The 69,540-nt window shown below is 35.1% G+C and overlaps 1 protein-coding gene across 3 annotated transcripts; it reads left to right on the top strand.

Moving 5' to 3' along the window:
* Positions 1-12,657: 12,657 nt before the first annotated feature.
* On the top strand, positions 12,658-48,592 carry LOC131955384 (uncharacterized). Of its 3 annotated transcripts, XM_059319506.1 has the most exons (5): positions 42,585-42,719; positions 43,384-44,334; positions 45,212-45,324; positions 46,563-46,667; positions 48,225-48,592. In XM_059319506.1, exons 1-5 carry the CDS (start codon positions 42,630-42,632, stop codon positions 48,409-48,411), a joined length of 1,446 nt encoding a protein of 481 aa, XP_059175489.1. In that variant the 5' UTR covers positions 42,585-42,629; the 3' UTR covers positions 48,412-48,592. The 3 variants fall into 3 exon arrangements, with proteins under 3 accessions (XP_059175491.1, XP_059175489.1, XP_059175490.1); XM_059319508.1 differs by lacking the exons at positions 42,585-42,719; positions 43,384-44,334 and adding an exon at positions 12,658-13,136; XM_059319507.1 differs by lacking the exons at positions 46,563-46,667; positions 48,225-48,592 and adding an exon at positions 45,697-45,711.
* The last annotated feature ends 20,948 nt before the right edge of the window (positions 48,593-69,540 follow it).

Genomic DNA, 69,540 nt, shown 5'->3' with positions numbered 1-69,540 from the left:
CATCGTGTAGGTCTAGGAGGATATTTTAAACTGAGCATCGTGTAGGAGTTTATATTTATAGGATGATTTACTTATTAACATAAGGAAATTTTTTAAATGTAATAGATGTGTGTTTTTAAATAAAGATATTCTATTTTTTTGCGTTTATTTATCTTTTAAATATCATACTGATTCAAAACTTGTATTGTTATAAATGCGGATTTAGTTACGGGGCCCCTGCTATTTTACACCTAGCCACTTACTTTGTTTTGGATTCTATTCCAAAGCAAACTTCGAAAAACTATTCCTTTCCTACTGTGTCTGCCCACTTCAGACATACGATAATATAATGCTGCGTATCTCATTCTACTGGTAAAATATAAAATATATAGATGAAAGTGTATAATTTGTAACCAATCAGGAAAACAAAATTAAAACAACTGCAAGTCAGAAATAACTTACTTTTCCTTTGAAACAATCGTTATTTTAAACTTGACCAAAAGATAATGGTTTTAATGTGTAATTATTATGAAGAAGAGTCCAGTAATGAAAGACAAAACATTTACAAAAAGGCTCTGCTTACCCGCACATGGGTCCAAATATTACCAAATGTATAACTATTTAACGGCTATTGGTCACTGCACGCCCATTAACCTTAATGGTCGCAAAACAATTATTCAATAGACATTGAATTGTCTTGTAAAATTTAACCTCAGCTTGTTAAAATGTTGTTTATGGCTTACGCGAAATAAGGGTAAAACGAATGACACACCGGAACGGATTTCCCACCTCTACCCTATTTCGTTAGCGAGGAAATAACAATGGGAAGAAATAGACAGGGAGAAGCTGATACATAGACAGTCACTTATACTTGCAAAGATTTTATCTAGCCTTCGTTACACCCAAAATACTAAAAAGGTGCTTTTACACAATTTTTGATGTATAATAGTACGGAATATTTATTTTTAACATGATACACGCGGTAGTTTTTCTTTTTGCTATATTATACTTTGTATACGAGGAAATGTATCTATTTTTACTTTATCGTATACGAAGTATAGATAAAGTATTGTAATCGTGCAAAAAAAATCGAGATGTTTGCTAATCTCGACGTTTTAGGCTCCCTGAGTCGGAAAAAACAATCTTGTCTATATGTCTGTGTGTGTGTATGTGTCTGTGTATGTGTGTCTGTGAACACGATAACTTGAGTACCTTTACAGCTAGGTTGATGAAACTTCATATATGTATTATAACAAATTTGTAGTTCTGTATCAACTTTTCAGCGATTTCCGGTAACCGGAAATGGAACTTATTCTACTTTCAATTTTTCTACTTTCTATAGCTTAAGTATTGTTGCAGATAGATTAATGCAAGTTCACATGAAAGTAATAGATCTAATCTTACCTACTAACAAATTTTAATTATATTGCATTGACCGGAAGTAGTGATTTACGCTATTTCCGATTTCTCAAAAAGACGCATGTGAATTTATAAAGAACTAATAATATTCTGCACTATTTTACACATATTGTTTGGCGTTTACTTAGTGCGCAATTTTTTTTTCTACGAGATTCTATTCTATTTTAAAAAGCTTAAGTAATCAAAAACGGATTAAAAATCATGTCTATATCTTGAGTTGCCATCCCCCGTAGTGTTATATTAGCACATTCGAGAAAGTATAGAGGAGATAGTCCCGGTATATTTTTGTTTAGTATCGACGAATTAAAACTAATATTTGAAAAAGTTGCATCCGTTATAAATATACATACATTTCTCAGTGATCTAGCTTAAAAGTTATGTCAATGAAACATAATATTGTCTAATATCTATAGACCATTTTTTAAGCTTTTTAGTTTGTTTTTTTATCAAGGTTTTAAGATATGTCCTCTTATATGCTAAACAATCACTATCGTAAGATGTGGAGAAAAATTACTCAAGGTATAGTGTTGGCAAACAAAAATGGGAAGACAACATGAGGAAACGGACGGATTTGATACTGGGAGAGACAAAGCGACCATACGACCACTAACACTATTGGACAAAAGGAGTTAACTTATGTATCGTTTAATTCAACAAAAAAAGTGCGTGTACTCTATGGAGGCGTAGCGACCCATCCTGGCACACGGGGGCAAATTATCAGCTTTGCGCTCCCGCTTTCCTTATTTTGTAAATTATTTTGTAAATGTTGGCAAAATAAGTAAAAGTAGTGAACGGTTATAAATGTCACTGCCCCTTAACAGTGTTTATTTTGGTATCGCACACTTGATGTAGGAAGAGTTAAAGAACTTTGTAAAGCAATTTAGGAACAGTCGGTTTTCTTGACTTCCAATATGAAAAATGTATTAATGCAATTCAATATAAAATTTTACTTTTTTTTTACTTCTTTTGGCGACCCCTAAGGTCAGCCCAGGAAGCCGCACACTCCCTACCCCCCTTCAAAGCTTATCACACGAATCATGTTTACACATATTGTATTTAAATGTGGTCGTATATTTTACCTGGTCGTGTAGTTTTTTTGTCTTCCTAAACTTTAGGTAACACAGACAGCTAAATAGTCTTCCGTAAAGCGTTTGTCTTGCCTTTTATTAACTTATATTGGGCTTAAAAAAACTCTGAATGACTTCTCCGTTTATCTGTGACCACGTGAGCCCAGCTGTCTTAGCCTCTCCCTCAACCGTTCTTTTCCATATTTTCTTAGTTGAATGACTTCTACAACAGTTTTATGCCTCTTGCGTTACTTGAATATCTGGGCGGAGTAATTATTTAATAATTGGGTTAAAAAATACTAGGCGTTGAAACAATTCGCTTAAAAAGTTATCTTTTCAAACCTGGAGATAAAAATGGCATATGAAGTAGTGGTTAATTTTTTACTTCATGTCGGCATAAAGAGACATAATGATTTTAGCTCTAGGTCAAGATAAAACAGTGTGGTCAACTGGTAGGGCTTGTCCGCTAACCCGAGAGTCTTGAGTTCGAATCAGGGCTAGAGTCGTAGCACGTACATGAGTTAAATGCAAGTTTTATAGCTACTCTAATAATAAAAGCCCATGTGCGCACTTTTCTCTCGTTCTCTTTCTCTCCATTTCTTTCTCTCTCTTTCTCTCTCTTCGTTCAAAATAATATGTTGGATGTTTTGAATGTATAAGCTAAATTTATTTAAATAAGGAAAATAAAAAGGCATATTCGAATGAAATTACACAAATTTAATTATGCGAACGAAAAAATGTTTAATGTTATGACAAATACGTAGAAAATAAAAACAATGACATCACATGTGACATGTTGAAACTACAGAAAATTCACAAAACTAGTTGAGTCATCTTCCAATTTTAGAATATTAAGAAATGAATTATTTCATTAAAATTTGATCTAGATCTATAGCTCAACTTACCAAGACGTACGCTATGAAATGTATACAATTATTTTGGCAAAAAGTAATACAAATTACTTTTAAAAAACAACATAAATACAATTGAAAAGCCGGTTTTTACAAGCTTTTATTTAACTCCCATCCTCTGTCGTCAGTCGTCAGTCTGTCTAAATAGAAACGGCCGAGCGAAATTGCAGGCACTTCTAACCGACAGATACGGTTCATAGTTGGTACGTGGGTCAAGACATGAAGACAATACATCATGCCATTCAATTTGACTTAATTGGTCGCGTGATTACTTTTTTATGAATTAATTACAATTTTGACCAAATTAGTAGGCAGGCTTATCTAACTACTACATACGCGTCATCAATAGCGCGTCATCACGCTCAATAGGTACACAATGGTTTTTAGTCATGTGACTCAATTGTAAATAAAAACTTGTAAATAAAAACTTGTCAAGTACTAAAAAAAATTCATAAAAAATGTTTTAGTAACAAGCTTTTATGTAATAATGCACTAAAAAGGAGAAAATATTTTATAGACTACTATTTAAATAACTATAAAGTAAAGCGTGGGTCTCTTCCTAAATATTAGTAAAGGTATCCAATAGGTACTTTATAGTTATTTAAATAGTAGTCTATAATTTATTTTCTCATTTTTAGTGCATTTTTACATACAAGCTTGTTATTAAAACGTTTTTTATGAAATGTTTAAACTAAATCATTTAAGTCTCTTAATCAGTTTGATCATTTAATGTGGTGTTGTGTTGACAAATAATGTGTATAATTAATATACCTTGGCTGAACTGCAAACTTCTAGTATTTGCATGTTTAGGTCCCTTTGACCGTAAATTTGTTCGGCTATTTTGTTCTTACTAATTTGAAGCGGGATAACACTAAGAGTCGCGGTAAAACACTAAAAACACGACTGCCTCTCTGGGATTTATTTTATTAAAGATTTACATAAATAAAACTTTTTTTCAATGTAACATTTTGTTATATTATTTTTATCAATATTTATATAAAATAATTGTTACCAATAATAAATTAAATCAAAATATAATATTATCATAATTATGGTATATTTAATCTACTTAGACGATAGGATAAAGACGTATGGTTTCTTCTAAATTCTGTAACCGAAACTGGCACCAAACCTATTCTGATAGTATTGGATTAAAATTTTTGTTAAGGTCGAGAGTAAAATTAAGATAAATGGGCAGTCCATTATCTGTTTATTTAGGCACTGGTACGCCCAAAATTTCTATTGTCTGATTGCATCCATTGTCTTACCGAAATAGTCCTATGCAATTTAGTAGATAACTATTTTTGAAATATAGTTTTAATTGCCCTAAAGTTAAGAGAAAACAATGCACAAATAAATTTAAGTACCCTTTTGAACCCTACTGTCAGTGAGGGATGAAGTAGAGTTTACCTGTTTCTTGACCTCGTCATATGAAGGGATAGCAATATGTACAGCCTTTACTTTGCATAAATCGGTATCAGAAACACATTCGAGCAATATTGCCACAAAAACTTCGTTCGTACTCCAGCCCTGGTTCCGAAATCTCTGCTATTCGGCCCTACCGTGCCACACAACATACCTGTTGTAAACAAATCTAATCGTTTTACGTCTCTGTCTCATACAAAAAAAGTGCGTGTACTCTATGGAGGCGTAGCGACCCATCCTGGCACACGGGGGCAAATTATCAGCTTTGCGCTCCCGCTTTCCTTATTTTGTAAATTATCTCCTATTGGCAAAATAAGTAAAAGTAGTGAACGGTTATAAATGTCACTGCCCCTTAACAGTGTTTATTTTGGTATCGCACACTTGATGTAGGAAGAGTTAAAGAACTTTGTAAAGCAATTTAGGAACAGTCGGTTTTCTTGACTTCCAATATGAAAAATGTATTAATGCAATTCAATATAAAATTTTACTTTTTTTTTTACTTCTTTTGGCGACCCCTAAGGTCAGCCCAGGAAGCCGCACACTCCCTACCCCACTTCAAAGCTTATAACACGAATCATGTTTACACATATTGTATTTAAATGTGGTCGTACATTTTACCTGGTCGTGTAGTTTTTTTGTCTTCCTAAACTTTAGGTAACAAAGACAGCTAAATAGTCTTCCGTAAAGCGTTTGTCTTGCCTTTTATTAACTTATATTGGGCTTAAAAAAACTCTGAATGACTTCTCCGTTTATCTGTGACCACGTGAGCCCAGCTGTCTTAGCCTCTCCCTCAACCGTTCTTTTCCATATTTTCTTAGTTGAATGACTTCTACAACAGTTTTATGCCTCTTGCGTTACTTGAATATCTGGGCGGAGTAATTATTTAATAATTGGGTTAAAAAATACTAGGCGTTGAAACAATTCGCTTAAAAAGTTATCTTTTCAAACCTGGAGATAAAAATGGCATGTGAAGTAGTGGTTAATTTTTTACTTCATGTCGGCATAAAGAGACATAATGATTTTAGCTCTAGGTCAAGATAAAACAGTGTGGTCAACTGGTAGGGCTTGTCCGCTAACCCGAGAGTCTTGAGTTCGAATCAGGGCTAGAGTCGTAGCACGTACATGAGTTAAATGCAAGTTTTATAGCTACTCTAATAATAAAAGCCCATGTGCGCACTTTTCTCTCGTTCTCTTTCTCTCCATTTCTTTCTCTCTCTCTTTCTCTCTCTTCGTTCAAAATAATATGTTGGATGTTTTGAATGTATAAGCTAAATTTATTTAAATAAGGAAAATAAAAAGGCATATTCGAATGAAATTACACAAATTTAATTATGCGAACGAAAAAATGTTTAATGTTATGACAAATACGTAGAAAATAAAAACAATGACATCACATGTGACATGTTGAAACTACAGAAAATTCACAAAACTAATTGAGTCATCTTCCAATTTTAGAATATTAAGAAATGAATTATTTCATTAAAATTTGATCTAGATCTATAGCTCAACTTACCAAGACGTACGCTATGAAATGTATACAATTATTTTGGCAAAAAGTAATACAAATTACTTTTAAAAAACAACATAAATACAATTGAAAAGCCGGTTTTTACAAGCTTTTATTTAACTCCCTTCCTCTGTCGTCAGTCGTCAGTCTGTCTAAATTGAAACGGCCGAGCGAAATTGCAGGCACTTCTAACCGACAGATACGGTTCATAGTTGGTACGTGGGTCAAGACATGAAGACAATACATCATGCCATTCAATTTGACTTAATTGGTCGCGTGATTACTTTTTTATGAATTAATTACAATTTTGACCAAATTAGTAGGCAGGCTTATCTAACTACTACATACGCGTCATCAATAGCGCGTCATCACGCTCAATAGGTACACAATGGTTTTTAGTCATGTGACTCAATTGTAAATAAAAACTTGTAAATAAAAACTTGTAAAGTACTAAAAAAAATTCATAAAAAATGTTTTAGTAACAAGCTTTTATGTAATAATGCACTAAAAAGGAGAAAATATTTTATAGACTACTATTTAAATAACTATAAAGTAAAGCGTGGGTCTCTTCCTAAATATTAGTAAAGGTATCCAATAGGTACTTTATAGTTATTTAAATAGTAGTCTATAATTTATTTTCTCATTTTTAGTGCATTTTTACATACAAGCTTGTTATTAAAACCTTTTTTATGAAATGTTTAAACTAAATCATTTAAGTCTCTTAATCAGTTTGATCATTTAATGTGGTGTTGTGTTGACAAATAATGTGTATAATTAATATACCTTGGCTGAACTGCAAACTTCTAGTATTTGCATGTTTAGGTCCCTTTGACCGTAAATTTGTTCGGCTATTTTGTTCTTACTAATTTGAAGCGGGATAACACTAAGAGTCGCGGTAAAACACTAAAAACACGACTGCCTCTCTGGGATTTATTTTATTAAAGATTTACATAAATAAAACTTTTTTTCAATGTAACATTTTGTTATATTATTTTTATCAATATTTATATAAAATAATTGTTACCAATAATAAATTAAATCAAAATATAATATTATCATAATTATGGAATATTAAATCTACTTAGACGATAGGATAAAGACGTATGGTTTCTTCTAAATTCTGTAACCGAAACTGGCACCAAACCTATTCTGATAGTATTGGATTAAAATTTTTGTTAAGGTCGAGAGTAAAATTAAGATAAATGGGCAGTTCATTATCTGTTTATTTAGGCACTGGTACGCCCAAAATTTCTATTGTCTGATTGCATCCATTGTCTTACCGAAATAGTCCTATGCAATTTAGTAGATAACTATTTTTGAAATATAGTTTTAATTGCCCTAAAGTTAAGAGAAAACAATGCACAAATAAATTTAAGTACCCTTTTGAACCCTACTGTCAGTGAGGGATGAAGTAGAGTTTACCTGTTTCTTGACCTCGTCATATGAAGGGATAGCAATATGTACAGCCTTTACTTTGCATAAATCGGTATCAGAAACACATTCGAGCAATATTGCCACAAAAACTTCGTTCGTACTCCAGCCCTGGTTCCGAAATCTCTGCTATTCGGCCCTACCGTGCCACACAACATACCTGTTGTAAACAAATCTAATCGTTTTACGTCTCTGTCTCATATAATTTTTCAGTATTCGTTTATTCTTGGGGTATTGCCGTTTAGGGTTGCGGACAAAAGAACGCAGGCAACTAACCTATAAGGATATAAGTAGCATTTTAAATTTGTTCTTAGAGGAAGTATTTCTCTGTGAATTGTATTCAAATACACAATTGCACAATCGTGGTGTCCATGATATAATAAAGTAACCACCTGGTATATAACACACCATTGTGGTTAAAATGTAAAATCGTGAAAGTAACTACAGAGAGATCAAATGCAACATATCTAAGTTGTTACATTGCCATTATTATAACAATGTGCTACAACTAAAATGTTCATTCGTCCTTTGTAGTGTTAAAAAAACCCAATAAAATATAAACATTTTCAACAAAAAATAATGTGAACATACTGAATGCTTGCTTCACAACGTAAGGCTAAAATGTACAATAAAAAGCCAACCCGTTACCCCTATGGATGTGGACATTATTAATAACATTTGTATCTCATACGTTAATTAAATAAAATGCAATTTTGTTTCTAAGCTATAATCCTTGTTATTTGTGTACGTAGGCCTACATGCTTGGCTTACATGCGAATAAATTAGAAATATGACGTTTTCAAAAATCAATTTGCGCATTCCAGTAACCGAGCCTACATCACATTTTTATCACATGTCTACGGCGTAGGGTACTGCATGGCGTATTGATGCGAAATGAATTTCTACACCGAGTTCACACATATTTTAAAAAAAGATATATTTTTCAGTCAATGCTGAATTAGTTTCGCTGAAAAGACACTACAATTCACAAAATGCCCCAATAGGGAAGATGAGAATAACTGCTAACAATACTTCCCAAAATGAAGAGAGACATTTCTATCGGCTATTTTATATAAGAGATAAATGGCCCGTTGAGGGAGACATACAACGGGCGCTAGGTTGATAGTGTTGTCTCTTTCTTCTTAACCGAAACTAAAACCAAAATCACCACCTCAACTTAAAATTAACCGGAAAAAAAATGTCATTGAAAACGATTAGCATCCAGAATCGGTTTTTAACCTGGTTTAAGAATGATCTACACGTACTTACTACACACTAATACTACATATAGTCTTAGTCCTACGCCTTAACCTTACACCTCAAACATGACAAAAGTCACATTTAGAGTTTCTTTCAGATGACTCTACGGGGAGCCAACCCGAAGAACGTCTACCGTCGCATTCAACGAAATATAATTCATATAGAAAATATATACTTTTACCGGTGTCCGCCCCCTTCCCCAGAAAATTTAGTCCACCCCCACACACGAAAATTTTAAATATCCCCCCACCCCGCCCCCCTCTCCCTTCTAGAAGGAAAAACTCCGAATGAAACACAGGTCGCGGAACCTTATGTTTAGTAAAAAAAATTGTGTCAGCTAGTGGTGTGAGCCGAATTAACACACTAACAAAAGTCGCAGTAACTTTGCGATAATTGCTCTCGAAAAAAAAGGATACAGCATTTTCCTCCAATAACATTGCATTTTACCGCATACATAATTTATTTACAGTATTACAGATTCATAAATATTTTAACCCTCCCCCCTCCCCACACCAACGTTCCCCAATATGGGTAAGTAATGTGTATCATTCCTCCCGCAAGCATACTGCTATTTTACTCCGTCAAATACATTGGCAGCGAAAAATCAATTTAGTAGGATGGGCTTCAAACTGGTATTGAGTGCTAAAGATTTTTACAGTTTACAGCCTTACGTAAATTTTGCAGGCTTTTTGAGACCAAGGAGTAATAACCTAAACACGCACGTTGTTAGGAGTTAAGAACCAGATGTGACCAGATTAAATACAATTATTTAAATTATTGTAAACACAACTTGTGTGAAGTGTCTGTGCTTAATATGTGTATAAAGAGTGTAAAATAAACATTGTATGGAATTTTTTCTCGTTTAAAACGAGAAGGTTTACCATACTAATAATTTGACACAACAGTGACTGAAGTTCTTTTAGAACTAAGGTCTTCAATTAGAAGATGGAGGAAATGCTAAAGTTTGTGACAAAACCACTCGTTCAAAAAAAACACAAATAAAAATATACTTAGATATCCTTTATGAAAATATGCTAAAAGTTTTTTTGAGGAATTATAAACAGAGCTATATACTTCATTATAAAGCCCTATCTTTCTGCTCTACTGTACACAGTTCAACTAAACTAGAATCGTGTACAAAAAAGAATTTCGTATAAAACTTTTATAACTTTTGATGTTTTTGAGAAATCAATCAGTAGCCTACTGTTTCCGGTACCTAGTTTAATCAGAACCAAATTATCGGTATTTTAGAACAAGAATTAGTTATCCGAGGTCACTAAAATTTTGAAAGTGATTAAAGAGTAACATTTTTTATTTAAATATTAGAATGTGCCCATCCTACTAACATGGTAGGCCTACTTAAGTTATCGGTATTTTAAAAACATTAAATATAATAAAATAAGATATCTGATTATCCAAGCTAACTGAAACTTTGAAAATTATCCAATAATTAGCTCTTGTATATAAAATTTTGCTTACCTAAAACAGTACTCGCGTTCACACGGAAATATAGTAAAGTTAGGTTACTGTATATCGTTTAAAAGTAAAAAGAAAAATGTGCAAAAAATATAATTTTAAAACGTGAAATTTTGTACACCTGTCATAAACGGTGCTAAAGATATCGCCTTTTATGAAAATAGCAAGTAAGGTAAGTACTAATTCCGTTACCTGGAATCGCCCAAAAGGGATATCCCACTGTCCTACGGATTGGATTGGGTTAATTAATATTACTGGGGTATTTACTTGCATTATGCCAAGAAAAACAAATAAAAACATCTGTTTGCAAAATCATTATATGAAACAAAAAACAAAACACGAACAGGGTTGATAGCTACGCTTCCTCCCCCTCTCGACACCTCTTTTCTGTCGCTTTCTCTAGTAAATTGTCATAGCACAGCTAAACAAACACACATATATATAAATCTCTATATTGATCTCTATTGTAAATATTTAATCCATAGATGGTAATTACTTCTTTGTACAATGACACCAGCTTTAGCATTTAACTATGTGTAGCTGGGTGGAGAATAATAGTTTGTTCTGGCTAACTTCATCTAGACTATCTAGGAACGTTGTCTACTGGAAACATAAAATCCAAAAGAAAATAAAAATATGGCAAGATTGTCAAGACGATGTCACATGGGAGTCCTGGTGTTGCTTGTGTTAGTGCTGACAATGAGGCTAAGCTCGAACAACTGGGTGGTGAGTTGCTTATTAACATTGTTAGCAAGTGTGTGGTGAGTGAATGAATAATATTGTTGTTATAGTTTATCCATAAGGCTGATTTATTTACTTAGCTCTATGGAAAAAACAAATAGCCAGATGTACATAGCCAAAGTTCCGAAACATTGTTTTGAAATTAGTCATCGTTTTTCGCCAAATTAACACTGTTTAAATAGGGAATTCGAACTGGTCAGTTCTAAAGCCCTTCCGGAATTTTCACAAAGATAACGCCTATTGTATAGTAACCCCCGCGGGTATTTCTACGACCTTAGGAGTTATGATTGGGTTTGTACGTATAGATATTGGTATTTATGTTTTTACAAAAAAAGTACCATGTTTCTATAAGGAAAGTTGGCTCCGGTCAGTTAAAACATTGTTCCGGAATTTTCCCGAGGGTAGCACTATTTTTTCCTGACCCCATGGGGCCGATGTACATCTGCAAGAGTTTTCAAAGGGTTCCTAAGTGGGAATTATATATATATATATATATATATATATATATATATATATATATATATATATATATATATATATATATATATATATATATATATATATATATATATATATATATATATATAAAGCTTATATAAGGCGCCGGTCAGTCGAGGTCAGTTTTGACTTCCTCTTTGTGAACTTGTTGGCCAACCGGCACCGGCTCCCGTGTTCTATCGCCCCAAGGCTAGAGCCTGCCAAATTTAAAGCGCTGCGGCGCCTGGAAGCGCCCGATCGGCCACCCGACAACTTTGATATATATATATATATATATATAAATATATATATATATATATATATATATATATATATATATATATATATATTATATATATATATTATATATATATATATATATATATATATATATATTATATATATATATTATATATATATATATATATATATATATATGTGTATATATATGTTTGTGTGTGTTTGTGTATGTATATTTATATATTTTACTTCACACAGGTAAATGTTTTTGGCAATAAACAACCGAAGGAAATTGTTATTAAGCATTTTCAATTTAGAAGTGAATCTAAAACACTCCAATCAAATGCACGTGATCCTGTAAAAGACATAGTTCCATTAACAACCGGAAATAAAGCTACACTTACTAGTCGTACGAGCCCTTTTACTCGTGTGTCGGATGAAGAAATTTACATCTACTCTGCTATTGCTAACATCGAATACGTGGACAAAAAAAAGCAGCTGGAAAATAAACAAATTCCCAGCTTTGATGCCGAGCTGATTCTGACAACGATGGACGCCACTAAACAAGGTTATAACTGCTGCGTCATTTACCAAAACTCCCAGTCTTTGACTCTTTCTATATCACCGGCTTCCTACTACCTGAGAGAATATATTGTGGGAAGACCGTCCAAAGAAAAGCTCTATGTCGCACGGCAGTATGTTTGTCGTGGTACGGTTACTTCCGTAAACAACATGCCCGAGTATGTAACCTTGACCTCAAGTTCAAAGTGCCCAACGGACCAGAAAAACTTTCAGAAAGTTCTGTACCCAACAAAACAACCTGGTATTGCACTTTGCGGTAAAATAGCTCACAGTGGAGGAATTGATCCTCAGAAAGCCATTGAATGGTTTGAGATGCAAAAACTTCTGGGAGTTGATAAAATTCTGATCTACGACCTCGGAAATCCTGAAGGTTTAACTCGGGTGTTTAGACATTACCAACAGGAAGGGATTTTAGACTTGCAGCCTTACGAGCTTATAGGAGAGCCTAAAACTCGAACACTTTCCGAAGCCTACAAGCATACTGCACAGTTTAATTATGACGAAACGTTGGCGGTCCTGGAGTGTAGGCATCGAATGGCAGGATACGATTACATCATAAGTCACGATGTTGACGAAATGATCATTCCACGCAAGGAAGTAGATTTAAAAACATTCTTTCAGGTTAGATCAAGTGAATATTTTTTTCTCATTTTAAATTGAAAATATAAAACAAAATTATTCAGGCAATATTTAAACAAAACGACTACCGCATCATGTACAAAATAGGGTTACTTTGAAGCATCTAATATAAGGCATTAATCACATTCTCCCCCCTCCATCCCAAACAACACAGTACTCTCCTCACGCCCCCTTTACTCCATATACATGGGTGAAATAGAATAATTTTAAATTTTATTCCAGAGAAATCTATGCCTTAACCATTATTATAATATCCCGCCCCCTACGCCATTAAGCACTATATCAAGTGCCACCTCCCCTATACCCACACAAAGGAGCTACATTTTGACAAAAATCCCGGCAAAATATACTTCCAAATCTGACAAAGGGACACAAACGGTATTTTTTATTCAAGTCTCAACCCATTTTTGTAAAATATAAAATTGAACACGGAAAACAGATTTTATCTGGACATTGTTATTTGCATTGACAAAATAGGAAACTCCAGCAAATCTAAGACTATCTGTGTAACAATGGAACACACACACATAACTAAACCCATCTACTCTTTGTAACAACGGAACACACACAACCACACACGAACAAACACACAACCACACAGCAATCTAAAACTATTTATTCTGTGTAGCAAAAGAACACACACATACACACATACACACACACAACCACACACACACACCAATCCAAAACGATGTACTCTATTGAACAAAAGAACACACACATACACAACACACACACACACAATCACAACAACACAACCACAAACACGCACACACCAAACTAAAACTATCTACTCTGTGTACTAAAGGAACACACACACACACACCAATCTAAACTATCTACTATCTGTAAAAAAGGAACAAACACACACACACACACAACCACATACACACACCAATCTAAAACTATCTAACTGTGTAACAAAAGAACACACACAACCACACACGAACAAACAAACAACCACACACCAATCTAAAACTATTTATTCTATGTAGCAAAAGAACACACTTATACACCAACACACCACACACAAACACACACCAATCTAAAACTATCCACTCTGTCTAAAAAAGGAAAAATGGTCCCAGCACCCGACTGCTTCAGCACTTTTCTTCCACACGGAGTTTTTCCTCACAACCTGGCCAGCGAACAATCCTGAAGAACAACTTATGGTCAAACGGTTCAGGTAAGTCGATGGCTTAACACCGTCTCCAGGTATGAAACTGTGCAGTATACACAATTGCATCTATTACGCTGTTCAGTGCTTATTAAGTTTACATTCTGATATTATTGCGCTTTCAAAAAATTCGATATTAGTCTATTGAACATAACCAACTGTCATGCCAGTCGGTTGGTTTTAATCTTTGAATTTGTAAAAACCCTCAACCTGATAATCACTCAACCCGCCAATCAGTCTTTTATGCCAATAATGTTCGACAAACACAATATTAAAATCTTATAACCACTAATCTAAGCATACTTTCTACAATACAGTAATGTATAGTCGGAATTCAACATTAATTAACATTTTAATTAGCAATTTGTAAGAAATAAATATGTGTCAAAATGGCTTCAGAATTGTTTAACGAATTGTACTAAATTTAGGACAACTATAAATTGTGAGTACCTGTAATAGTTAAGGTATTTTGTACCATCTGTCAGGAACACGACGGTGCCACGTTGGGAGTGCTACAAGTACGTGTACCTGCCGACACGTGTCATCACGTCAATTACTCACACTGTGTTCTCCAAGCCTGGCTTCGGCACGTGAGTTGTTTTTTTTTTATCCGTTGGCTTAGTTTAAATAATCGAGCTTACGTAATTTTTTAAAAGTAAACCAGACAACCTTTTTTTCCCATTGGGATAGAGTCTTCGGCTGCACAGCACAAAGCAAACCATTATTGCATTTGCCCACCCATAATTTACGATCTTTTAACCCCAAATGAATCCCTGTTTTTTTTTTCTCACTCAGACTCCTAAACGATCCCTTTGGGGCATCCATTAAGGACGCCCATTTGGAATAGGAGGGGGGGGGGTCATAGTGAAGTCGAGTTTTGTGTACGCTTACAGAAGGGAAAGATACGGAAGTAGGTTGGGTTAGCGACATTTACTAACAACACAAAAAATTATATATATATATATATATATATATATATATATATATATATATATATATATATATATATATATATATATACATATATGTATAACACCTTATTATATTATTAGAATCTTGTCCAGATAAGCCAAACCGAAAATGAAACATCTTAACCCGAAAAAGAATATAAATAAACCGGGAGTGATCTCCCCTAAACTTTCTCGAATGTTCTAATATAACACTATGTGGGATGGCAACTCGGAATATAGACATGATTTTTGTTTACTTAAACTTTTAAAAATAGAATAAAATCTAGTAGAAAAAAGAATTGCGCACCAAGCGAAAGCCAAAACAAAATGTGCATAATAGTACGCAATATTATTAGTGCTTAATAAATTTACGTACGTGTTTTGAGAAATCAGAAATAGCGTAAATTAGTACTTCCGGTGAACGGAAATTACTCAAAATTTGACAGAAGATAGAGAATTAGATCTTTTACTTATATGTGAAATTTCATTTATCTATCTGAAATAGTACTAGAAAATACTAGAAAACGGAAATAGTTATAGGCTTTTGAAAAATTCAAAGTAGAAAAAGTACCACTTCCGGTTATTGGGAATCGCTCAAAAGTTGATACGGATCTACGATTTTGATAAAAAATTATATATGAAATTTCATCAACCTAGCTGTAACGGTACTTAAGTTATCGTGTTTTCACACAGATAGACACACACACACACACACAGACAGACAGACACACGGACATAAGGACAAGATTGCAAAATTATGTTTTTCCGTATCAGTGGGGTGTAAAACGTCGAGATTTGTGAAAATCTCGATTTTTTTATTTGCACGATTACAAGACTTTCTCTATACTTCATATATACGAAAAAGTAAAAATATGTTTATGAAAAATGAAAATTAAAATTATAAAAAAATAGGGCTTAATGAGAACATGTCTTTAATAATTTGCATGAAACGGTCTGTATTTGTATACCTTCAACCCTAAAAATTACCTTTAACCCCAGCGCCAACATACAGCCGACTGACGCCATCCTCCACCACTACAGGCAGTGCCCAGAGGACACCTGGAAAACCTGCAGCGTACCGTCCAAAATTGATGACGTCATGACCAGGTACAAGGATCTCGACCAGAAGGTCGTCAAGGTCAGGGAAGCGACGTCCATCCAACCAATATATAAAATTATCAAATAAAATCTTAGACATGCACTATAAAATTGAAAGAACTAAACTCGGGCAGATGAGGCTCGTTAGCTGGGGACAGCCACTCTTCTAGGAGAGACAACTCCAAAATAAAACAACTGCTGCCTTGTAGTTTGTTCTTGTTTGAACAAAGGCTATGGAAGCAAATCCAAAAAGAAAAGCAGGCTGAAATCGGAGTCAATGGCCTCAATGGCGCGTAATCAGTTGACACGTATCCTTTAATTGTGATGGAGGCGTGGTCGAGTCGGCAAAAGTTTCGACCCTCTGGCAGATAAGGCTCGATCCCTTCCAACACTAAAAATTAAGAACGAAGAAGAAGAAGAAGAAAGAACTAAAGAAAAGGTTAACTGCATGTTTTCAAAGGACACGGAAAGTCAAATAAAAAAACAAAGTCAACACAAACTCAATAAATAATTTTTTTGTTTAAGTTTAATCGGATATTTTAGTGTGTCCAACTTAATAATCATTGAATAAAAAATAACTATCCAACAGCTTAATATAAGACTATCCATTGCTAAGTTAAGGCTTTTTTATATTAGTAAACTATCTGACTTTTTTACCTTTTTATGTATTGTCAAATAAGCTGTTAAATAATATTTTGAGTAATGTCTGAATCAAAATTATATCCTTGGCTAACACTGCAATCATTGTATTGAACTGTACACAAATCAACTGATATATCAATTTACCTTAATATACCCTTTTATTTCCTTGTCATAAATATTTTCGTCCATGTTTTATATTTCATCTCATTTTAGCTTTTTTTTTCAATAGCTACGTTTGCAATCAATGACGCATGTGTATATTGATACAAACTCAAGACAATAATTTAATAACTTATAATCCATGCATTGAGCTGTATTAAATAAATACTACTCAGGATTTTCTTTAGAACTGATGTGTAGGAGCCCATACCCACAGTGTTTTGACTTAAATGATGTAATAAGAATATCGCTTAGGAATTGTAGGTACATTTTTTTGGCAACTACGTAGATATATATGAAAAGTATTTATTTACAGAAGTGAAATTGTGTCTGTTTTCGTTTAAAACATGTTTTGTTACATCAAATTAAAAAAGATTTTAAAATAAGTGTTTTCATTAACTTATTTTTACTTTTTAGTACATTTTTAATTTGAGGTTTTTTTTGTTGTGATTTTGTCCCCACACCAGGCATAATATGCTGTTGTTGGTATCCTACCGGGGTTTCCCGTTTTCTCATTTCATTTTTAGCTTTATTTCTGGCATCATTCGGCTCAACCCTTAGAGAAAAGTCTTGATTTATTTGCGAATTCTTTAATTTCAATATTTCTTCCGTTATCTTTGTTGGTTTTAATAAAAGTTCTTTCAAAGACTCGCACTTCACGTGATAAGAATCCGTTTTTAGATTAAACAGCTCTTCATATATTTTATTATATTTTATTTCAATATCTCTTAGCTCTAAACATTTATCAACATCAAACTTATGATACCTTACTATAAGATCATTGTCTTGAGCTGTATCCAACAAGTGCTACAGCTCCTCATGTTTCACGCTGATAAAAAATATCTTCAGTTTAGGAAACGAATTACATATAAAGTAACCCAACACACAGATGATACTAAATATAGCTAGCGCTAGAAAACAAACATGTTTTGAAGTTTCCATATTAGCTCTAGCCTGCGCACAGAATGACTTATAAAGTTATAAACAATCACACCGCTCGTGCAAAAGAGAGCTAGCGGAAGTAAATCAACACGAATAGAAGTCCCTACGTGAAGGTTGCCTGCTACAAGTACACAATGCGAATTCATAATCGAATACTCGATTCCTCGCTGCTTGATAATGTGTGGTATAAATAATGCTGTTAACTACGTAGTTTTCCTTGGTGGATCGGCTTAACGTTTTCGGGATTTTCAAATAAATTTCAATCTCAATCTCTATCCACTGCAGGTTTGAACACATTTGCTGAACTTTTAGAAAATATATTTGATAATATTTTAATTCAGACTTTTTGATAGTTTTAAGAATTCCTTAAACTGAAATTAAGACACATAGTCAGTAATCCTAAGCAGTTTATTAAAGCATTCTACAACTAAATTATCAACTACTTTTAAAATTTAATTTAAGTAGCAGATTCTAGATCTAAGACTAGTCATACAATCTATTTCAATTTCATATAATTTTGTTTGCTAGATTCTAGATCTTAGAGACCATTAAATTTTTTTACTACTAGTTGTATTTATAATACTGCTGTATTTTGAATCGAAAATAAGTCTAAATTTTGTAATTAAATTTAATTAAATAAATAGATACTATATTCCAGTGGGAGGGGGGGTTAAATTTTTCCCGCATCATAAATGAGTATATAAGAGGCGTAGCGTCCCTCCCCGGCCCCCGAGGACAAACTTTTCATTTGCACCCCCCCCCCCTCAGATCTAATTTAGTTTACAACATGATAAGTTTTAGAGATAGATTTTATATCTAAATATTAAATACATGTTTTAATTTTGTGAAAGCCTTTTGAGAACAAATAATCTTACAAGGTGGGCCGTGGTGTGTAGAGAGCATAAATAATGAGGAAATTAATTTTTTTTTTTATCAAATAATGTTTATTTTGCAAAATAACAGTAAGTAGCAATTTTGCTGTATAAATGTACATCGATTTGACCTAAAAAGTGGACATACTGCATGTGTCTTCTATACCCAAACGGGTGGGCGGATAGTAGGTCAGTCAGCTATGAAATAGATTAGGTCTGGTAGTACACTGTGTTAAAGTCTCTTTTGATATGTCTTTAAGGAAATGGATCAGATAAAAAAGCATTATGTGTTTATCCACACGCATCAAATATACTTTTTAAAGGATAGAAAATAATGTCACTAACCCCCCCCCCCACACACACACCGAACACTCCCCCGCTTTTGCTAACCAACATTACAACTACACGCTACGATTAATATTAAACTCCACCCCCCCCCCCCCCACTTCCTTACACAGCACAACCTACACGTCACACCACTAACCACACGACCCATACATTCGCAATATACCGAAGCCTATTTCACTACACACATACACCTAACAACACACTGAGTAGACCCAACCCCAACACTCTTGCCCCACACCCCAAAACATCACTCCACACCCAACTCTCGCGACAAAACACAACACCGCCACACTACACAATATATTATTCAAGGGACATCGCACCACCCTCTACCTCAAAGGCAAATAACAGGACACCCACTTGCCCCAAGATCCGCACACAATTATTCATTTTTTATCACACAGACAACTTTTCATTACCCCACCCCTACAGACATAATTAATATACATCACATAAAAGGAGTAGACCAAACCACACACACATACACTGTAAATTTTCGCATATATCAATACGTACATAAAATTGAGTGTTGCAAAACTGCAATCGGCACCGTATTATAACAACAAAGTTATAATTAATACAGTAGCGTAGCTAGGGGGGGGGGGGGGAGGAGGGGGCGCCAAAATGGGTTGGAAAAATAAATTAAAAGGTTGAGGGGGGTGCAAATCGAAAGTTTGAGGGGGGGGGGGTGCAAATCGAAAATTTTGTCCCCGGGCGCCGGGAAGGGTCGCAACGCCTCTGAATTAATATAATGTTAAAGTTAAATGCATTAAATTGTACCTCCACCGGGCCTTTAAAAACATTGCTGCGAAGGTATCTATGGACTAAAATAAATAGAGCGGGTCTTGAAAGTAGAGTGCGATTTGGCAATCTACTAAGTGTAGGCGAGAAACGAACGACATATTTCCCGTTCTCAACGAAAGAGCCCGTCGTTCTCCACGACTGAATTGTTTCACATTTAATACCGCGTTTACACTTGCGACATGTATAGTATACATGTCGCAAGTGTAAACGCGGTCTAGAAAAAAACAACTTCGCAATAAGTGAGTAGGCTCCCCTTATTATCTTAGGCCCTATAGCGAAGTTTTTTTCTAGATTTTTTTCGCAATTGTTAACGCGGTATAAGACGAAGCCAAAATGAATGAAATATGTTTGAGGAATGAATAATTGGTACCTTTCCCCAGTATTAATTCGGAAACACCAAATTTGGCTTTATAAGCATTTACTTAAACAATGGGTGTTCTTATTTGTGTACATAAATGTTCGTAAAAATGTGTATGAAATATTTAATACAAGTGTATGGGCGTCATGAATCTCTTAGGATACACAAACAACACATTAAAGCTAGGTATAATAGACTCTTTTAATTTCATCAATCGGCTTTCCAGTTCCACATCAACCTGTCTATTTGCAACACAACCTTCAGCTTCCAGAGTTTCTCCCAGGCAGCTCTTTGGCCCGAAAATTTTTTACCGCCCCCCCCCCCCCCCCGAACGAAACGAAATTTATATAATTTATATAGAAAATATATACTTTTAACAGTGTCCGCCCCCCCCCCCCCGAAGAAAGTTTACCGCCCCCCCCCCAAAAAAAAGATTTCAAGTCCCCCCCCCGGAGAAAAAAGTCTGGAAGAAACACTGTCAGCTTCCCTCAGCATTCATTTGTACACACCTCATTTCTCGCGCTCACAGCACACCCACTATCACTCGACCAGTCGCTTTCCTTTTGTACCCTCGTTCATTCCGTTCAACAACATACACAGACAACACACCAGGCCTTGCGTATCGCTACAGGATAAAAACAAAAACGCAGTGATTTGTTACACCTATACACCTTTTATAAACTTTACATCACCGCATACCATCCACATGTCCCTAGCTGATGCAATTAGCGGAATTTAAAAAAAAAAGAAATCCAACAACTCGACACAATATATATATATATATATATATATATATATATATATATATATATATATATATATATATATATGTATATATATATATAAATGTATATATATATATATATATGTATATATATACATCAGGCTTGTACTATGTAAAATACACATAGAACAAAGACAAGGCATTTAAATTTCAGAGAATAGCTACATAGCAACTATGTATAGAATAGAATATTTGCCAGAACATCATCATGTTTACTCCTTGTGCATAACAAATAACGGTGACAGGACAAATGATCTGAGGAAAAATGATCTCAGACAAAATAGCTCAGACAAAATATCTCATTGCAAAAATTTAATAGTATAATATACGATGATTTTATTTGATTTGAACATTTTTTTAATGATTGTCATAAGTTGTTTTTTTTTTACTTTATTTAATAATGTTTGTACGCCTAAATAATAACCGTAAGAGATGCTTGCCGCATAAATTTGTCATATTGCACTAAATATTTTAAAACTGCGATTATATTATGTTAAGATTAAAGACATTTTTCTATAAACCGCGTGGGTGCGCTTGCCAAACATGAGACAACCCTACCACGTCAGGTGAAAGAAATTATATCTGAGGTTATAAAATAATAATAAAAGCAAACGTTTGTATCAAGGTGACCGCCCGCTATGATGGCAGAGACATCCGCCCTCCATGGACAATACCACTAGCATCGTAAGTCAATAGTTGTGCGTCTGTCACACCTTAGTGATCTCGTGACAAATGCTTATTAAAACGATAGCAGTCATTGCGAAGCTGTTTGTCGTAATGTGCACGAAAACAAGGAAGTATTAGTGGTGATTATCCGGCAATGGCCTCTTTCGTTACATCACAGAAAGGTTATAGGACATTTGTTTCTGGTGAATTTCTGTTTATAAAAGCCAGAAGAGGAGCATCAGGAAATGTGAACTTAAAACATGTTGAGCAAGAGTTCACACATTTAAAAAAAATATTTTGTGTGTTTTGAACACAAATATTGTATAACTACCTTTAGTTTGTTTGTTTTAAACATTATCATTTATTATGCCGTTTAAGTTAAAGGATGTAAGTTTTTAAATTTTATTTTTTCAAATCAAATGTTATTATAAAGATTAAGTTTAATAATTGTTTGATGTTTTGTTAAGTTTAGCAAAAATCATTTTATTCACAATCACTATGCGTAAAAAGTATACAAAGCCATATGACAGTCAATTAAAAATGTTCAAATCAACTAAAATCATCTAATATACTAATACAATTTTGCTGTGAGATATTTTTTCTGAGATATTTGGTCTGATATCATTGAGCCATGATATAATTTGTCCTGATATATTATTATTTTGTCCTGGTATCTTTTGTCCATGAGATCAATTGTCATGGAACCCAAATAACAATAAACACAGTAAACATACATTCGAAAGAAATTTAAATAAAGGGTACCAGTACTTGCTTTCAACTCTATTTCTGTACAACATGATGGAAATGTTGTATAACTAATGTCCGACACATGTGTTGTCTCACCACCGTTTTGTTGTATGCTATGTCCCAGACTTTGACCAGATCAAATATCACCTTAAAGCTACATCAAAAGCATAGATTTGTGGCATAGTATCGTTCCAGATATCGTTCCCGATGATTAAATCGTATGATCCCTTTTCGAACACTATGGCCCAGACTTGTCTCGTCACATACTGTGATTGAATGTATGACCGTGCCACCAAACACCTCTACCATTTTCCATTCACCTGTGTAGGTACTATTCGAAGTAGTTACTTTTAACTGCAATAGTAGAGCAACCCGTGCCTCTAATTGCCTCTACCGTATGAGCTATTAATGTCGATATTTTCGGTGCGATCTGTAGTAACATTGCTTGTTCTATTTCTCTTAGTAACGGTGCTTGTTCTATTTCTCTTAGTAACGGTGCTTGTTCTATTTCTCTTAGTAACGGTGCTTGTTCTATTTCTCTTATTAACGGTTCTTGTTCTATTTCTCTTAGTAACGGTGCTTGTTCTATATCTCTTAATAACGGTGCTTGTTCTATTTCTCTTACTAGCGGTGCTTGTTCTATTTGTCTTAGTAACGGTACGTGTTCTATTTCTCTTATTAACGGTGCTTGTTCTATTTCTCTTAGTAACGGTGCTTGTTCTATTTCTCTTAGTAACGGTGCTTTTGCTATTCTCTTATTAACGGTGCTTGTTCTATTTCTCTTAGTAACGGTGCTTTTTCTATTTCTCTTAGTAACGGTGCTTGTTCTATTTCTCTTAGTAACGGTGCTTGTTCTATTTAGAGATACTAAAAATCATGTCTAATCCCTAGTTGCAATCCCCGGTAGCGTTATAAAAGAATATTCGAGAAAGTTTTGGGGAGATCACTCCCGGTTTATTTAATTTATTCTAGAAAACAAGTTCATATTAAAGTGAAAAAGGCAATTGAATTTTACTACGGATTCCACCCCCCCCCCCAACAAACGTTACGTAAAAGCACCGTGCTACACAATTAGTCCCGAGTTATGGACCTTGATTCATTTTCCAAAGAAGTTTGCCATCGACTGCTTGTGTTTGACTGTAGGAGAATAAAAATTCAGCCTCTACAACGTATTACAAAAAAATATAACACATGCTAGTAAAATGTATAACAACACATTTAAATTTGACGACACTTTTGTGGCCCACTAAATGTCAGCCCGAACATATCGTCCTTCCTGCCACTTAACACTTCGAGAAGTAAATATAAATTTGTGTGAAAGTGTTATGGTCCATGTAAGGCTATTGAAAGTGGGAGCAGTGAGGCACGAAATGTTTGCCTCTTTTACACTACAGTTTGAGTAGTAATATTTAATGATTGGGGGGAAAGCATTGGATACTGACCTGTAAAAATTATCCACCTCCCCCAACGTTTTTTAAAAATTACCTCCCTTGGTAAAATTACTAAACAGTTTCATTAGATTTTTCCACCATACTGTTATTATGTTATTAAAATGTATCCACTTTTTCTGAGAATCTAAACGGAAATAATATTTGACATTGATCCTTTTAATGTGTTTTAGCAGTGTTCGTGTATTTAATATTTTCTTGACGTTATGCGAAATAGTAAAACAGTGGCAACTATAAAATACATTTAAGTTGTTATATAAACAAACCCTACTCTTTCTTTTATTAAGACACTGCGATGCACTAAAAACACTGCATGGTGCGATGTTTACTTTTATGGTTCCAAAATCTATAGCGATGCGGAAGGACTGACACACTACCAGCCACCAGCCCGCTAATATTAAAGATAGCTGGTTGCACAAGTAAATAAAATATGACGTCACAGGCTCTAAACCTTTCGTGCACAAAAAAAATAAAATTCAAATGTAGTCATTCGAATAGATTTGTTAACCGTTTAAAAAACGATAGAACGCGATTATGATTCCAATCGTATATGCCCTCCTTATTAGCAACGGTTATTGACCGTTACCGCCGTATGCTTTTTATTTCAATTTTTTACTTGTTTTTTTTAATCTCATATTGAGTTTAAAAGGTGAGTTTTAAAAATGTACTTAAAATAGTAAAATATTGAGACTAACTCTGATTTTAGTCGGATTATCTTCATTTTTAATTAAGCTTTCTAACAAGCAAATTTATTTTAGGTTTATCCGTTTAGCAGACTATGCAAAATGTCTCACAAACTAGGTACCCTATTAGCGGTATCGGTACCGCATTTTCATGTTCCTTCGTTTTATAGAAATTACGTCACCAGGTTTTATACATTTTTTTTCTTAAATGAATAGATTTAAAGATAATAAATTAACATTTTTAAAATAGTAAAAATTGTATGAGTTGAGCTAATATGTTGCGGCCTATACTACGTGCTACTAATGATTGAATTAGGTATACGATAACTCAACACAAAGTTGAAATTAAGTTATACAAAGAATGATTTAAAACTAAAAAACTAGGTTCGATTTGAGTAAGGCTATACGATTTTTAGTTTAACTTTTTAACCACGAAAATAATATTTTTTCGTAATATATTTAGTAGAGGCTTATATCTAAAAATCGAGAAAAGCGGTATCACTAATGTTTTGTCGCTATATCCGTTGGTATGTAGATCAGTTTAAAAAAAAAGAAAACATTCAGACTTAATTTGGATTTACTGTGAGTCGGTATATTAAATATTATTTACACAAATGTTTTACTTTCTTCTTCAGACGTTCACAAGCTGTAAAACCCGACTTACAAAATAGACCCCGTACGCCTAAGTATTAGCGATATCGATACTACCTTTCTCCGCTTTCGTATTCCGCTATATTTGTATTATATTATTAGGCCATTAGTTAGCTAGGTAGGCATGTGGTACCTTTTGCTTTCCTAAAAGTGGTACAGAATTGAATCTGCACTTCATCGTCCACAAATAAAGTCACTCTTTTTTACACACATTCCGCTCCCCCACCCATAGCTTTTCCCTATTGTTGCCAGACGTTTTCCCCAGACCCCGTATCCCCAAGCGTTTGTTAAATGTTATCACAACAGGACAGTGTGGTCTAGTATGTAGTACACCCACTAACTAAACTGATAGATCGGTACCCGGCCTGGTGACCGTAGGTCATCCCACGACCAAACTGTCCTTCACGTTGAAACCAGGCGGCACCATGTCGTATTTAAAACTGGAAACAAAAGACGGACAGAAACCCTTGTGACTAGCGTCTGTCTGCGTAGCTGTGTGAAATGCTCGATTCTTGATAACGTTGCTGTTTGTTTCGCGCCAGCTATGTTCGGTTATCTAACGACACCCACAGATTATCTCTTAACTGACATTCTTCCAATAAGTCAAAACACTCATAATGTTGCACTGTACTGAGCTGTCTCTATGATACCGTTTACCTAGGAATTAGGAATGTTTATTTTTTTTTTACTCAGCCAGTTTCTTTTACTTTTACTATTACTGTGACGTTGGAGTGAAAACATTGAATCTATCCAGTGGTATATTTTTATTCAAATAATTGTTAATGGACCACTTTTAAATTAATAATTTATTAATATCTTGCTAGAGATACTCTATGCAGTTGTAAATGTATAAAAAAATACTTTTTAAAAATTTTATAATTGTGCGCCTACGCAGGGCTATTTCCCTTTCGCCTTTTTTCTATGCTCTCGACGTGACCAATTTTTGCTTTCATTTTCCATAGGCCTAGTTGTCCCCGCAATTTTTACACTAAAACTGTCATATCTACAAACATAATTTTTATATCAGTTGCAACATTTAGTCCCCTTAATACCACCACGTCGTTATTTTGTCATTTTAATTATTTAAAAAATTGTGTGCATCCTGCTAATTATCGATAATTATCTTCATGGGGACCATGCAGGACAAGACGAAGACGCACAATTTATGATTTATCTTTATCTATTACAATAAAAAAAACATACCATAACCTACAAAATTTTAAATAACATGTATATAATAATATTTATATCAAACTCAAAGCTTTAAAAATGTCATAAAAAGCATATCTATATATAAAATTCTCTTCTTGGAGACGATAGAAAACACCAAGCTGTAAGCGCGCCTAGCAGTCCCCTCTCTTCGTCTCTAGGCATATCGCAACCACAACAACCCCACATGGTCTGGTGAGCTGTGGTTCACGCCAAATGCTTACATTTGTACAGCCGGGTTTAGTGACACCTATTAGGGGCAGATAATTTAGTTTGAAACGATTTTAAACTTAGAGGAGGTAACTAAGAGGAGGCTGCTTTCACGGGGGGGGGGGGGAGGGGAGGAGGGGAAGGTTTAGTGTTTTAAAGCAAATATTTTCAGTGACAGCATTGGTACTGAAAAGTAGAAAATAAAACTAAATAGCGGAGTGTGATACGCCACGGGTCGGCTCGTAACTAAATTAAAACGTAAATTTTAACTGCATTGTGACAGGCATTACCAATTCCTACACCCTCCCAGTCATAGCCTTACAGATTAATTGCATTCTCATTATCTGGGCTATTGCTATTGTTGCTGTTGTTTTCCTCCTGCCGTGATCTGTTTCGTTGGATGAGGTATTCGTGGGTCCGGTGTGTGTTTGTATACACTTGGCGATGGTAAGGACCACTGGGTTGGTTGCTCACACCAAAACTGGAATCTCTATTGGGACAGTTCCTCATTATATGGCCCTGCTGGTGACAGTGGAACCACCCCCCCCCCCACTGGGTTGGCTGCCCTCATCGTAATCTCTATTGGGATCGTTCCATATTACGTGGCCCCCTTGGTCGCAGTGGAAACACCCCACAGTCTATTTAACTCCATTGTTGAGTGCTTCATATGCCCTTATGTTTGAGCCTCGACTGTCGTATTCCTCTTTCCCGTCTCTACTCCTGCGTATAGCTGTTCCACTAGTCGTCTTCGCGAGGAAAACTAAGTCGTACTCTGGTTCTTTAATAGAAATGGTACTCTCTGGGTGGGCTATAATGTATTTTTGGCTCTTTTCTGTTACATCTTTTAATGTAGTAGGTTTACTTTCCTGCAAATAGCTTAACAACTGCTTGTCTGCTGACTGTAACACTTTATCAATAAATAATGAATTCGACTATGTTTTCCTCTTTCATTCCCACTTTAGCTGTTTTTAGCCACATCGTAAACGTAGTTCTTAGATCAAGCACGTAGTTTTGGATGTTAGTCTGTTGTGGAATTTTTTTTCTATATGAATCTTTAATATGTAAATATAATTCAAGAAGGGGTTCCTTAAGATGCTTTGATGACTCATGTCTACGTGTTGTGTGCTTTTCACACCTTCATGCTTCATGAGTGCCAGTTCGAACTCCCGCATTTCTTTTCTTTTTCAATTTACTGCTCCTGCTTCATTCTTTCGAGTTTGATTGTTGCTTCCGTCTTCATTTTTTTCTACCTCTATTCTTGCTCCTGCTTGTTCCATTTTCCTTTTCTCAAGTCTATCTTGGCAACTGTTTTCACATTTTCTCTTTCCCTACTGCTCCATGAGTTACTCCTTTCTTCACTCTCATTCACTCTTCTCTTCACCCAGTCGTCCAACTTCTCTCCCTCGTATCGTTGATTCTGACCAGGCTGTACATATTTGCCAAAATTACTGGTTCGTCCATGATCCCATTCGATACTTTAAAAAAAAAAACTCAAAGTGACACGTAACTCAACAGGAGGTTTGTTGGTTTAACAGGTCACAAAACTTATATTTCCTAAGTGTGGATGCCGCTACTCCACCAATATGTGATGGAGTCAGGATTCTCATAGAATACACTAACAACACATTAAGCCTAGGTCTCTTCTATTTTTCTCAATCACCTTTCCAGTTATACATCAACCTGTCTATTTCTACCCCAACCTTCAACTTCCCTCTGCAGAATTTATTCCTACACACCTCATTTCTCGCGCTCACAACACACCAGCTGTCACTCGACCAGTTGCATCCCTTGTACCCTCGTTCACTCAGTACAACAACATACACGTCAACGCACCTGGCCCTTGCGTATCGCTATTGGATATAAACACACATGCAGTGATCCTTCCTACGTATGCACCTTTCATACACATTACATCACCACAACGAGCTATTGCAATGAAAAAAAGTAGACACCTATAGTTTGGTTTAAGAAATTCCCTTCCTTCATCAGGTTTTAAAAATCTCTTTTCTGATCAAAGTTATAGAGGTTTCATCGTTTCAAAGGCAACCAGTACTGCTATTGACAACTATATATTATTTTTGTCTATAGGTTAACAACTATTAACATATGCATTTTTTAAACACCATGAAACGTGTTAATTTTTTTTTTAAATCTGTGGTGTCCAGCCTTAGTTCTGAAATTCAAAACGAATTTACGAAAATAGCTGCAAGATCCTTTATGCTTGTTGAAGATAGTATCTTTTTTGAAGTACGTAACAAAGAAAAAATGGCGTGCAGCTAAACATTAGTTCCCGCTGTTTACGTATGTCAAAGACCCATACTGTTTTATATCTATGTTCATACATCAATAACCAGCAAATTTATCTTTAGCGCGATCTTATCAATTTACATCACATTGCAGGAATAATGTCTTGCAGCGTTGGTTGACGCATGTGATTGAAAATGGAAATATGAGATTAATGGACACACAGACTGAAAGACAGACAAAAACGTTTGTCAAACTAAGTTGTTTTGTCTCATTGAGTTGTAAAACGTCGAGTTTTGTCAAAATCTCAATTTAGATTTGTTGACAATGCTTCTTCTTTACTCCGTTTTATAATTTTTGGTTTAACCTTAACGCACTAAACTCGAATGCTTCGAGTGATTTCGAGTGATTTTTTGTATTTTAAGTAGTACAACAACATACACGTCAACGCACCTGGCCCTTGCGTATCGCTACAGGATATAAACACACATTCAGTGATCCTTCATACGTATGCACCTTTCATACACATTACATCACCACAACGAGCTATCGCAATGAAAAAAGTAGAAACCTATAGTTTGGTTTAAGTAGTACTTAAAATAACACTTTTACCGGACTGATTTTTAAAACAACTTTTTACGAATGTCTAGATTCGATGACAAAGCATTTTGACATACATTGACTTAATTAGATGTGTAATTAACTTTTAAAAACTTAATATAGCTTCTTCTTAAAGTACATTTTTTCCGCTCAATTATGCACTCAATGTTTACGTTCTCTTGGTGTGCAATTACTTATTATACTTAATTATTTTATATTAAAAATAAAGCAGGAGTGATCTCCCTTGAACTTTCTCGAATATTCTTATATAACACTAATAGGAATGACGATTCGGGATAAAGACATGATTTTTACAAGCTTTTATTTAACTCACTTCCTCTGTCGTCAGTCTTGACGGAAACGCAGGAGTGAAAATTCGGAAACTTCTACTTGACCGATACGATTCACATTTGGCACGTGGGTCAAGACATGACGACAATGCAATCTGAAACTAAATTTGACTTAATTGGATGCCTAATTGATTTTTAATGAATTAATTAAAATTTGGACCGAATTAGTAGGCATGTCTGTCCAACCACACCACACGCGTCATCACCTTCAATAGCTGCGCCATCACGTAATGGCTGCGTTCAAAAACCATTGCGCGCCTACTGAACGTGATGTTCAGTAGGCGCGCAATGGTTTTTAGTCATGTAACTCTATTGTAAATAAAACATGTAAAGTACTGAAAAAAAAATTCATAAAAACGTTTTAATAACAAGCTTTTATGTAATGATGCACTATAAAGTAGAAAATAAATTATAGACTACTATTTAAATAACTATAAAGAAAAGCGTGGGTGTCTTCCTTAACATTAGTAAAGGTATCCAATAGATACTAAAGTGACCCACGCTTTTCTTTATAGTTATTTAAATAGTAGTCTATAATTTATTTTCTACTTTTTAGTGCATCATTACATAAAAGCTTGTTATTAAAACGTTTTTTATGAATTTTTTTTATCAATTTTTAAATACTTTAACTTTTTATAAGAGAATAGAATTGCGTATAAAAAGATAATTGCACACCATGTGAACAGGAAACAATATAATCTGTGTATAATAGTGCGAAACACAAGTACGTTATAAGGAAAGAAAGATTAATTAAGATAAAAAATAAATTCATATGCGTTTTCTGAGAAATCAGTAACCAAAAATTACTTACTATTTGACGGAGGAAAGTGAATTAGATCTTTTACTAGCAAAATGAATTTCGTCTGTCTATCGGAAATGGTTCTCAAATTATAGGATTTAGAAAAACCGAAAGTACAATAAATTCCACTTCCGGTAATTGCTAAAACGTTTATACTAATTTGGTGTAATTATTATATTTAAAATGTTATCAACCTTGTTACTCAAGTTATCATGTTCACACACACACACACACACGCACACAGACACACACACACACACAGACACAATTGTAAAATTGCAAAATTATGTTTTTCCGACTTAGCATAAATTAGGTATTGAAAAATTAATAAAAACATTTCTATTACATGGAAAGTGCTTTCTTCTTTTATTATTACTGTTAATTAAAAATATACGAGGAACAATTAGGGAAGATCTTTTTCACTATTTTATAGATACATATGTGTATACCTTTCTAAAACGGGTTTAAACAAATTGATAATAATTCGAAATTTAGAAATAGTAGATTATTATCTGTTACACACCTCAATGGTTGTATGCTTATGACAATAGAAACGCTTCATAAATGAGTTAAAAAGTGACACAACACTAGACAGTAAATTATGCCAATCATCAAAAAGATAGCTCATACTTTGTTTACATTAGGTCCCGGTTTCAATTTTTGCATTTTTGAAGTCTTGTGTCTTGTAAAAAATATAAATTCTTATGTGTCGTTTTTTAAACTGTATATTGCAATCTGTAAAGTTATCCATGAGTTTGGTGATAAAATTACACACAAAAAAAAAACATAAACGTCAGATGGGAGTCGACTTGTTTTTCTGTTCACTCGCGTCTAAACAAGCGCTGGGAAATGGCCTCTGTTCTTTTGTTGTGTGGTTGTATAAAATGCACCCAGGCAGCAGGCCTGTCATAAATGTTATCTTCATACTATACATCAGAAAGAAATAAAACAAATTGGACAGGAGCGCACCATTTGTAATCTGATACGATACATTAAAAAAATCACGAAAGAAGATATGAAATAAAAAGATCCCCGCACAAAAAGATTTAAGTGCCGCCTCAATTTTTCCAAAGAGGTTGATGAAAATCCAACGTCACGACTGGGTCACGCTTGGAATCATCTAGAAAAATAAAAATAAAAAGACGACTGTAATGTTAGTTACTATTGTTCGCGTGTAGATTTGCATGTCGATAAATAAACAGAGATTCAAATTGAGCGTGAAAAATATATTTAATTTTTTTGCCAACTATAAATTTTATGTGGCAAAGCGATACACATGTTTTACAAAAAAAAAATGCAAGCTATAAATTATATCGCCATTTGAATAAAAGCAGCACAGTAAACAACCAATGCGAATAAAAAAAATACATTTAAAACATTTAAAAGCCAGAGACAGAAATGATACACTACGTAAATTAACAAGTTGAATAAATTAAGTTAATTCTAAGAAAAGTAAGCTTTCTTGTATATCATAATTCATTCAGGCCTCTGAAAAAAAGCATATATGTATAGGAATATGACTTTGTGTCTAATAAGCAGCATATACCCGGCATTGCGCCTGACAAAAAAAAACACATAACTTAACGTAACTCTAACTTTAAACTTAACACTTTTAGCCACAATCAACCAAAACCAACATACAAACTCTAAAAGCAAACACAAACACCAAAACAAACCCAACGCAAACATAATCTGAAATGCAAACGCAAACTTAAACAAAAATATAAACACAAACACAAATACACATAGAAATACAAACACTAGCACAAACGCAAATCTAAACACAAACAGTAAATCAGAAAATAATGCAAAATTAAACGCGAACTCAAGCACTAACTTAAACGCAAAGATGAACGCATTAGGCTCACAGAATAGCCCTGGTCCCCAAAATCGCAGCCCGGCCATCACTCCTGTGGGCCCACCTGATTCTACTTTATAAACGACTATAATACCCCAACTTATCCATAGTCTTTACACTCATTTAAACGATCGTCATTGCCATATCGCACACGGGAAGGAGGACCTGGACGCCAAATAGTACTCTTTAGTATACTTTTGGACATCTTTACTAATGTTTAGGAAGAGATCCACGCTTTTCTTTATAGTTATCTAATCCGAATGCGACAAACGCCCGAATTGACATATAAAGGGAGTGTGTGGTCAGCCGCTTTTACTTTCTCTAACGTGAGTTTAGGTACACATAAGAACTGGGTGGGACTCAAGGACATTCAACTGACTTGAAACCAAACTCGACTTCAATGCTTTGGGGTTTGCAGTCCCATAATAATCAATAAAGCTATAATGGAAATAATTGATTAGTTAGCCTATCTCTGTCTACATTTCCATAACTACATAGAGGAAGGTAGATATTACAAGTATATTACCCTCAGCAGGCTAATAAAAAGTACCAGAACAAAAAGCCGTCTACTATAGGTATAGACTGGCTTAATTATATTAAGCATAGGCAAGTTGAAACAGGTACACCTATTACAGTACGAGACAAAGCGTTCAACTAAATTTTTTTATAGTTGTTCAGGTAGTCACAAATGTATGCAAAAACATCGATCTGTATAGATCTACAATCAGTAACAGGTGCAATATTGTTAAACCCAAACGTATCAGTTTACAAAGAATAAAAAAGATTGATGATTTATAGTGCCGGCAGACACACGCGATACAATCATTGGCAAGTTGTACAATTACCGGCTGGGCGATAGAAAATTGAGTTTTGTGATTGAACGCTTCGAAATTTCTGTATCCAGTCCATACCAGCTCCACGTATGTTACGATTAAAGTCTAAATGATTTTTTTAGGATTGAATATTAAAGCGTGCGCCACATGACCTAATGTGTTTTAAGTTATGTAACAGCAAACCACGATAGTGGCTTGGCGCGCTTTAAGGGTTTTAAAGGGCAACATTCATGTATGAGAAACTGACCTACCTACCGTCCCGAGTTGTGGTCGTTGATTCATTTTTCAAAGTTTGCCATCAACAGCTTGTATTTGAATGTCAGAGAATGAAAATTCAGCCTCTACAACGTTTTGCAAAAATACATATAAAACACGATAAAAGAATTTTTATGAACACATTCAAATTTGACGACACTTTTCGGGCCCACTAATTGTCAGCCACAACCGTCCTTCTCCCTGCAACTTCACACCTCGAGGTGTAATTATGAATACGGTTGAATTTGTTATGATCCCTATACGGCAATTGAAAGGGGAGCAGTAAAGCACGGAAGGTCTGCCTCTTTTACACTACAGTTTGAGTGGAAGATCTAGTATTTAACGATTAAAGAAAAGCATTGGATACTGAATGTAGAATATACATAATTTTATCATAGCTAAAGTATTTCTTTTACAAAAAAAAACATAATTGCTCGAAGAATTGAATTTTTACATTTTTAAAATTGTAATATTAATTTGAATATATTTGGCCACTGTCCAGTCTCCACACCTCCAACTCCAACCCCCCCCCCCCCCTCCTTCGCAGATCTGGAAGTTCCGCCACTAATTTCGATACATTAAACCGTACTAAAAATCATGTCTAATCCCGAGTTGCCATCCCAGGTAGCGTTATAAAAGAATATTCGAGAAAGTTTAGGGGAGATCACTCCCGCTTTATTTAATTTATTCTATGAAACAAGATACTAGTCCATATTAAAGTGAAAAAGATAATTGATTTTAACTACGGATTTTACCCCTAACAAACGCTACGCAAAATCACCGTGCTACACAATTAGTCCCGAGTTATGGGCATTGATTCAAAGAAGTTTGCCATCGACTGCTTGTGTTTGACTGTAGGATAATAAAATTCAGCCTCTCCAACGTATTACAAAAAATATAACACGTGATAGTAAAATGTTTATGAACACATTTAAATTTGACGACACTTTTGGGGCCCACTAAATGTTTGCCCGAACATATTTCCCTCCCTACCACTTCGAGAAGTAAATATAAATTTGTGTGAAAATGTTATGGTCCCTGTGAGGCTATTGAAAGGGGAGCAGTAGGGCACGAAACGTTTGCCTCTTTTACACTACAGTTTGCGTAGTAATATTAAATGATTGGGGGAAAGCATTGGATACTGACTGTAGAATATACGTAATTTAATAAAGATTTTCTTTTACAAAACAACTAGCAGTGCGTGAAGAATTGCACTTTTACATTTAAGTTGTTTTATTATTATTATTATTTACCTGTAAAAATTCCTCACATCCCCCAACGTTAACCCCCTTGCGTCGCAGGTATGCAAGTTCCGCCACTGCCGGTGTCAAAAAAGTCCCAATGGATAAAACCGCGCACAGAAAATAGTGCACAATAGGAATTTGTACATTCAGGAAAAAGTATAAAGACGTTAAACACACGATACAAAAAACCTACTGAAATATCTCACACAAAATTGAAAAACTCACAAAGCCCTGAATAAAAGTTAACACGACTATTTTTAAATTTTAAATAGAATAAAAAATGTTTTTATTTTTAAAGCAGGGGGCGAATTTTTTTCGCTACGCTTTTTATGCAGGTGTACCATTATTTGTATTCAATTTACGGTAAAATTATACTACAGATAAAGCCGGGCGTTAGTTTTAATTTGTTTAAGCTCTATTTAGATAGTAGTCCGTGAAATAGTACCAGGATGTAAGAGTGTAAGAAGGTGAATTTGTGTGTGCATACAAAGGGAAGAGCGGGGGCGGGTAGCCGGAATGGTATACTTGTTTGTGAAGTGTGGTGAATAGTTTTTTGGGTGTGGGTGTTGGGGGCTGTGTTTGCTAGAGCAAAGGTTAAGGGAATACGTATCCATGTCTAACCTTGTGTTTACATAATTCTGCTACCTCAATATTTGAAAATATAGTGTGCTCAGTCCTATGCCCAGCTACTCTATTTCCTAACGTAAATAAGAGATGTGAGCTAGCGCTATAAATCTATAAAGCTATATGTATTTTAAAGAATTCATAAAAAACGTTTTAATAACAAGCTTTTATGTAATAATGCACTAAAAAATAGAAAATAAATGATACACTACCTTTTACATTACTATAAAGAAAAGCGTGGGTTACTTAAATATCTATTGGCTAACTTTACTAATATGTAGAAAGAGACCCTCGCTTTTCTTTATAGCAATTTAAATGGTAGCGTTTAATGTATTTTCTACTTTTTAGTGCACTATTACATAAAAGCTTGTTATTTTAACGTTTTTTTATGAAATTTGTTTTTAGTACTTTACATGTTTTATTTACACTAGAGTTGCATGACTATAACCCATGAATGGCTTTCTCAATCAAAGAAATATCATTCATATTTTATGTTTTAATTTGTGTATATGGAGCTATAGAGCAAATATCACATATAATAGAGTTATTCGTTCTCGTTGCTATTTAACCAAGGTGGGAAGTTTAAATATTTGGACTGGGATAAAAAGTGTCTGTTTTTTTTTTTTGTTTTTTTTGTCTTTTATGCACAACTATTACTTTCATTTTGTTAAGAATACAATCTGGGGATGTTTCTGCAAAAAAAAAAAAAAAAAAAAAAATTAAATTAGATTGGGTGGCTTTTCCTCTCTATAAGCAAAACTCGGATACGGTTTGACACCGTTCATCCAACTACCATGAAACTGTGTGAAGCTGAGGAGTATATGAGTTGATGAGTCTGCGAAAAAAAAATGCCTTATGGGCAGCGCCCGGAAGAGTGCAAGTTTTCTCAATACACGGTATGGCGCCCAGAGTGGCTATGGTAGCACTTGTATCCGTTAATAGGGCGTCCTGCGTAGCTTGTTAGGGGTACTACTGTATTCAGCGTTAATACTTTAACAAGTGCAGTCGTTAGCATCCCGGCTATTGCATGACCTGAAGTTCCACGGGCTATCTTGTGAGCAATATGGAGCCTACAATGGTCTTTAGAAAAAGGCTATACACTAAAGACAAAAAAAAGTAACAATAATCATTACCATATCGAATCAGGTGTGTTCTCCTGCGCCCATGCATGGTGTGATTTAATGCCTTGGGCTTTTTCGTGAGCGCAATGGCGCCTACATTAGTTTTAAGGTGCACCCTACAATATTGACACGGCGGTACACGATAGTCTATAATTAAACCGAGCCGAGTCCCCTACGTCCCCGACACTTAGGCGGTGAGTGATTAATGGTGATATTACGGCGAGTGATTAACGGCGGAAGCTGTTTAAAAATGATGACATGATAAATATGATCCAAGCGCAGAGATTGTTTACACTTAAATAACTCAATTGTAGAAAACATGGTCACGCGTCTAAGAATATAGGGTTAGTAAAGCATTGATGAAACCCCCGTAATATATTTCGTCAAATTTTCTTTTTTCTTTTATGCATTGCAGCACCTTTAATCTCTATCGCCCTGAAACTTTGGGAAGTTGTTGAGAGTACTCCTGGGGAGGTTTATGCGAAAAAAATAATATTTCGCTGTTACAGGTTGAAAGTTTACGTCCTTGGTTACCTCGTGAACGCTGTGGCGAATATATTAGTTCTGAACAAGGCGATAGACTATGGAAAAGATAGGTCGTTATAGTCTTGCACTAAACTGAATCAGTTGCGTCGGTCGACGCCCCGGTAGGATGCTATTTGGCGCCCAGTGCTATTCCTTGCTATGGCGCATACGCTAGTTTCAAAGAGTGCGATAGAATACGAATAAGATGCAATATTACAGTCGTTCAATAAAGTTAGTCGCGGCCGCCGCGATCTGTCAGACTTTCTTTTTGGACCGCGGCAACTCGCGAAGACGGTTACGCTAGTTTTATATATTGAAGTTTAAATACATTTAATGATGGCATTTTGAATTTACTTTATGAGAAAAAAAAAACACATTACGAAGGTCACAATTGTAGTTAAAACTCTTTCATCGACGCTTTCTAAAAGACAATTTTTTTTTCTTTTAGACATTTTCCTAGGAATGTTTTTAAAGCTTTTGTTGGGGGGGGGGGGGGGCAGTGGTCGGGCAAGCATTTTCTAAGAGAAGTGCGCCACTGGTAACATTATCTTATATATATATATATATATATATATATATATATATATATATATATATATATATATATATATATATATATATATATATATATATATATATATATATATATATATATATATATATATATATATATATATATATGAACAATATTTCACTACAAACAGATTGTAAATATTTTGAAATTATAACTATGACCATTTTAAAGAAAGTGTTTGAAATAGAAGGCAGAGAATTAGATGTTTTACTTACGTGTGAAATTTCATTTATCTATATGAATTAGTACTCAAGTTGTAGACTTTTTAAAAAATTAAAAGTAGAAAAATATCCACTGCCTGTTATCGGAAATCGCTCAAAAGTTGATACGGATCAAATTTGATATAATACTTATATATGAAATTTCATCAACCTAGCTATAACGGTACTCAAGTTATCGTGTTTACAGACACACAGACACACAGACACACACACAGACACAGACACACCCACACACACACACACACAGATATACGGGCAAGATTGCAAAACTATGTTTTTCCGACTCAGGGACCCCCGAAACGTCGAGATTTGCAAAAATATGTTTTTTTTTCTACGGTTACTAGATTTTCTCTATATTTCGTTTATACGAGAAAGTAATAAAATGTGTAAGCTAGTGATCTCAGCTGAATAAACTCACTACCTAAAGTAGCAGTAACTTTGCGGTAATTGGTCTCTAAACACGATACGGCTATTGTCTCATATAACATATCATTTTAAAACATACATAATTTGTCCATATTATTACAGATTGATAAAATAATGCCCCCGCCCCCCCCCCCCGGTAGGGTAAATTTGTGTTCCGTATCTTCCGCAAGCATACCTGTAATTTAGTCCGCCCAGGACATGGGCAATTCAAAATTAATTCAGTGGGCGGGGCTTCACTCATGTACTGAGTGCTAAAGATTTTTACAGTTTACGTCCTTACACAAATCTCGCAGGCTTTTTGAGACAGAGGAGAGTTAATCTAATAACACATTGCTACTAGGTAAGAACATTTGATTAGATTAAAGTGATTAAACACAATTAAACACAATGTAAAGACAAACTTGTGCGAAGTGTGTGTGTGCTTAAAAATGTGTTAAATGAGAAGTAAATAAAGATTGTATGGAATTTATTTTCCTTTAAGAAAAAGAAGATTGCTTACACTCATAATTAGATACAGTGTCGTCTTTAGGTGGGTATCTATCTATCTATCTATCTATATATATATATATATATATATATATATATATATATATATATATATATATATATATATATATATATATATATAAATATATATATATATATATATATATATATATATATGTATGAGTGTATGAGTGTATATATGTATAAGCTTTAATATTTTGTAATTTTTTTACCATGGTGTCACCTCCCTAAATGGTGTCACGCGGTGCGGTACGCACCCCCGGCCCCGCCATCGCTACGCCTGTGATTAGATAGGAGAGGAAGGAAATCTAATATATAAAGCTCAATGCTGTATGTAAAAATACATATGTTTGTCGTTGACATACTTTGATTGATTAAAGTGTTAGACTATTATCGTGCGCATTTGTCTAAATTTATGAGTTAAAAAATTATTATTGAAAGTGTTGGGAAATAATTTTCATTTTTCAAACTGATAATAATAATTTTTGGCATGTTCATTAAACACAAGTTTTTAAAAAATATCATCTTTTACAACAATTCTAATTATATCTTTATTTAGTCCTATAGCACTTACTTCCCTTTGATAAATTAGGAAAACACAATTACTTCCCTTTATAAAACCATTGCATTAGTGGAAAAGAATTTACTTTTTATTACTTTGTTTTGGTGTTGGGAAAAAATAATTACATAATTAGCGGGGATTGATCAAGTGCAAATGTTGTAGGTATCTTACTGATAAGCTTGGAGTATTATAATTGTTCATTAAATTGAAACAGGCGCGTTCATTTAAGTGAGTGCAAAGACTATGAATAAGTTGGGGTACTATAGTCGTTCATTAAGCTAAAACAGGTGATTCCGCCCCGGGCGTTTATGTTCGCGTTAGTGTTTTCTTTGTGTTTAGGTGGGTTAGCGTTAGTGGTTGCGTTTTGATTTGGTTCGTTTTTGTTCTTTCTTTTTTCGTTTTTGTTTGTGTTTTTTTCTTTGGGTTTGTATTTGTGTTTTTGGTTGGTTTTGCGTTTGGATTTGGTTTGTTTTCGTTTGCTTTTTCGTTGTTTTTTTTTGTGTTGGTATTGGTGTTTGTGGTTGTGGTTGGGTTTGTTGTTAGGTTTTTGTTTTCGTTTGCTTTTTTGTTTGTTTTTTCTTTGTGTTTGTATTGGTGTTTGTGGTTGTGGTTGGGTTTGTTGTTAGGTTTTTGTTTTCGTTTGTATGTGTTATTGTGTTAGCGTTATGTTTGCGTTTTGTTGTTTTGGTTTTGGTTGGTTGTGGTTTGGGTGGGCAATGCCGGGTTTATGATGATTACTAAACACACAGGTGATGGTCTTTAACAGAAAGGTTTTTCACAGAGGCCAGAGCAGGGCCTGGCCGGGACGGCTAGTACTAAAATATAAAGCACTTATTTTCTACTCTATTCTAGGCCTAAACAGTTGGAATTGAATAGAATCGCGTAGAAAGAATTGCTTACACAAAAATTCAAAATATTTATGTTTTTGAGAAATCGAAATAATTTAAAGTAGGGGCCTACTGTTTTCCGTCACCTAATATTACTTTAAAGTTTAACATAATCAAAATAATAAGATCATTTATGTATTTTTGAAGTTTATTCTACCTAGATCAATCGGTACCAAATTATCAGTATTTTAGAAACCAGATTTAGAATAAAGTACCACTTCCAGTTATCGATAGTCATTCAATATTTGAAAGTACAAAAAGGGACGGAGTGGTCTTTTGGTAGAGAGCTGAATAGCTAACCCGTAAGTATCGAGTTCAAATCTGGGTTCAAGTCAGTAGACCGTCCCTGAGTCCACCCAACTCTGAGGGTTACCTAACTCACGTTAGAGAACGTAAAGGCGGCTGGGCATAGTGCTGACCACACTATCTCTTCATATGCCGAGGTCACAGAAACAAGTGGACTCTAATTCACTTGCCCTATAGACCGTGAGGTTTGAAAAGGGAGCTTTACTTTTACAAAATGTGTAATATTTTAGACTTATATATACGAGATTTCGTCCGTCTTACTAACAAGGTACTCAGTGTATCGGTATTTTAGAAACTAGAAGTAGAATAAAAGTACCACTTACTTCCTGTTATCGCAGTTTACGAAAACATTTGAAAATCATTCAAAAATAGCACTTATGTATGAAATTATGTCTAGCTCCCGGAAACTACTCGTTTTCAGACGGAAATATAGTGAAGTACCACTTTCGGTTGTTCAAATGTCGAAAGAAAAATGCGCATCAAATTTTATTGCTAACATGTTAATTAAATTTACTACAAAATGTCTGTTCACATGACCATATAACATGAAGAGCAGACACGCATCGATCTATTCCTTTCAGTTGATCTCCATTTTAGTGCTTTACTTGTAATCAAAACATTTTGTATGCATTTTTTAAACGGAATAAGATCACGCAGAAAAAAGAATTGAGCACCTAATGTGTGAGTATTATAGAGCGTAAAATGTGTACTTTCTAATGCAAATATTAATTGCCTTTTTCGGGAAAACAGAAACAGCGTAAAGTATTACTTAAGGACACCGGGAATCTTTAAATGTTAGAAATAAAATTATGAAAAACATAATATACTTATGTATGAAATTTCGTTTAGCTAACAGAAACAATACTCACATTATTGGGTATTTTAGTTTTTTGGAAACAAAAAATAGAGATGTAAGTTTAAGTGATGCAAGTATAAAAGTAAAAGTTTTTATTTATCTGTAAAATATCGTATACATAATTGAAAAATTTCTGAAGTAATCGTGCTCACATGGAAATAGTGTAAAGCACAATATTGTAATTCAAAAGTTCATAAAACCTGTTCAAACTAGAACAATATTATTTACATATTACCTATATATCAAAATTTGTCAACAAAACTTAAACTGTACTCCAGCTATCGTTGTCACACACCCACCCACACACCCCCACAAGCATGCACGCGCACTCTCACACACACACACAGACAGAGAGGAAACAGGATTGCAAAACTTTCTTTTTATGGCACTGAAGGTCGCAAAACGTATAGCAAAATCACGATTTAGATTATTTCACGATAGCCATACATTTTTTTTTCGAGTATGATATTAATAAAGTAGGGTAATGCAAAACGTCGAAAACTGTCAAAATTTAATTTAACTTATGTGCATGAATACAATACCTCTCTCTATTTAATCTGTGAACTAGAAATGTAAACATTAGCTGTAACTGAACTTTTAAATAAATTGCTATCACAATAACTACTATTTTGTATACCTGCAGTTGATATAAATGAACTTCAGATCACAACGGAACAAACTAACATAAAGAAAAATAACACGAAAATCAAAAACCCAACACACATTTTTGCGCTCAACGAAACAAACACATGTTTATTTAATTATCTTTATTGATTTCTAGTACCAATATTTAATTTATAGATGATAATTAATCCTTGTACAATGACACCAGCTTTAGCATTTAACTATTTTTAGTTGGGCTGTAAAGCTACATCTAGATTATCAAGGGTCTTTGTCAACTGGCGCGTTAGATTCAATTATTCAGAAATACAAAGATGGCAAGTTTATCAAGACGATGTCAAATAGGTGTTCTCGTGTTGCTGGTGTTGGTGCTAACAGTGAGGCTTAGCTCGAACAACTGGGTGGTGAGTGGCTAATTACATTTTTGTGCGACTGAATGGGGTGTGCATCGATAACATTGTTGGCAACTGATTTGTGAGTGAATCAGTAACAATGTGGGCAACAGGGTGTTAGTAAATCAATAGCATTATTGACATTTAAAAATCAACTAGAAATGCTTTTGAAATACTTTAAATTGCAGATATACGTCTTTTACACCCAGAATTACACTCAATAAAATGTATACTGTAACTTACTAAAATATTATTTGAGATGCTTGGATCATGAACAAAATAACTTAAAGTAAACGATTTAAAATTTAAACACTTACTTTGAGAATAAATTTAAAAAGAACAATTTTTCTACATTAATGAAAAATACTTCTTGAATTATTAACATGTAAATAATGCACGAATTAACTGTAAATGTCATTTTCCCTTGGACTACACCACTTAGAAGGGAAATTACAGAATGTATATTTAAGCAGAAAATATATAGAAAGTAAATAAAATTGTAGCATAGAAATTCAATACATTTTGTAGTTAAAAACATAGACTTACTATTAGTTAGGGGTTATTGACTAACATTATGTGAGGGTGACGATAAAATACGACAGAAAGATACTTTTATTTACTGTTATATATATATATATATATATATATATATATATATATATACTATTTTACACAGGTAAATGTTTTTGGCTATAAACAACCAAAAGAAGTTGTTATTAATCAAATTGAATTGAGAAGTGAAACTAAAACATTCCAATCAAACGCACAAGATTCCGTAGAAGCAACAGTTCTAATTCCATCAACAACCGAAAAGCTACCTACACCTACTAGTCGTACAAGCCCTTTTACTCGTGTGTCGAATGAAGAAATTTACATCTACTCGGCCATCGCTAACATCGAATACGTGGACAAGAAAAAGCAGCTGGAAAATAAACAAATTGCCAGCTTTGACGCAGAGCTGATTCTGACAACGATGGACGCCACTAAACAAGGCTATAACTGCTGCGTCATTTACCACGACTCCGAGTCCGTGACTCTGACTTTATCGCCGGCTTCTTACTACCTGAGAGAGTATATTGTGGGCGGACCGTCCAATGAAAAACTTTATGTCGCACGGCAGTATGTTTGTCGTGGTACAGTTACTTCCGTAAACAACATGCCTGAGTATGTAACCTTGACATCAAGTTCAAAGTGCCCAACGGACCAGAAAAACTTTCTGAAAGTTCTGTACCCAACAAAACAACCTGGGATTGCACTTTGTGGTAAAATAGCTCACAGTGGAGGAATTGATCCCCAGAAAGCCATTGAATGGTTTGAGATGCAAAAACTTCTGGGAGTTGATAAAATTCTGATCTACGACTTGGGAAATCCTGAAGGTTTAACTCGAGTGTTTAGACATTACCAACAGGAAGGGATTCTAGACTTGCAGCCTTACGAGCTTATAGGAGAGCCCAAAACTCGAACACTTTCAGAAGCCTACAAGCGTACTGCACAGTTTAATTATGACGAAACGTTGTCGGTCCTGGAGTGTAGGCATCGAATGGCGGGATACGATTACATCATAAGTCATGATGTTGACGAAATGATCATTCCACGCAAGGAAGTAGATTTTAAAACTTTCTTTCAGGTTAGTTTAGTAAATATTTGCCTATAACATTATTATAATATCAAGCCCCCCTCCACCATTTCTCAATATATCAAATCCCCCCCCCCCCAGTACCCACACTAAGGAACTACATTTTGACAAAAAGCATTTTAAAATATATACTCAATGTGACAAAAGAACAGCTAACGATATTTCTATAGTAAAGTCTCTTCCCATACATCTCTCTCGAATCAATTTGGTAATATATAAAAAAACATAGATTATATCTGGGCATTGTTATTTGCACCGACAAAGTAGGAAACTTCACTCAATCAAAAACGATCTACTCTGTCTAACAAAGAAACACAAACACAACCATACAAACACCACTCTAAAACTATCTGCTCTGTTGAACAAAACAAAACATACACAACCACACACACACCAATCCAAAACTATCTACTTTGGTGAACAAAAGAACACACACATACACATAAAAGCAACATATACACAACCACAACCACACAAGCACACACCACACTAAAACTATCTACTCTGTGTATAAAAGGAACACACACACACACACACCAAACTAAAACTATCTACGCACTAAGAAAAGGAACAAACACACACACACACAACCACACATACTTACACACACACCACATATAAATACAAACACCAATCTAAAACATTCTACCATGTGTAACAAAGAAACACACTCTACACGCACAAACATAAACACACACCAATCTAAAACTATTTATTCTATGTAGCAAAAGAACACAGACATACAACAACACACCAAACACAAACGCACACCAATCTAAAACTATGTACTCTCTGTAAAAAGGAACAATTATACACACACACCGACAAACACACACTAATCTAAAACTATCTACTTTGTCTAACAAAGGAAAAATGGTCCCAGCACCCGACTGCTTCAGCACTTTTCTTCCACACGGAGTTTTTCCTCACTACCTGGCCAGCTAGCAATCCTGAAGAACAACTTATGGTCAAACGGTTCAGGTAAGTCGATGGCCCCGTGTAAACCAAGTTCGTAGGATTAGGTCAGCGATGCATCTAGGAGCTAAATTATAAAATCGCACATTAAGTCTATTTAAGCGAGTCCAGTATGAAGAAATAAAGTACACAATGTATAATTGCTAACGTTCTTTTGCAATATCCGCAGTGTTTTTAAGGTTGCTAAACTCTTTCGCAATAAGAAACAAACTTGCAAAATTGTTTATTTCAGACATATTCGTAGAAAATGTATTGCGCATTTGTATGTGCTTTTGTGTTTTAAGTGAGCTGAGAATTGGCAAAAAAAAACATTAAATGGATGTAAAAGAAGAAATAATAATTGTCAATAATTCGCCTCATTTTTCGTTTTTCTTTAAGCTAGCAAGTTTCAGTCAATCTTTCGTACGTTCGTTCGTTCGTTCGTTCGTTCGTTCGTTCGTTCGGTCGGTCGGTCGGTCGGTCGGTCGGTCGGTCGGTCGGTCGGTCGGTCGGTCGGTCGGTCGGTCGGTCGGTCGGTCGGTCGGTCGGTCGGTCGGTCGGTCGGTCGGTCGGTCGGTCGGTCGGTCGGTCGGTCGGTCGGTCGGTCGGTCGGTCGGTCGGTCGGTCGGTCGGTCGGTCGGTCGGTCGGTCGGTCGGTCGGTCGGTCGGTCGGTCGGTCGGTCGGTCGGTCGGTCGGTCGGTCGGTCGGTCGGTCGGTCGGTCGGTCGGTCGGTCGGTCGGTCGGTCGGTCGGTCGGTCGGTCGGTCGGTCGGTCGGTCGGTCGGTCGGTCGGTCGGTCGGTCGGTCGGTCGGTCGGTCGGTCGGTCGGTCGGTCGGTCGGTCGGTCGGTCGGTCGGTCGGTCGGTCGGTCGGTCGGTCGGTCGGTCGGTCGGTCGGTCGGCCGATCGATCGGTCGGTCGGTCGGTCGGTCGGTCGGTCGGTCGTTTTTTTGGTCGGTCATTCTGTCAATCTGTCAATCACTCAATCCTACAACCCGCCAATCAGTCTTTTATCCATATCGTATCCATAATCACTAAACTACGCCTAATATCTATAATACAATAATGTAAAGTCGGAATTCTACATTAACGAGCATTTTAATAAGCAATTTGTAAGAAATAAAGTAACTTTACTCCTCAAATGAATGTGCCTAAATGGTTTTAGCAAACACGTTTTTAGAATTGTGTAACAAATCGTACTAAATTTAGGACAACTATAAATTGTGAGTACCTGTAGTAATTAAGGCATTTTGTACCATCTGTCAGGAACACGACGGTGCCACGTTGGGAGTGCTACAAGTACGTGTACCAGCCGTCACGTGTCATCACGTCAATTACTCACACTGTGTTCTCCAAGCCTGGCTTCGGCAAGTGAGTTTTTTTTTCTATATATCCGTAGGCTGAGTTTCAATATTTTAATTGTTATCGATTTCGCTTACGTGAACTTTAATTTTTTATATTGAATTAGACAACCCAGTTTCCAGAACTGAAAAAGTCTATCAGCTGCGCAACACAACTCAAAGGAATAAGGCAATATGCCCACCCCACCATTTAACCTCAAATGAATACTTACTTTTTGGCTCAAACTCTTGCATGATACCATTGGGACATCCACACACTAATGACGTCCATCTTGGATAGGAGAGGGGGGGGGGGGTCATTGTGAAGTCGAGTTATGTGGACACTTGCAGAATGGGGGCGGTGGTGATGGCAGTGGTGATGGCAGTAGGATGGCTAACTTTTACGATTTAAACTAGCCATCCCGGCCAGGCCATGCACTGGCCTCTATGAAAAACCTATAAGTAAAGACCATGATATGTGTGTTTAGTAATCAGTATTTACCCGGCATTGCCCACCCTAACCACAAGCAATCAAAACCAAAACACAAAAAACATAACACAAACCCAACCACAAACGCAAACACAAACGCAAACACAACCCCAACCACAAACGCAAACACAAACAAAACACAAAGAAACACAAATGCAAACATAAACGCAAAGTACTCACAGTCTAGCCCGGGGTGACAAATTGCACCATGCTGGGGCACGGCGGAACCGCCTGTTTCAGTTTAGTAAACGACTATATTACACAAACTTATTGATAGTCTGTTGCACTTACTTAAACGAACGTAAGCGCCATAGCGAACACGGGAAGGCCCGGGCGCAAAATAGTACCATGTCAGGGAGCCGAAAGACCCCCTGATTTAATTCACTTAAAGACTATAGTAACCTTTCTTATCCATAGTCTATCGCGCTGATTAAAACGAAAGTATGCACCATATCGCTTACAGGATAGCCCAGGCAGAGGCGTAGCGACACTTCACGGCGCCCGGGGACAACCTTTCGATTTGGACCCCCCCCCCCCTCGAACTTTTCATTTGCAGCCCCCCCCCCCTCAATCTTTCGATTTGCACCCCCCATCGAACTTTTCATTTACACCTCCCTCAAACTCGATTTGCACCCCCATCGAACTTTTCATTTACACCTCCCTCAAACTCGATTTGCACCCCCTCCTCGAACATTTCATTTGTACCCCCCCCCTCAAACTTTCAATTTTGCGCCCCCCTAAGGTCGGCGCCCGGGGACAGATGTCCCCCCCCCCCAAGCCCCCCCCCCCTCGCTACGCCTCTGAGCCCAGAACGCCAAATCGAACCCTGCGGTTGGGCCTGTTTAAATTTAGTGAACAATTATAATACCCCAAGCTTATCCGCAAACGGAAAAAGTAAACATAGAGTACATTTAGGAGCTGTTACTGATTTAAAAAATAATAATTAGTAAACAGTATGTTCAGTGTACAAAATAAATAAAAGGCAGTTTTTAAAATACCTACAACATGGCACTTGACATGAGAACACGTCTTTAATAATTTGCATGAAACGGTCTGTATTTGTATGCCTTCAACCCTAAAAATTACCTTTAACCCCAGCGCCAACATACAACCGACTGACGCCATCCTCCACCACTACAGGCAGTGCCCAGAGGACACCTGGAAGACCTGCAGCGTACCGTCCAAAATTGATGACGTCATGACTAGGTACAAGGATCTGGACCAGAAGGTCGTCAAGGTCAGGGAAGCGACGTCCACACAACCAATATATAAAATTATCAAATAAAATCTAAGACACACAATATAACATTGAAACCATTAAAGAAAATGACATATACTTAACTCTATATTTCGGAAGGCCACAAAAGCTCAAATAAAAAAACAAAGTCAACACAAACTCAATGAATAACATTTGATTTAAGTTTTACCATATATTTTAGTGTGTCCAACTAGATAATCATTGAATAAAAAAAAACATTTAACAGCTAAATATAAGACGATCCATTGCTAAGTTAAGGCTTTTTTATATTAGTAAACTACCTGACTTACTTACAATTTTTTTCCAAATCAACTGGGTAATTAATATTTGGAATAATATCCTCAATCAAAACACCATCCTTTGCTAACACCGCTATCAATGCATTGAACCTTACAAAAACAAACATATATATCAATTTGCTTTAAGACCCTTTTATTTTCTTATCATAAATATTGTCGTCTACTTCTTTTATTTCATCTCCTTTCAGCTTTTTTATGTAAAGAAAAATGTTAGATAAATTATTATTATATTATTTGTTTGAATATTTCAAGACTTACTAAAAAAACAAAGGTCATTTTGTACTTATTTTTGAAATGTTATAAAATTTTCCATTTTGGCTGTAATATTTGCTAAACATGTAGAGAATGATTCTAACTTAATTTTTAATTTTGACAATACAACACATATACACGATAATGCTAATAATAATAACTACAAAAAAACTCAAATATAACAAAACGCAAACACATATACAAACACAAACGAAAACACAAAAAAATCAAATGAAAACAAACCTAAACCTAAACCTAAACCCGAACGCAAATCCAAAATCAACCATAAACGTAAACCCAAACCCAAACGCAAAGAAAACACAAACGCAAACATAAACACAAAGTGCTCACAGTCTAGCGCGGCGGAACCGCCTAATTCAACTTAGTAAATGACTATAATACCCAAGCTTATTCGTAGTATTTTTCACTCACGTCAACGAACATAGGCGCCATTGCTGACACAGGAAGGCCCGGCGCCAAATAACACCATGTCGGGACGCCGAATGACGCCTGGATTCGATTCGATTTTAGTAACTTTTCTCATCAACAGTCTATCTTACTGTTTAAAACGAAGTAATGCACCATATTGCTCACAAGATAGCCCAGAGCGCCAAATCGAACCATGCCCGGGCGACAGCGGACGCGCCTGATTCAATTTAGTGAACGACTATAATATCCCGAGCTTATCCGCAAACGGATAGAGGTAAACAAAGGGGATATTTAGGAGCGGGCCTCTAAACTGTTATTGATTTGTTTAAAATAATTAGTAAACAGTACGTTCAGTGTATAAAATTAATAAGGCAGTATTTAAAATATCTGTGTTCTACTTACGCCATTTGACTTGATCAATCCACACTAATATGTATTTTCTTCCCAACACCAAAACAAAGTAATAAAAAGTAAATCACCCCCCCCCCATTTAACGGTTTTTTTTAAAGGGAAGCTATTGTTTTTTCCTAATTTTTCAAGGGACGTAATCAGTGCTAAAGGATTAAATGAATAATTTTCAAACACAAATAAAAATTTTGTGATGGGTGATACATTATCTTTAATTTTCTTTAATACACATGCCGTCTATTAACAATGTAATTTAAAAAAAAAATGAAATGTGTTTTATAACACCTTCAATACTAATTTGTATATCATTAAATTAGACGAAGAGTACTTTGAAGTCTATTTTTTTTATCTTCTATTCCTTTGTAATCGCGGATCCGCTATCCACGGTCACATACTCAATTGAACTTCATATATTAGACGAAAATTAAATGAAACTAGAAGAGAAAGACATTTTGTGGTTGGGAATAATGGTACAAGCAACGTGGTCTTGAGTTGAATTAATGGTCCTAATAGCCTCTTGCTTACTTAGCAATTAATACAATTTGGAAACATGCTACCTTGAACTGACTAGCTCTATGTTAATTCGTTGGTTTGATCTTTGTTCAGTGATCGTTTTTTTTTTTACTTAGATCAGTAGACCGAGACACATCTGATACATTTCACACAAAATTTATGATTCTGCCCGACTTGTCACACAAGGAACCTACTATCGAACGACTGAATGGGCCCCCAGCAGAAAATCATTAATGCTTCGTTTCAAATTGGCAGTTACGGCCTCTTCAATATTAATGTTTTTGATGATCTTATAATTGCATTGGTATGTCAATAAAAATGTTCATTCGGCCGTGTTGTCAAAAGAGGAATGGCCCGTACCTACTACAAGGCTTATCGTACACGCTAGAACAAGTAAAATAAGTTAGGAAAGGGGTTAGAGGGGGGGGGGGGGGTAATTGTGGCACGTACTACCCTGGCGAACATGTTGGGACATTGATGTTTTTATATACCATACCATAGCTTTTAAACCTTTGTGCTTAATGTGTCTATTCCTTTATAAAAAATATTCTGTTAAATATATTAATCACGTAGAACAATATGAAAAGATTTCCAAGATTTTAAAACTAATTCAATTCGCTTTCATTTTTATCAGTGATGATTTTAACAAAGGTATACACACCTAACACTTAATTACGCTTTTTAAAAGCATATACGAAAAATAAAAAAATAAATTAAAAAATAAGTAAAAAAAAAGAACATGTAATTATAAACTTTAAGTCTGACGCTCGATTTGTAGAAACGCCGACGTCCCTTCTTTTGGCTAGAGGCCCCCTCTTTTCAGTCCCTCGGTTTTTAAGTGCCCATTGATTTCGACGTTAACGCCAGGGCCTTGTATCGTGACACAACACCCAAGTGTCTGGGACGTGTTCGGACAAGGAACATCTCCCAGGGCGGGTAGTATAATGTACTAGAGGGCAACAAAAGCCTAGGTCCGCCACGGTTGGGAACACGCCAGAGGGTAGTATTGGTGAAGCCTTTATGTGACGCTAGGATCCGTGCTATCTCGACTTCTCTTTCTTAATGTCCGTGTTCGGCACTCAGTCGTTAAATTACACAACCGTGACTAACAGCTACTCCGCTGTTACTTGTTTAATTGCGCGTACGATTGTATTCAACCCTGTTATTTCTTATATGGCTACAGTGGCGTAGCGAGGGGGGGGTGGGGGTGGGGACCGCACCGTGAGACACCATTTAGGGGGGTGACCAATGAAAAAAAATGAAAAAAGAATAAGAGAAAAATTATAATTTTACTTAATTAAGTAATTAATTCGAGTGTTAAATAGTCTTTTTAAAGTGCAAATAAAAAAGTTTGAAGGTGGGGGGGGGGGGGGGGGGGTGCAAATCGAAAGTTTGAGGGGAGGCTGTGCAATTTGAAAGTTTGACGGGGGTTGCAAATCAAAAATTGAAATTTTGTCCTCGGGAAGGGTCGCTGCGCCTTTAGGGAATGACACCATTAAGTGCCGCACCGGTTGAAACCCGACATCGCTACGCCACTGTATGGCTACCTGTGTTTTTATTACTTAACTTTATCCTTGCAAATCTGAACGAAATCGCTGCCTATAAAGTGAGTCAAAACACATTTTTAAGATTAAAAAAATAAGAACAGCCAGACTGAATGTGGGACAAACGTTGAGAACTAAATAGTAAAGATTCTTCTCTCGACAAAGCAAACTACTGGAAAGATGAAATAAAGCTCATATGTTTCTTGACCAGCAGCTTTTACTTTACTCCAGTACCCATTAGAGCTGGGTGGACTCGGATTAGGGTTAGGATATCCAACAGTCAAAAGGACGAACCGAGATCCGAACTCGAACCTCCTGACGTTCTCCTATTAACCAATACCTCCCGAAAATAATAGGCTAAAGTTCAATTATTTAAAGTATGATTATTTGCTTTATTTTTTGTTCCCTGTGAGTTTAAAAGAAATCGCTACACAAGTAAGTCAAAACAGTTTCAAGATTTATCAGAAGAAAAAAAATACACACACAATTAAGAACGATGAAAAAAAAAACTAAGAATAACAAACAGATCGATGAAAAGACATGCGAAGTTAAATAAACTCAAGCTTACACCGATGAAATAAACAAGAAATACGTGAGTTAACATCAGTAAATACTGTTTTGTTTATACTGTTTTGTTTTACACAATAAGCTAGTCAAAATAGAGTTTTAAGATTTGACAGAAACAATCTTGTCAAAATAGAATTTCACTATTTGCCAGACAACAGAAAAGTAGACAGAGAATGACAGACATTGTGGGATAAATAATAGATCTAACAGTTGAAATACACAAGAATAACATAAATTTATACCATAAAATATTATGCAAAATACTATCGGGTCTCTGCTACTAAAAAGGGGATTAATATTTACATACGTTAATTTTGACTCTGCTTCTGGCGCCATTTCAAAAGGCTACGGTTGAATATTGGACGCGCATGAAAACACAGGCAATGACGCTTGACAAAAATTATAAAGAAAAAAAAAACGTTTTAAGTAGGACAAAAAAAAAACTATTTGTAAAGAGTAAAAAATGCAGGAAATAGTGTTGTTTAACAGGGTGTATAAGTCGTACTGTAATGCTGTTCATTTTCTGTAAAATCCATCTAGAGTTATTTAATTTAATACTCTGATATTTCATTTAAGAAAATAAAACAAAAGTAAAAGTCATTAATAATAAAAATAAAACAAAATTGCTTTCTCCAATATAAAGCTTTGGTTGCTAAAATGAGTTGCGAATGCTTTTATTTTAGAGTGCTATTGTTTTGTTGTTGTTTTCAGTAGGCCTACATTTAAAAACTTATTTTTATAAAATAAAAAAATAAATTAATTTTTTTCCACTTTTAAGTAATTTTTTTTTAAAGTACAGTTGACAACACATAGGCCAAGACTAAAGAAAACCCGATCAGTTGCTTGCAATCTCTTAGAGACAATTATCAGTTCCTTCTCTGTTCTTGTTTGATGCTCAGGCAAAATATATTTCAGCCGGTTATAAAACAGTTTAATGCGGGCCGCCAGCGCTAATACAGAGATGACAAGTATTTATTCTTGCTATCTCTCCTTTAAGAATTGAATTTAACCATTTAAAATTAAATAAAAATGACTACCGTATTGTCCAATTAAATTAAAACTAGATATTCGTGCACTGTCAGTGGAGTTGATTGTATCTGGACAGTTTGAAGGAAATTGCTGAATAAGTAGTAAAAAAAGTAAGTATAGTTCCCTTTTCAAACCTGACGGTCTATAGAGCAAGTGAAGTAGAGTTTACTTGTTTCTGTGACCTCGGCATATGAAGGGATAGTGTGGTCAGCACTATGCCCAGCCGCCTTTACTTTATCTAACGTGAGTTAGGTACCCATCAGAGCTGGGTGGACTCAGGGGACTCGAGTCTTAAGGGTTAGCAGTCCAGCTCTCTACCGCTAGACCACTCCGTCCCCTGGAATAAGTAGTGGGTGAGAGTTAAGTTACAAGAGACGTAAAAAACGTGAACTAAACGCTTATAAAAAGCTTATAAGTATTTAATTCTACTTTAGAGTAAAACAAGTTTTTGATATACAGTATACGTTTTATTTTTTAATGTTGTAAACATTTGTATTGTCACAGGTTATAATTGTAAAGTATTATATTATTAATGGAAATTAAGTTCCCCCACCCATACCCGACACTCGGTAAACTAAATGTATTTTCTGTCCGTTTAAATCAGATGTAACCGAAGGGAAGCAATCGAAAAAAAATTGTTTTGCAAAGGTACATTCCCATGTTGCTACAGTCATATCATACTCAGTGTCGTTTACATGTGAAGGGATAGTGAAGTCTTTTTTTTTTACTTTCCCTACCGTGGTCAGCACTATGCCCAGCCGCCTTTGCTTTCCCTAACGTGAGTCAGATACCCATAAGAGCTAGGTTTACTCAAGGACGCTTATCTGACACGAAAAAGGGGATTAAACTTGAGACTCTCGGGTTACCATTCTCTGGATACATTGTTGGATACATACATTGCTGGATACATTGTTGGATACTTTGCTAGATACATTGATTGATACATTGCTGGATACATTGCTAGATATGCCTATATTGCTGGATACATTGCTTGATACATTGTTGGATACATACATTGCTGGATATGTTGTTGGATACTTTGCTAGATACATTGATTGATACATTGCTGGATACATTGCTAGATAGCGATACACTGTTGGATACACTGTTGGATACTTTGCTGGATACATTGATTGATACATTGCTGGATACATTGCTAGAAAGGCCTATATTGCTGGTTACATTGCTGGATACACTGTTGGATACATTGCTGGATACATTGTTGAATACACATTGCTGGATACATTACTGGATACATTACTGGGTAGTACATTGCTGGGTAGATTGCTGGATACAGTTTTAAACTAAATTAATAAAGTTCCCTACTGCTAATAAAAGAAAAACTGTGTATGTGTGTGGTTAGGTAACTATTTAAACTTAATTTAATTGACGTTCCATTATCCAATTAATCTAACGTTTCACACAGTGGTAGAACATGGCAGACAAAGCAATAATATTGAGTTTTGAATTTAATTAGATAGACAATTAGGTGTTAAAATTTAATTTAAAAAATATTTTGTTCTAAAATAAAAGGGGAGACAATAAGGTAAAATAATATATTGAACATAAAAAAATAAAATAAAATACACCTGCGCCCCCACTTACTAAACATGCATTCCCTTCATAGCGAATATATTGATAGGTTTACTTTCTATGACATAATATAAGACGTGTGTTCAATTTTCATCATTGAGCGATCAGGTTTGTATCTTTAATCACACCAGCTTCTAGTTTTAGTAAGGTTACACCACATTAAACTTATTTTTTACTTTTTAAAACATTTTTTGTTGCTTTTTTTTGTGATTTGTGAAGTAAGAACTTTTTAAAAAACTTTTTTTATTTTTATTTTGGTGAGATTTATTTTATTTTGTTTTGATATACATTGAGATATACAAGTACTAACTTAATTGTAAGGGATGCAATATGCATTTTCAGTAAAAAAATATTTCTCAGTAAGTTGTCTCCCCTTTTCTTAAACATGAAAAAAGGAGGGAGTCTTGAACAAACGATTGAAGGCAGCAATTTTATGTTAGTATACCCCCTGCCTAGAATAGGTTCAGTTTTTACCAGGAATGTTTTTTTCCGGTAACTCGTGTTACTAAATAAATAAAAAAGATAAAGAGCAATAACCGATTATATATTTAAATAAATATAGAACAATTGGTACATTCGAAATAATTAAATACAAAAATAATTTTTTATTAAAATTAAAAACGACTGCAAGAACCTGCAAGAGGTCAACATCGCGAGTCCAGTGCTAACCTGCAAGAGGTCAACATCGCGAGTCCAGTGCTAACCTGCACTACTCAAAATTCCTGATTAAAATCAAACCATTTTTTTCTACCAACCCACGTCTTCTTGTTATAGTGGCTTTGGATACAGTGTCAGCAAACTTCACCACAGCTAGTAGTTCTTGTACCAGCCAAGATGCACGTTTGATCACGCTGGTTATAGTTAGTGTATATAAGGAGAGTGTCTGAAATAGGTTGGCTGCGCTACATTTGACGATAACCAATAATTAAGGAACCGCGGGATATTAATGTACTAAAGAAGCACTAAAACATAGTCGAAGAAGAAAAAAAAATGTTTAAGGACCTAACCTCAGAATATAAAATATAATCAAGTAACACAAGAGTAAATAAATACAATGAAAATATTGCTAACTTCAATTCGCAAGAGGTGTTTGCGTTGTACAACATTATTTATCATCTACCATTGTTTAATCGTTTAAAGGTTTAATCTTACCGGGAGTAAAGTATGTGCAATTAACCCATTAAATTAACTTGATTTTTCTGATGCTAAACTTTATCGATTAATACTCCACGCGTTTAAACTGTGTCAGCAACAGTATTGGATTGCCATTAAAAAAAAATCAATGTGGTATCGAATTTTAAAGTCGTTATTTTCGTCTTATAAGTATCTGCAACATTTTTAAAACACGCTAAAAATGAATTAAAAACCTTTATAAGAATCAACACAAAAGACTGAATCAAGACTTTAAAACCTACAGTTAAAAACAGATTTATTATTCGTACAAACGTATTTATTTTAAGTTATAATTACTTGTAGTAGACGGCATTAAATATATTGAAACGTCCGTCTAAGGGTTGGAAAGAAAAAAAGAAAGAATAAAGGATTATACAAAAGAGTAGTATTTTAAATGACCTGGTACAAATAGTTACGCCGTCATAAATACAACGTTAGTTTGTACGCAGATAGTAGAGTTGGTATTACTTGGCTTTAAGTTAGAAAAAATAAAAATAAACATGTACTTTGGTTTTATTTTGTGCCTCATCTATTTCATGTTTTGCAAAGGTAAGACTTGAAAAAATAACATATTATAATAATATGTATCTTAAGAATAGATGCATAAATAATATTTAGATTGATTATAAAGGAAATTAAAATTGGCTTCCCACTTTAAAATGTTGTGTTATAAATTTAAGTTTGGCCATCACCCTTGTTAACTCCGCTATTTTGTTGTCACGATAGACCTGTTTGCTCAAGTCGTCACGAAGTCATTCAAGCGTGTCAGCTCACCAAACGTCAATGTCACCTCCTCAGGCCCAACCTTCACCGCCCAATCACTGCTCACCTGCGCTACAAGAATCTCACAAGGGAGCTCAAACTATTTTTTCTACCAGCCCACAACCAAGACTTGCTATGCTGGGATAGACTCCAACGTATCTCAAATCCCAATTGATGCACACGTTTACAAATTCGACAACTTTGTTTTTACTATAACGACCACTACACCACAGACAACTACAACACCGACAACTACAACACCGAAAACTACAACACCCACAACTACACCACCGACCACCACACAGCCAAATATGTTGGTGTTTGATACGAATTATGTCGACTTCGTCACAGCGAACAGTACCTGTACCAGCCATAACGCATATTTAATCAAATTCAATAACCTGGACATATTCAATACGTTAAATAGTTATGAAAAGTACTGGGTCGGCTGTTCTGACTATGTCGGTAACAACATCTTCCACTGGACGTACGACGGGTCACAGGTACCCAACCAAATTTTTATTGACTTTCTTGACCCGATCAACTACGACTATACCTCTGACAGCTGCTGCTTATACTGCGACAACCACAAAACACTGCACATCTATCCGTGTACAGATTTATATTATTTTATATGTGTCAAATACTGAATTAAAATACAGAACTTAAGAAAAATGTAATGAAAACTTTTCATTAATATGCTTGAATAGTCGATGTAATCCTAAGTTTTTTTTTATTTAAAAAAAAATGGCAAGTAATATAATTATTTTTACATTTGTAAAATAAAAGTTATTTGGGAACCATCGATTACACTCATCATTTTCATACTTTTATAATAAATATAAGTCGTTGAAAATTCGTTTGGCTAGATCTAGATATTAAGACGACTTTTGCCGCTTTATAGCGTTGTGATTTTTTAATGTAAAATGTTCGTTTGTTGTATTTGTAGAACTTCCATTCTGCACTATAATGTAATCTACAATTAATTTTTTAAAATTACAATAATTTCGGTTTTATGTAGGCCTACGTTTACTTCCTTTTGTTTTACAAAATAAACCGGGAGTGATCTCCCCTAAACTTTCTCGAATATTCATATATAAAATAACAGGGGATGGGAACTCGGGCTTTAGACATGATTTTTAATCCATTTTAAATACCTAAAGTTTTAAAAATAGAATAAAATCTCGTAGACAAATTAATTGCACACCAAGTGAACGCCAAATAAAAAAGCGCATAATAGTGCGCAATATTAGTAGTACTTTTAAAATTTACAACAGTTTTTGAGAAATCGGAAGTAGCGTAAATTACTACTTCCGGTCAACGGAAATTACTCAAAATTAAACAGAAGGTAGAGAAATAGATCTTTTACTTACACGTGAAATTTCATTTATCTGTCTGAAATAGTACTCAAGTTATAGGCTTTTGAAAAATTCAAAGTAGGAAAAGTACCACTTCCGGTTATCGGAAATCGCTCAAAAGTTGATACGGATCTACGATTTTGATAAAATACTTATATATGAAATTTCATCAACCTAGCTGTAAGTGTACTCAAGTAATCGTGTTTACACACGGACACAGACAGACAGACAGACAGACAGACAGACAGACAGACAGACAGACAGACAGACAGACAGACAGACAGACAGACAGACAGACAGACAGACAGACAGACAGACAGACAGACAGACAGACAGACAGACAGACAGACAGACAGACAGACAGACAGACAGACAGACAGACAGACACACGGACAAGATTGCAAAATTATGTTTTTCCGTATCAGTGAGGTGTACAACGTCGAGATTTGTAAAAATCTTGTAAAAATCTCGATTTTTTTTTTTGCACGATTACAAGACTTTCTCTATACTTCGTATATACGAGAAAGTAAAAAAAAATGTGATAGTAAACGTATATAGTTGAATTATCTCCCTTGATTGTTTAAAAATAGGGTTTAGGAAAAGTAGTTGAGACCATCCCAACTTCGGTATTGATGGATAGAAGCACTTCGGCGTTTTGTTGTCCCTATAAGTTCTTCTCTTAGTTCCCCCCCCCCCCCCCCCGCTTAACCCCGCTCTTAGCCTTTAAAGTAGCGAATAGATAAATGAATCCAAGTTGTACTTTCACCATTTCTCACATTTTATCAGACAATAGTCAGCAGATACTACTTTAATAGCATATTATGAACTAGTTTGAGGAATCTTATTCGTAAAACAGGGAGGGTGAGACTAATTTTTTTTTATCTTATTAGTACATGGATCAATTGAACATGTATAATCAATTAATATTAATAAATGACGACATTTACGGAATAAGGGTTTAGACTTTGTGAGTCGTCAAAAAAGCATGACGTTATTTATGGATGTCATTTAAACCAGAATAGTTACCACCTCCTTAGCTGGGCACAAACAGCTGTAGGCCTACACGTGAACACCGTGTGTCTGACGATTATGCATTATTACACCATTCATGCTACCGCAATGAAAATTTAGGTAGTTTTTAATACACTTCAGCAAAGGTTTCTGTGAAAAATCTAATATTTGTTTTAAAATATTGGATTGACGGCTTACCAATGAAATGTTTAGTTGAGCACCCCGAAATACCCGGTGGCTACCAGGTCACCTTGGATCAACTTATTGGAAGTCCAGCACAGGGGGATAGGTGTACTAGAATCATCAGTCTCGCTGCATTAGGGGCCTACGCCGAGGACCGTGTCCCAAGAGCCCTGTGACTCTTCTGACATCATGGCCGTCGCTGAAGGGTGTTTTTTTCACCATCAGCGTAAACAGGGGCGTGTTTGTGTTAGTGTGTACAAACTAGCGCCTGAACAAGTAAGCTGGTCTTCTCGGTGTTGCTAATGTGTACAAACTAGCGCCTCAACAATTAAGATGGGCGTCTCGGCGGTGGTAGTGTGTACAAACTAGCGCCTCAACAAGTGAGCTGGGCGTCTCGGTGGTGGTAGTGTGTACAAACTAGCGCCTCAACAAGTGAGCTGGGCGTCTCGGTGGTGGTAGTGTGTATAAACTAGCGCCTCAACAAGTGAGCTGGGCGTCTCGTTGGTGGTAGTGTGTACAAACTAGCGCCTCAACAAGTGAGCTGGGCGTCTCAGTGGTGGTAGTGTGTACAAACTAGCGCCTCAACAAGTCAGCTGGGCGTCTCGTTGGTGGTAGTGTGTACAAACTAGCGCCTCAACAAGTCAGCTGGGCGTCTCGTTGGTGGTAGTGTGTACAAACTAGCGCCTCAACAAGTCAGCTGGGCGTCTCGTTGGTGGTAGTGTGTATAAACTAGCGCCTCAACAAGTGAGCTGGGCGTCTCGTTGGTGGTAGTGTGTATAAACTAGCACCTCAACAAGTCAGCTGGGCGTCTCGTTGGTGGTAGTGTGTATAAACTAGCACCTCAACAAGTCAGCTGGGCGTCTCGTTGGTGGTAGTGTGTATAAACTAGCACCTCAACAAGTAAGCTGGGCGTCTCGTTGGTGGTAGTGTGTACAAACTAGCGCCTCAACAAGTGAGCAGGGCGTCTCGGTGGTGGTAATGTGTACAAACTAGCGCCTCAACAAGTAAGCTGGGCGTCTCGGTGGTGGTAGTGTGTACAAACTAGCGCCCCAACAATTGATCTGGGCGTCTCGGTGGTGCTAGTGTGTACAAACTAGCGCCTCAACAAGTAAGCTGGGCGTCTCGGTGGTGGTAGTGTGTACAAACTAACGCCTCGACACGTAAGCTGGGCGTCTCGATGGTGCTAGTGTGTACAAACTAGCGCCCCAACAACAAAGTATATATATCTGCGCTACTGGCAACTTAATAGTGGTTTTTGTAAAAATTAAATAGATCTACTACAGTAGTGATTTTCTACCATACGCTGTTGCGTAAAAGAAAAATATTTATACATACATGAGTTATAGTGTGAAAGATAGTCAAACGTCCAAACCACGCCCATGACTTATTTCCCTTTTGTAAATAGTCAAATATAGTTGCTCTTATGCTCTTTTTAATATATTTGTACTAAACTAATTAAAAAGCAATTACTTCTTTTAATTATAATCTTTTTAAAAAGTACACACTAAAGAATGGCATAGTATTTCTGTATATGTGTATGTTTATATATATATTGTTAATTCTTTAGATGTATGTTGTAAGTGTATACATTATAATGAATTTATATTTGGATCTCTTGTTAGTAAGTGTGACAAATGATTAGAAGTAATACAATCAAACAAAGACGATAACACGTTGTTCGTGTTTGTTTAAGACATTAAGTTGTAATTATTGTGCGTGAATATCTGCCATAACGATGACGAAACAAGGTGAACTTACCGTTGGAGGCAATACGATCAATAATTGAACTAAATAGGTTCTAAACGTAAATAGCAAATATTTCGGTATCGACAAAAATTGAACAAAGTTAACTGTGTAATCAATAATCAAACTGGATACGATTAGTGCTGATTAAAGAAACAATAAGATACTAATTGTCAAAGAAAAAACAAAATTTAAAAACCGAACCTTCGATAACAAAACATACGCAATTCAAAGCAAAAAATCAATACACTTCAAAGATTAATAAGTTCATACCCTCGAGATGTATCTTGTCGATGAAAAAAATATAATAAATCAACATTAAAAGCTAATGTCATTTCAGTTACTAAGTTGTATCGATTAGTAATGTTTAAACGGTTCGAGCAATGACATTGATTTGCTATTGAAAAAAAATGTAGTTTTGCATTTTTAAGCTGATATTGTCTTCTTATAAGTACTTGCTACGTTTTTTAAAACAATAAACACTTTAAAACAATAAAAACACAATTGCATCAGTACAAATGATCTAATGAAGACTTGTAACAAACATTATAGATAAACGATTTATTAATCGTGTAAAAATATTGTGTTCGCTAGACGGATACTTCAATTTTAAATACATAGAAAGTTCGTCTTAGAATTAGTTTAAACAAAGCTACAAACAGGAAGAATCGTGCGACGAACAGCAACGTACAAATGGAACAAAATCCAACACATAGCAACAACATCACAATAGACGACAGTATAGGAAGTCGCAAGTAAAGTTGGCATTTCTCGTCTGTACGTCAAAGCGAAATCATGTCCGTCTGTTTTTTTTTTGTGCATCATCTATTTCATGCTTTGTAAAGGTAAGATCCGACTTTATAAAATTATTATGGTATTTGCAGTTTTAGATTTTGTAAATAACCTTTATAATAGTAATAATTAAATAAATATACCCATGCAAATGTTTATAATTATATATACATACATATAAACATATACATTTCTCTATCTCTCAATCTCTCTCTATCTTTGTATACATATATATATATATATATATATATATATATATATATATATATATATATATATATATATATATATATCTTTATATATTGGGGATGAATGAGTGTTTCAGCGTGGTAGGGTGTAAAAGCTACAGCATGCTAACCCCTACAGTCCGAGCCATCAGGCACATGAGGCTCTATGGGTTGGACTATCCAATCATCTAGACATTTTAAATACAATTTAATAACTCCTTGATTTTATTATTGTGACAGAGTTATCTGCTCAAGTCATCAAGAAGTCATTCAAGCGTGTCAGCTCCACAAACATCAATGTCACCTCCTCAGGCCTGACCTTCACCGCCCAATCACTGCTCACCTGCGCTACAAGAATCTCACAAGGGAGCTCAAACTATTTTTTCTACCAACCCACAACCAAGTCTTGCAATGCTGCGATAGAATCCAACGTATCTCAAATCTCCAATGGTGCACACGTTTACAAATTCAACAACTATGTTTCCAATCAAGAGACCACCACATCAGCACCAACTATGATAGTGTTTGACACAGCCTACGTCAACTTTACCACAGCGAGTAGTACCTGCACCAGCATAGGCGCACACTTGATTAAATTTGACAACCTGGACAGGTTCAATGTATTGACAAGTACGGAACAGTACTGGGTCGGCTGTGCTGACTATGTCGGTAACAACATCTTTCACTGGACCTACGACGGATCACAGGTCTCCGACCAACTTTTTACTGACTATCTCGACTCTTACTACGTTGATTATACTTCAGACAGCTGTTGCCTTTACTGCGCTAATCACAGAACAATCCACATTTATCCATGTACAGAAATATATTACTTTATTTGTGAAAAATACTAAATCAATTCTGTGAATAAATTAATTTGGTGAAAATGGCCTAAACTTTTGAAACTAGCTATTTTTAATGTAATAAAGAAACATTTAAATTAAATGTCACTATTAAAAATAGCTAATCCTTTAAAATCAATAACATAAAAATATTAATTTTTTTTAAGTTGGAGGTTTTGTTTTTAATATGTATTACTTACGACTGATAATTTAGTGTGTTGGTGATATTTTTTTTGTTCTCCTAAAAAGATATATTCTTTATCGATTTAAATGTCTAACATTATATCTATGTACTAGTGATAACTAGTCGATTAGTGAAGCTATTTTGTATGTAAATTGTATAGGCCTATATAACATTCTATAATTACGTGAATGGCAATAGTGAATCACGCAATAGTGTTTTGAATTGATGGACTAGAAGAATTGAAAAAAATACGCTCACAATATATATATATATATATATATATATATATATATATATATATATATATATATATATATATATATATATTACACACTAGTTCAAACATACACTAAATCAATTATGTACAAGCGCAATTACAGAGCTGTTTAATATGCAATAAAATTATGTCACACGACATACATACATTCAATAAACATTAACAAAACCAAATAAATTATCATTAAAGATGAATTGATTTATTATTCTTAAAAGAAATTAGCGAAACGTGCTTGAAATAAACAAACTATAATTAATTTGAAAACAGGCTAATTAGGTAAAGAAAAATAAAAATGCACTAGGATGATTTATTTTATTTGGCCAATAAAAAGGCAAGGTACCAAGGTTGTGCACACATTGCGTGAGCCTAAAGACTCAATAGGAATAGGTTTTATAGTTGTTATATTGTGTAACACATGTGAGGGGGTACAGCTGTGAAAATCTAAGATCTCAAGAGAGGAGATTTATAGATTTATTATATAGAATATCAGACAGCAATTTACGTACTGCATTTGTGAGTAGAGTTTAGTCCAACATTGTTTTTGCTTAATACCCAATCAATCAAGAAGATAGACGTCATAGAAGTCAATGATTTCTCTTCAAAACAAGATTGGCTTTTATGATTGTCTCACCAGACTGGCCAGTGAATGGAGATCGCCAAATTAGTATGTTCTACAAGTTTAATGTGAATACAATTAATTTTAAAATTAACGATGATTGAATATTTTATTCAAGTAATATAAGGTCAATTAATTTTTGGTGCGGAGGCTCCTGAGAGCGCCCCTCTACGTCCCTGACACATGGGTGGTCACCGAAGTGTGTTCAACTACCTAGTTATTTCGGTGAGTGATTCATGTGCACTCAAGGTTTTTATGCGGTATTGTAGGAAAACCCGTGTCCCGATATTTATTATCAATGTTTCTTCCAGACTTTTTTCTCCGGTGGGGGGGGGGGGGGCACTTGAAACTTTCGGGGGGGGGGGGGAGCGAAGACTTTGAACGGGGGGGGGGGGCGGCTGACACTGCTAAAAGTATATATTTTCTATATAAATTATATACATTTCATTTCGCTCGGGGGGGGGGGGGGGTGCTGTAGAATTTTAGAAACTTTGATTATTATCCAAGCGCAGGCATTGTTTACATTTAAATAACACAGTTTTAGAAAACAAGGTCGCGCGTCTAAGAACATGTGATTGGCAATGCATTGGTGATATTGGTATAACATGTACGCCTGACATTAAAATCAATTCGAAATAATTATTAGCCATTCATAATATATATATATATATATATATATATATATATATATATATATATATATATATATATATATATATATATATATATATATATATATATATATATATATATATATATATATATATGTATATATACATATATATATATATATATATATATATATATATATATATATATATATATATATATATATATATATATATATATATATATATATACTAGCATACCCGTACCCCGCGCGTTGTCGCGGGGATAGAAGAAAGTCTGACAAATCGCCATCCCTGTGAATTTCAAATATTTTTTCGCAGAAACCTCCACAGGAATATTCTCAACACTTCCCAAAGTTTCACGGTGATGTGATGAGAGGTGTAGTAATGCATAAAGGACAAACATACAGACAGACAGACATACATTGCTTTTTGTATATATAGATATATGGCAAGCACACCTGTGGTTAAAACTGGGTTTTAAACTTTATGCATATTGATAACTATGAGAATAAATGTGTTTTAATTAAATCATTATGATAATTTAGAGGGTAAAAAAGAACGGCACGTTGGCCACTGAGTAGAATATTATTTGTTATATTTGTCCTTGACCAATGATCTCAGGACACATGATCTTAGACATTAACGCTTTAAAGACAAAAATATTTATGTGCATAATTGAAAAAAAATGTGTTCTTCTATAGTGTCGTAGTTTTATATTTTAAACGCTGTTTTATTGAAGTTAGCAATACTAACACCCCCTCCCCCCCAATTCCATCCTACCAACTTAAGTCGTCGATTGTTTTGGGCTGCCCACGACTCGTATTTTGAAAACTAAAGTATTGATGTAAACACAATTTTGATTGATTAACTCTTATACAGCAGCTGTCACAAGTTTAATGAAACCAACTCAAATGTTTTTCATTACGCCAATCATCACTGCTGGCAATCCTAGTTTTTCTTTAAACCAAAATCGTTAAAGAACAGCTGTAAATGTTTAAAACTACAGCTAGACGGCAGCTGTCATAATTTGTTAATACAAATATTTCTGTTAAAACCAGTTTGTGTATAAGTGATCACAGGAATTGTGTTGAAATAAATGAGTAAATCTTATAAACAAAACGATAAAATCAACACATACAAAGGTTCTAATATTATCAGCATTCGCTATTCCATGTATTCAATTTATATTTATTTCAATTATATGCTAAACATTCAAACCAGTAAATCAGCATATGTCATTCAAACTCGGGATCTACTTAGTATGGGTTTCCAATCACAAATAAATGTTTTTGTTCAAGGCTTGTCAGTCATTCACACTCTGGACAGAAAATGTAGAGTTATATGAAACACAATTTAAATGTCATTATGTTGCTAAGATTGTAGGACAGGTGTGGTAAACAGCGGACAGGCACAAGAAAACGTGGGTCACTCATGTAATTTAGAAAAAACATATATGTTTAGCTCAATACAATATAAACCAAGTACTGTTATTTAAGAATATTCGAGAAAGTTTATGGGAGATCACTCCCGCTTTATGTATATTACTATATTTATTCCTGAATAATCACAGAGAACAAATGTTAATTCAGCTACTCACAAAAAATAGCTGTATTCCACCCACTCTCTGCTCCTTTATACACCCTCACACACACACATATTCACACACACATACACACTGCAAATTAAATAAATATTACCTCTAAATAAGATGACACATTGCTATATTATTTACCCTTAATTTGTGTGAAAAAAGGTTGTATTGGGATAGTGAGGGGGTGCGAAACTTTATACATGAGTAAAAAAATCAGTTTAAAGCGGTTATAAATTTTTGTAGTTTGATTTGATCATAAAACTTCAACCCAATTACCAAACTCAAATTATAATAGCAAAAATCGAAGACAATAGTTTGACTAGATAACATAAGCGTTAGAAAAAATGGATGGGAAGAAAGAGGATCGCATTTATGAGTTACTGACCATCTGTCACTCCGAGCCTCCACGCCTTTACCGGTCCACAGCAGTACACACTACCGCCCTTTCCCCCGGAACTTTTATTATCATCATCATTTCCCATTCGTGACTAACACACGTTGGTAAATGAAGTAGAGATCTCGGCATACAAGGGCATAGTGTGATCAGCACTACGCCCAGTCGCCTTTGTTTTCTTAACTTGATCTAGGTACCCATCAGAGTTGGGTTGACTCAGGGACGTTCCACTGACTTCAATAGGGATTTGTACTCGAGACTCTCGGATTAACAGTCTAGCTCTCTACCGCTAGACTACCGACTATACTGTACCGTTTTAAAATGAGTTTTATTAATATTTACAAAATTATAGCAGGTTTAAAAGATAGCTGGTTTTGCTCGGTCTAAAACTCTCGCTGCAAACCGTCTATCTGTGCGCGCGCAGACTTAGCTGTTTTGAACCGAGGATTTCGGTCCCAGCCGCGTTTGTTCGTTTTGTCCAATGAACGTGATTTAATTATGTTTTTAAGTTATAATTAACACTTCATAATATTTAGATTGTAGTTGTGGGCTCTTATTTTAATTTTTTGAGTTTATTCTACTTTACGGGGTAAGTTTAATTTTAGTAGAGATGTTTTATTATGGCTTTATCGCTTTCGACTGTTTATTCATTATGGCTGTATTTAGCACTAAACTTGTTAACTGTTGAAGGTTATGCTTTATTTATTACATCTTTCTATTCTCACAGTTTATTTTACTAAATCTGCTGGGTGCTGGGTTTATAGAATGATAATAGTAAAAATATAAACGTTATTGTCAGATATATTATGAATGAGACATAACACATCAATCATATTAATAACGACTTAATGTTTACTTATTTTACAAACTGTAACAAAAAATGTGTTTATTTTTAAATTTATTCTTTGAATAAACGTCATATGAAGAAACATTAAAATGGCAACATATTTTTAATATCAGGCAAATCATCACAAAAATTTGAATGTATGACTTGCTTTTAGGTGCTCATATATGACAGCTTTTCTATTTTTTTTCTGCTCTTGTACAACTTGTCAGGGGCTACATATGAGATCATAATCTTACGACCCTAACTTAGCAATTGCCAGCTATCTACTAATTCACTTTGAAGTAGATAGTAGTATCATGGTTGTACTGCAGTGCACAAATATTTGTCGCATTGAATTCTTGATAGGTCTGACTGGTCTTATGAGAGTGGCTGGTCTCTTGTATGGTAAGGCTGGTCTTTTTGAGAGAGGTAGGTGTCTATTGTCTGTTATGTGAGGCTGGTCTATTGTTTGTTACGACTGGTTTGTTTAGAAAGGCTGGTGTATTGTATGGTAAGACTGGTGTGTTGAGAGAGGTTGGTCTGTTGTTGGATATGACTAATCTTTTGAGAGTGGCTGGTCTCTTGTATAGTATCTTGGAGGGTAAGATTGGTCAGTTGAGAGAGATTAGTATTTTGTATATTACGACTGGTCTGCTGAGAGAGACTGGTCTCTTGTATGGTAAGAATGATCTGTTGAGAGAGGCTGGTCTGTTGAGAGATGCTGGTGCCTTTAAGATTTGTCAGTTGACAGATGCTGGTGACTTGTATGGTAAGACTGGTCTGTTGAGAGAGGCTGGTCTGTTGAGAGAGGCTGGTCTGTTATGTGGTAAGACTGGTGTGTTGAGAGAGGCTGATGTGTCGAGAGATGCTGGTCTGTTGAGAGAAGTTGGTATGTTGAGAAATGGTTGTCTGTCGAGAGAGGCTGGTATGTTGAAAGAGGCTGATCTGTTAAGAGAGGCTGGTCTGTTGAGAGAGGCTGGTCTGTTGAGAGAGGCTAATCTGTTGAGAGAGACTGATATGTTGAGAGGCTGGTCTGTTCAGAGAGGCTGATCTAATGACAGAGACTGGTCTGTTGACAGAGACTGGTCTGTTGAGAGAGGCTGGTATGTTGAGAAATGGTTGTCTGTCGAGAGAGGCTGGTATGTCGAGAGAGGCTAAACATGTCGCTGAACATGTACGCCCAACATTTTGTAACCTCCTATATAATATAAACATTTCTTTACACGAAGCTAAACCCTCAGTCTAAAGCTCGTAGTGAATGAACAATAATTAATTTAATGCACAATTTTGTGGAAATATAATTCGAATAATATTGTTTTGATTGATATTTAGATTTTTAGAATAAAGATCTAGTTTTAAAGCATTGTGTTAGCCTAAAAAATTGTAAACAAATAAGATTGGTTATTGAAAATCTGGAAATAGACTATATTAAACAAATACTATTTGTTTATTATTCTTTAAAATGATAAAATGTAATAGAATAGCTGAAAATAATCAATCAAATATCCTTACCTTTAAGTACTGTGACTGCTGTGGTGTAAAATTGTGTGATTGCGGCATGCGGCTGCGTTCCCGATCAAAAGTGTACTGACAAATATAGCAATATTCGTTTTGCGCCGAGATTTTTAGCGCTTGAAATAATAGGCGGTTTGTTCAAATGATTATATCTCGATTCTACAGATTTCTCTAATATTTTCATTCATTATGGGGAATCATACTGGCTTTTGATATATGTAAAAAAAAGAAAATCAATTTTTTTTGAGTTAGACGGTTTGCGAACGAGACCATCGATATATATATATATATATATATATATATATATATATATATATATATATATATATATACATATATATGTATATTCTTATCTAGCTTTAGCTATATTTAACAACCTATATGTACTAATACACA

This window comes from Physella acuta, unplaced genomic scaffold, assembly GCF_028476545.2.
Source record: "Physella acuta isolate Inbredline_101_S28 unplaced genomic scaffold, ASM2847654v3 ptg001064l, whole genome shotgun sequence".
NCBI classification, from domain to species: domain Eukaryota; kingdom Metazoa; phylum Mollusca; class Gastropoda; family Physidae; genus Physella; species Physella acuta.
The sequence above is the reverse complement of the archived record's forward strand: the minus strand, read 5'-3'. Positions and strand labels throughout refer to the sequence as shown.

Coding starts and splice junctions, on each gene's coding strand:
- LOC131955384 (XM_059319506.1), top strand. CDS start 42,630: ATGGCAAGTTTATCAAGACGATGTCAAATAGGTGTTCTCGTGTTGCTG. Junction 44,335..45,211: donor ATTTTAAAACTTTCTTTCAG/GTTAGTTTAGTA, acceptor TGTCTAACAAAG/GAAAAATGGTCCCAGCACCC. Junction 46,668..48,224: donor TCCAAGCCTGGCTTCGGCAA/GTGAGTTTTTTT, acceptor CTTTAACCCCAG/CGCCAACATACAACCGACTG.